The sequence below is a fragment of the Physcomitrium patens genome, chromosome 26 (assembly GCF_059467195.1).
Source record: "Physcomitrium patens ecotype Gransden chromosome 26, ASM5946719v1, whole genome shotgun sequence".
Taxonomy (NCBI): domain Eukaryota; kingdom Viridiplantae; phylum Streptophyta; class Bryopsida; order Funariales; family Funariaceae; genus Physcomitrium; species Physcomitrium patens.
This window is the reverse complement of record NC_143435.1, coordinates 9,278,430-9,349,927: the sequence shown is the minus strand read 5'-3', so window position 1 is coordinate 9,349,927 and position 71,498 is coordinate 9,278,430. Positions and strand designations below refer to the sequence as shown.

Sequence of the window (71,498 nt, the reverse complement as noted above, 5' to 3'; positions counted from 1 at the left end):
TAAGTACTTTGTTTGATAAAAGAGAGCTAAAGAGATCATGTCAAACTCTAGTTATTCTTTGCAAGTTGGTGAGGCCAATAAGCTTGTTGGTAAAGATAACTTCTATGATTGGAACTTAAAGATGAAGACTTTTTTGTGAGCAAAAAAATTGTAGGAGCTTAGAGTTAATAAATTAACATTGATTATATATCCATGTTTACACTATAGGTGCATATTGTCAAAAAATCAATTACAAGAAATAAAGGCAAAAGTAATATAAATTCTAATTTTTGATATTAAATACTATTTGGTAGATATAATTACTACGAATGAAGACTAAATAGATGCATAGAAGATACTTAAGGAGGCATATAAAAGTGGAAATCTTGCTATGGTATTAAATCTCAACTATAAACCATCAACTTTGAAGTATCAAAGTTTTACTTCTATGAAAGAATTCTTGAAGATAGCTTGCAAAATAAAAAATAATAATTAATTATTTATACTTAATAAGATAATTCCACTCAAAATCCTTGTACAAACTATCTTAATTGATTTATTTTTTTCTTTTGGTAGCTTAATATTTAGCTTAACATCTATAGATTAATTTTTTAACTTTGAATAAATTTTATTGAGATTAATTACAAAGGCAGATAGATTACAATTAAGAACCAATAATAATGAAAAATTTGAAAGTAAAGCATTATCAATACATACTTCAAAAAATTATTTTAATATAAGAAGTATAAGGGATAAAAAGAGCTATTGATCTTGTAGAAGAAGGCATCCTTTCATGAGAGATCGAGTAATACAAGAGATCATTGGATTGATGGAGATACAAGATTTATATGTGTTATGTTTACACGAAGTCAAATCATATGACAATAGACTACAAATTTAAGAAGTCATTACTAATTAGTAATAAATCTTCAACAAATATTAGTATAGTAGATGACAATTCATCTAATTTTGAATAAGAAGAAAACTTTGAAGAAGTCAAAGTCAAACTTATCAAAATGGTTAAGAAAAGAAAAAATAATTCTAATTAGTATTTGGATAATGGTGCTTTACAACACGTGTCAAGTAATAAGTTAGCCTCAAACTAGAAAACCAATTTTGTAAGATAAGAATAATAGATGTAGAACCACATATTATATTTGAATAAGAAAAAAATTATATAGAAGATAATAATAGAAATTCAAAGAGGATAAGTAAAATTTTATTTGTATCTTCTTTAAAAAAGAGCTTATTGTTAGTTGGCTCACCTATAGACAACAAAAACATAGTTATTTTCTTAACTCACAAATGTTAGATTATTGATTAACAAGGAAAAAAAAAGTGTAATCACTATAGGATTTTGAGATCTAAGAAATGGCATATATTGTATAAACCAATGTGCATTAGAAGTTAATTTTATTTTTGTAAAAAAAACTAAGCTATGGCACCAAAGATTTGGATATCTTGCTTATATTAATTTAAAACAGCTTCATACAAATCAAAAAATAAAAGGTTTTTATTTTTATTTTTATTGAAAGTATACTTGAAGCAATTTTTGAAACATATAATGTAGATTGATGGCATTTAAAGAAATTTCTAAAACAAAATATTAATAGATCAAACAAGTTACTTCAATTAATATATACTGAACTTATTGGACCAATTTCAAAATCCTTGTTAAGTAAGATCATGTACTTTGCAATCTTTATGGATGATTTTTTTTTAAAAGAATTGGATTTACTTCCTTAAAACTAAAGAAGAAATGTTTTTAATGTTTTACATATTCAAAAACCAAATAAAAAATAAAACATGTGAGAATTTTTTTATATTAAGAATAGACAAGAGAGGTGAGTTTTATCTAAGAATTCAAAAAATCTTGTTACAAATATGGAATAGCAAGATAGTTGATACAAGCATTGACTCCTCAACAAAATAAAGTTGCCAAAAGATACAATAGAACATCAAACAAGAAAATAGGGAGCATAATTTAAAAAAACAAACTATGTTCAAGTTTATGGCTTGAAGCAATCAGTACAAAAAACTACCTATTAAACATGTGTCCAAATAATGCCAACAATAAGAAAATACCTATAGCATTGTTGTATTATATATATTCTTGGTTGAGAATGTACTAAACACCTAGTTGTGGAAGATAAGTAGAAATGCAACAAAAATTATACCAAGTCTAATAGAATCTTAAATGAACTTTAATTAATATTTAATTATCCTAATTTAAATTTAATCAATATTAAATAAATGTAAAGAAGTTATAAAAGAAATACTCGGAAGTCATAAATTAATTTTTAAAAAATAAAATAAAATAAAATATTAAATAAATATAAAAATAAAATCTTAAAAAACTAATAATTAATTTTAAAAAATACTATAAATCATTTTTTAAAAAGAAATAACAAAGAACCTTTAAAAAATATTCAAAATATAAATCTGAAATAAAACCTAAATAAATTTTAATCCAATGTTAATTTAATTCTAATTAAAATCCTAATGAACCTTCACCAAATCCTAGATCAAATCTTAATGAAATTCTAATAAAAATCCTAATTGATATCTTAATAAACCTTAATCAAATTCTAAGTCAAATTCTAATTAAATCCTAATTAAATCCTAATTAAAATATTAATTAAAAACTTAATAAATCTTAATCAAATTTTAGATTAAATCTTAATAAAATATTAAATCTTAGCTAAATTCTAATCAAATCCTAAATTCTAGACCGGTTTTAATGGAATCCTAGCAAAATCCTAAATTCTAACCAAATTCTATACCAATCCTAAAAAAAACCTACCCAAATCCTAAATCTTAAATAAATCCTCAACATTTTTATAGTAAATTGAAAATTTAATAATTAAAAATTAAACTATTAAATTTGATTCATAATTTTAAACTTTGTAAGAATTAAATTAAAAACGACCACAAAAAATTTGAAGAAGATTTCAAATATCAAATAGATGATAATTCCTAAATTCTACTCAAGTATTGATAAGCCTCATTTTCCAACCTTGATGTTAATATTTCAAAGTTATAATCTCTTAATATCACTATTCAATCGGTTCTAAATGTTGAACAATTATTGGAAGACAAGTTAGCTACTATTAAAAAAAAAATAGTACATTAATCCAATTGGCGGATTGATAGATATCATAGAAAACATCACCACTCCTTTAAACTCCAATTTTCAAGACTACAATTGACAAAAACTCTCACACTCTTCAATTAAAATTTTCAATTGACTTTAACTCCCTCACATATATTAATAACAAGCAAAATGATAAATTACCAAATTATCATTTATAAATATGCTATAAAATACACAAAATCTTAAAATTTGTAAACTTGTTTTTATTTTTCAAAATCTAAATCCATCAAGTACATCACTTGTTTTGAAAATCTCTCAAAATATCAATATTAATCCAAATGATATAGAATCAACTTTCAAAAATCTCTTCACTTATCTGCTTCCTATTCTTGTTCTTCGATTTATAAAAGAACCTTAGAATTACCATATGTATGCAATTTCGTGACTTAAGATTTGACTTTGGCCCAAGATAACAACTAGTTCTCTCCAAGTATCAATTTTTAGTAATTTGAGGTAATTTTTGTTCAAATCTATTTTTAATTTTTTTTTAAAGATGTTTATATTATTTATTTATTTCATTTACTTTAATTTGAGGTATTTATGTATATAAAAAATAAATAGAAGTGTCTACTATAAAAGCACTATTAAAACTAAAAAAATTACTACCTTCTTATCATTTATCTTTATTTTTCTACTACATCTTTCTACTAGATTCTTTTATAATAACATCCATATTTTTATTTTTTAATATATATTCGTGTTACTACATAATAGCATTATACTTTTATAAAAACAAAAAGTAAAAAATCTAAGAATATTTGGATGTATAACTTATTTACATATATTGAAGGAGCAATAATCAAAATTTGATAGTAAAAAAAAGAAGTGCAACTTTGATGGATACAATACCAAGAGCAAGGCTCATCAAGTATATGATTATGTAAGAATAAGGATAATTATAAGTTTAGATGTTATCTTTAATGAATCAAAAATAGGATATTAATATCATAATGATAAAATTAATGATGTAAATCTTCTAGTTATCAATTCCAAATTCCACTTGAAATATTAAAGCATCTCCATACTACTAGAAGTCAATCAAATTTTATTATTATATACTTATTAACATCTCTTGATTTGCTTTCCAAAGTTGGTCAACTCTCTATACAAAGAAGAATAGACAATTATGGATAGTTATTAATAATATTATGAGACAATTGGCTACTAAGTGTATATGCAAAAATAGATTGTAGCAACTATTTTGAAGTAATCAAGGATAAAAACTGGAAAGAAGTTATGCAATAAAAAGTTCAAGATATTAAGAAAAATAAAACATAGGAGGTTTGTGACTTACCACTTAGAAAGAAGTCCATAACTACTAAATAGATCTTTAAAAAGAAAACAAGAGCTTCAAATATTATTGATAAATACAAGGCTTGAATTGTGGCACAAGTTTTTAAACAAAGAGAAAAAGAATATTTTTTTGAGATACTTGCACTTATCATATTTTGGAATACTATGAAAAAATAGATATAGTCTTAGCGACTTCTTAAGAATGGAAACTAAAATAATATGATATTAATACAACATTTCTATATGAAATATTAAAAGATGAAGTATTTATGATTATTCTACCTAAATTTGAAGGATATAGAAGCAAAAGATATGTATGCAAATTTAAACAAGTATTATATAGTCTTCAATATTTTCTTTATGCTTGATATAGAAGAATTGACAAGCATTTGCTAAGTATAGAACTAAACAAATTATCAATAAATTTTAATTTTTATATTTGATATTACAAAGATAAATATATAATTATTTTGTTGTATGTAGATGATTTAATTATTATAGGTAATAATCATGAAGAAATTAATAGAATTTAAAGAAAATTGCTATTTGAATTCAAAATAAAAAAATATGGAACTAGTAAAGAATTATTTTTGAATTAAATTTGAATGCACTAAAAAAAGATTTACTTTTCATTAAAAAAAAACTATATCAATATTATGCTTGATAGATTTGGTATAGTGAATTGCAATCTCAATAAAATTCTTATAAAAAAAATTAAAAAAGAAAATCAGTGAAGAATTGATTGATAATATGGATTAATATAGAGTTATCAAAAGTCTGTTTTATTTATCAAATATGGGGCATCTTGGTATAAGCTTTGTAGTAAATTGTATTAGGAAATATTGCATTGTACCTCAAAAAACACATTGAGAAAGAGAAATGTATATTTTATGCTATCTAAAAGGAATTGCAAAACTAATAATTTATTATTTAAAAAAAAAAAAAAAAAAAAAAAAAAATGATTACTTATATTGATGAAAATTGAGAGCAAGACGAAGATTTTTGCAGATTTATTTTAAGACTCATATGTAAAACTAAAAACTTTCTACTTGACTAGAGTTTAAAGTTACAAAGCATAGTTGTTTTATCAATTATTGAGACCAAATATAGAGTGTTATTTGAATTAGCAAGGGACAAAATATGGCTTTGAAGATTATTCAAAGATTTACATATTCTTTCCAACAAAGTAACTTCAATCATGAGTGATAATCAAGCATGTGTTAAATTCGTGGCAAATCTAATATTATATGCTAGAACAAACAATATTAAAATGTACTTCCACTTTATTCAAGAAAAAACTTGACTTGGTCATGTCCAAGTATCATACATTTCAGTTGAATAACAATTGTTTGCCATACTTACTAAGCCTATCCATAAAGCATAATATTTTGTATTAAGAAAAGATATAAGTTTGAAACTATTTTCCTCTTCAACATCATCCAGATGTTGAATTTTTGATCTACACCTCCATACAATACTTATATGTTAAATTTATCAACTAGGTTTTCACTACATATTGTCATAAAATGTACATATTCATTTCTATATCTATGTAATAAGTTCTTAGATTTGATACATGTGGCTATAGTCATATGTTGATAGCCAATAATATTAATTTTTACAAATATTAATATATACTAGTAATTGAAAGATTTTATTTCTTGTCTCCATCTTGTGCTAAAACTCTATAACTTCATAAAAAAAGGGTTTTTTACCACTAACAATCTATTAACAATCTCTTTTCTTACAAATTCAATTTTAAGTGGTAATTGAGGTATTAAAACATTAGATGACTCATATAGAAGAGAACTTATATTATTAAAGAGAAGTTCTTCATACGAGATATTTTCTTCACTTGTTAAGAACTCATAAATCCCGCACCTCCAAATCTCTCGCTAATGAGAGCTTTTCGAATCACTAAATTACAAACTCCACTCCCAACTTAATACCAATACAGGCGCAATAATTTTCTGGTTTATTGAGTACCAAACAAATGAGACATGTAATCACAACATTGATGCGATGTCTGTATTGAATGGTTCTTTGGTAACACTACATTGTTAAGCGTTGAGATGTTGAGGTAGTAGGGTTTCTAATTGCACAGCAGAGCATCTGTAAAGCATTTTATTGGGGCAAATCTTGTAGAATCTTGTACATTCTGAAGTCGCACCGCAATTGTGAACATTTTGTGGTTTAAATAATCCTTCTATGCCCAACTTACAAAATCTGATCGTTGTAATCGAACAGAAGTTTAACTGATGTACTAAGTCGACACACGTTGGGGATCCGTTGCACGATTAAATGGAGCATCTACCGAAGATTGCATCAGTATTTGTGACCAAACTGTAGTCAGAAACACGATCATGTCGAACAGCCACCATTTAGATACATACAAGTCATGACATAGCGACAAAAAAAAAAACTAAACTAACATGTTGAATTCATAGCAGAAATAAAAGACTAGTAGACATTTTGAAATAAACTTGGACACTTCTTCTTGATAAATACAAAAATTAAGCATCTTTGGCCATTCTAGCTCGTAGTTGCTTTAGTTAAATTTGGAAGGAGATAATACGCTAATAACCTCTCGTTTGTATTGTTGAGAGTGCTTGAAAAGAGCAGACTTAGTCCCCAATAGCCCAAGAAATTTAACCGCAGTTCTGTAATTTAGTCCGAAGAACTCAAACACACAAAAGATGCGTTTGATTCTTCACGAACTCAAGGTTGTATAGCTGTTCAGTTTGCAGAGTATACGTTGCTACATATTATACAGGAATTTACACGACTCAAAGACTTCAAATATTAATCCTGAAAAAAATAAAACAACCATCCAGTGCATTCACGGCGATGAGTTTGAACTACTCTTCAATACCAACTCACCCAAAACCTCAAATACCAAAACTAGAAGCAGCCATTGATACTAAGAATGAACCTCAGAAATAAAACTTTCATCACAGATTTTTAATCTAGAAACCATGCCAAATACATGTTCTTTTTTACTTCTTTTCTTCTTCCTCTTTTTTTTCAACAATATAGAATTGAAGAACGAAATTAGGTTTATGATCCAAGTCATAATTATGGAAAAGACTACGATCCAATAAATGATTAGGAGTTCATTGATTCAAGGCATTGATTAAAGGCCTAAGAGAAAGAGATGTAGTAGATGTGTTAATTTTCTAATATGGCATAAATAATGTTGTTCTTTAAATTTTCTATTGGGTCCATTTTAAGAGGCAGGTTTGATAAAAATATTAGAATTTGTGCAAAATAATACTTAATGTAGATATTAAAAAATCAAAAAATATTTGCTTTTTATAATCGGTAAAATAAAGATATGAACTAAAAAAACAAAACTTATAATAAAAGAATTATTTGGTTCATTTCATGACCTCTTTTAACTTTATATTGTATGTAAAGATCAAAGCTCCCAAAATAAGGCTTTTGTTTTCACCAATTGGAAAATCTTGATAATGCTTTTAAACCATGGTCTTTTAAGATAAGCAAAAAAAATAAAATCTTTCTATTGGACTGTAAGTGTACATTCAATCAAATTTAGTGGAAATAATTAATTAAGACCAAACCACTTTTTATCCTTTGAATTTTTTTCTAAATTAGATATTAATTTTATAGGAGTTTATAAATTATTTTTATATTCTTAAAACTTATGACAAAATTTTGAGGTATATATTATATTTAAATAATAAAAAAGTTAGAATGCTATCCATCACATATACTCATTACAATAATGTAATTGGTAGGAACAAAGGCCACAATTATAATTAATAAAAACTTAATGTATAAGATCTCAATTAAAATATTAGTGAATAAAGAATACTTTTTTACTCATTATTATTTTTTTTATCATAATAGAAAAGCCATAGACTTTGCATTCCAAGAAGTAATTCAAAATACAAAAGAAATTTAAATATAAAAACTGTATACAAAAAATCCAACAAACTTTAAGCCAATATATAAATGATTTTATATTTATTATAGGACATGTAGAAAGATAAATGAGCCAAATAATTTATATTCTAAATATCTAATACAAATCATTAGTTTCTAATATTAATTGCAAAAAGTTGCAACATGTTGATAATTTAAAAAATAATGATTAATAGTTATAATAACTTCTAAGCTCTATCAAACAAACTAATATTAATAAGCAAGCATAAGCAAAGAAAATTGATAAATTTCTTAGATTATCTTTTGGTCTAATACAAAAATTTAACATTAAATATAGAAGAAGACCAAACATCAAATTTTAAAAATAAAAGTAGAAAGATCATAGTAATATAAATCTTTGTATATATTTATAGAATATATCGAATATAAATTTAAATGACAAGATTTTGATGGTTTGCAATTTTTGACAACCACATTTGATCACAACAATGTTGTAAATTTCCAGTTTCTTAGTTATGCAATTTAAATTACTTATTGATTTTGTCAAATTTGATTTTTCTGTTGGTGCAAATAAAATTGTTCAAACATTCAAGTGCATGGATGACTGTAAAAGTGATAATAATTGTCCCATAAGCATTTCACTAATATTGAATCTTTATCAGTTTGGCTGTATTCTACAAAAAAAACATAATAAATATCTCATTATTGTGATTTCAATAAGATGTACATTTTGGTAACGATTTTCTCAGAAATTGCACAATTAACTCTGTTTCTTTTTGGGTTGTCGAGAACTTCAGCTCACAAATCCTCACACATTCTATTGCAAACCTACTAAATCTCCTCAGTAAATAAACCACCAACGACAACCAAACATACACATAAAAATACAGAAACTAATATACATATAATATAAAATATTACAGTAACTTCTCAATGCTCTTTTAAAAAACCACTGCCTTACTTTACAACCTTCAAGAAGCTACAGTACAGTTTTTATTACCTCGCCTGCATTATACAACCCAATGAAATAGAATAAAATAAAATACCACGTAGGCACTGGATAAGGTAGTTCACGACCTAAGACCAAAGTCAACTTAAGTCAACGCCGAAAAGTCCACTCCGAAAAGTCAACGTCTCGTCAAAAAGTCTAACCACGGCTTCGTTCATAGTTCGGAGTTCGGCAATCGGATTTATGAAACGGCGGGTGCATTATCATACGATAAAATACAATGATCTGGATAGCCATCCAAGAGGCAACGAAGTGTTCGGTGTACATGGGTAAGTGTCGGTGGAGCGGTCCCCGAGCTCGTCGGCGGGGGGGGGGGGGGGGCATCATGTTCCTTTCATCCAGAAGAGTCGTATTGAGTTGAAGAACACATGAAACAGTGTGTCGGGGAAGAAGAGAAGTGGAAGCCTGGAGAGCCACTGGAGCGTGCAGTTGAAGTTTTGCAACCTTCCATTTCTTCTCGATATATATGTATATACATGTACATATACATATGTGTGTGTGTGCGCGCTCTCTATTTAGATTTGCCATCGCCAGAACCAGCACAAGAGCCGATCACCGCAGATATCGCTGTATTCGCATCCTTGACAATGCCCTTTGCGGCGCTCGTGAGGACATCGCCTCTTTTATGAGGACGTTTCTGCTCCCCTTGACCCATCTGAGGATTTTTTAAGTAAAAAATAAATTAAAATTAAGATTAAAAAAAAAACAAAAAGAAAGGAAAAGAAGAAAAGAAATCAGACTTCCAAGCAAGACGTAAGTGTGGAACCGTCTCACACCATCCAGATGAAACAATTGAATAACGACAAGAACCTTTTATCGGTGGCTGAAAGACTGCTCTACAAGCGATTTAAGACAATATTTACTTTAACAGTAACCTTATATTGCGGTGTTCGAAATAACAAAATACGGTGTCTAAGTTAAAAAAAAAAAATACCAAACTTGGCTTGCTGGTAGCCCATTTCAGCCATACTACAGGAGAGTGGAGGTTTTGAAATTATGCAATAAAGAAATTGCAACACAAGAAGGCAACCGACTGCCCAATACGGACTCTGGACACAATCAACTATGTGTTAAATCAGCTCCTAACCGACAAACTGTAGCAATACTCTGATTAGGAGCGACAGAGTCAATCCGAAACCACGGCAAGTAATGATACCTGGAGGAGAAATCTTACCGACCTGGATGCAGTGTACTGTTGAACAGAAACCGAACACCACGACGCTGTTTCTTTCACAAGCAGAAGCGACGAGGAAGATCGACACAAAGCTTGAAGCGCGTGGAACAGGACAACGAAGAACAACAGGGCTTTGAATTGGAACACTCGACGACACGCAACTTCCTGCAAAATATAACGCGGCAACTAAAGTCCCAATCGACAAAAGCCACACAAGGGCAACACGACTCCACTCTGAGAGTTGTCTGTGCCGAACGGAAAGACAGTTGCGCCTTATAACATTTTACAGACATAGAGAGAGGGATAGGACGAGCTCTGCCGCCGGATAGGCGCAAACAGTGGGATTCAATAAACAAAGAGTTTCCATTGCTTTCATCAAGATTTTATTGATGTGACAGTGTACAGACAAACATTCAAAAGCGTCAGAAACCAAGCTCAGTCGGGATCCCAGCTTCCCGATTCGAGAACACTCGACTGTCTGTGAGAGCATTAAGCTGTGATTTTAAAATGATGTGGGCGGTGAGCACGACAACTTGTAAAGCGCAAATGACATAAATAGTCAATTTATATTTCAGTAGCACACGAGGGTTCTGGACCAAAATGAGGTCCTTACCGCTACTTGCGAGACCTGGAGGTCCACACCCACCCACATTCATCGAATGTTACAACACAGTCATCACCAGCGATGACAGACAAACAGACAGTATCACTGTGGTAATAACTGAGTTAGTTACGTGCACTGTGAGCTGGAAAGGCGGCGTTTTCAGAAGTGAAACAGGAGGCGATGGAACAGAATTTTGATCGACATGGGTCGTCGATCAGGAAGAGAATAAGATTATCACCAGCACTGTTGTTGTGCTCCTCGGATGACGAACTCGATGTAGCTGTCGTCATCACTCTAACGCCAGCTGACGTCGCTGATTACGTGCCCTCATGGGAATTGTGAAACATGTGACCCCTCTTCGGAGTACACACAAAAGGCTCGGGCCTCAAGGCATGGATGGATGCGAGTTGGGTGGCTTCACTAGAGCCGTCCGTTATTACAGACTAACTTGCTCGCAGCAGCAACAGCAGCGCGCTCCACTAGACAGGATCTGCGATTCCTGCACACAACTCAGTGTCAGGGATGCTTGAAAAGGGCTTCAAAATGTGGATCCATCTGATGAGGATTGCGTGAAGGAAGAAGATAGTTTGGATCATCTGTGTGAAGAAACAAAATGGAGGACTATTGTGTCCCATGAAGTGCACCCAGTTTCTGAGAGAACCCTTTGAGGGAAAAATGAGTGAAGCCATGATACAACATTCACAACCCTAAACAACATAGTGCCCATTGTTACTATCCAAAATAGGGGGTTTCAAACATGGCCCTTTTGAAAAACCAAATAACTGGGATTCACCACATGATATTTTCATGATCACTTCAAATATCAAATCCAAAATATCTCTATTTAAACTTTATTTCCCCTTGATATTATCCCCTAATTCAAACTTTAATACCCCCTTGTGTAGAGTCAAAGAGGAAAGAGAGCTGAAGCAAGCAATGCAATTTTTCAATTTCAAAAGCACCTACTTTGCAAGGTGGGTGATTTTGTGAAGTATCAAGTCATATTTTGAAATATCATGGGACATTTCAAGCTTGAATCATGGGTGAAATATCACACAAAAAGGCCACGTTTGAAACCCCTTAATGAATGTGCAATTGTGTGGGAAAAACATAACTTTGAGTGCATGCAAGTTTTTTTTTTTCCAATTTGTACTTGTATTTGCACAGATACAACTGAAAGTTATAAACCTACAAAAGGATGATAATAATAATAATAATAATAATAATTAAGTAACATTTATGTGTGTATATGTAACTGCTTTTAACAAAGAGTTTCATACAAAGGGAATCAGAAATGGAGAGGGAGTTTTATACTTGTAGTGCTATGGGTAAGAGTATGTTTCTTTTTTTGAAAAATTTGTTGGACTTTGTACAACATGATTTAGCATGATTATTGTGATAAATGTTAATATAATATTAATGAAATTATTGCAAAGGTTTTTGGAAAACAATAACATGGACAATGGAGAGGTCTTTGTGATATAATGGGATGGTTTGTTGAGTAAAGAGATGTTTTTACCATGCTATAATGTAATATGTGATATTGTGAGGGAATAAACTACATGGGATTTTAGTATGTTTGGTTCCAAACCTGTGTTGGTTTCTCATTTTATTATGGTTTTATTAAAAATAAAAAGATTTTAAAAAAACATGATGTTTTAAATTTTAAAATAAGTATTGATGCAAATTAACTCCAACAAGAACAAAATTTTGTGTTGCATTGCATATACATAATATGTGGTACCATGGATAGTGTATGACAAATGATAACTGCACAACTTATTACATGTTCTATGCTCATTTTAACATCCATCAAACAATTAGAATCAGATTTTTTTCTTGTTAGGTCATAATAAAAACACAAAATATAAATATATATATATATATATATATATATAGTAAAGTTTTGTTTTGTGCTAAAGTCAATAACTTTCAGCAACCCACTTTTCTGATTCTAATTTGTTTTTCTTTATAATTTTTCTATGGATTTCTTAATATAGCTCTATTTAATTCTTTGTAACTAAACCTTTTTAATTGGAAGTTTTTGTTTGTTTTTTTGTTTGTATATCTTCTTCATGTCATGTTTGCAGTGTGAATTGCACACCTATAAAAAAAAATTAAATTAAAAAATAAATAAAAATAGGTACAACTCGACAATATGTCAATTTTTGTAAAAACTTATCTAAATATATATTTAATAATTTTCAGAGTATATTTATATTTATAATTATTAATTTTTTAATATTGATGTAATGATTTACGTTTTTAATTTCTTATATATTTAATTTTAAAAATAGACATAAATATTTATTTTGTGTTCAATATATAAATGGTATGAGTTCAATTATGAATCTGATGTGAGATTTTATTATAATTACATTTATGTTCTTCAAACAAAACATGGCATGAAATCTTTGCTTTTTGTTTATTATTTTTTCAATACAAATGACAATCAGTATGATTCTCTTCATAGAATTGTGCATATAATTGTTTAGTAAGTCTATACCTTGTGCAAAAACTTTAAGTAACAAATATTGGTACATATTAACTAAGATTCTTCACATCACAATGTCATATACTACACATAAATTTTAAATTATCTTGCATCACCTACCAAAAATTTATAAATCAAATAAAGAATCTTATTTCTTTGAATTTAATATTGTGTTAAATATATATATATATATATATATATATATATAAAAAGAGGATTTTAAACCTAAAAATTTACTTAAAAAGGCCATAATTTAAAATTCTTGTAATGGTCCCTTACTTGGTATACGAAAAGTGTCCTTTAGATCCCTTGGATTTTGGAAATAATACAAAGAGAGAAGGTCATTATAAGGACCAAATCATTTAATATTATAATTCTAATTATGATAGCTAAAAACTTGATTATTATAAGTTATCAAGTTGTAAGATTGGACTTGATAAGCTTGCAACTTGATTATGACAGCTACAAAAACATTTAAAGTTTGGATTTTAAAAGTTTAAATAAGTACTATTTGGCAATTTTGACATGGCTTCTATATTTCTTTTGAAAAACAATGTAGTAAAGTGGATCCAACACAAATTCCAAGAATTAATAATAAAAATTCAATGTAGGAATAGTTTGTATTCTATCTTATCTTTTTTTCTCACGTCCTTCTGGTTGCTTTTTCTGAGTTTAAAATCAACCAAAAGGATTTTTTTTTTTTTTTTTTAATAGTTTCTACCAATTGAAAATGTCTCCGTATAATGTTTTACATAATGTAGTTGCTGCACAAGAAGAAAAATAAAATAGTGTATTTTTAAACCTAAATAGTATTATGATTCTAGCTGCAGGGAATTTTGCTTCACAATAAAACTTACATTCAAGGGACTTAATTCTCCTTTAATTTGGATTTTTTTTTTTAGAATTTTATTTTCCTTCTTTTTTATTGATATTTTCTTTGTCAAATTTCCAAGCACCACGTTTCAGATTAGTGCAGGTTGTTTCTATAGTAAAAATTCTTATTTTTCCTTTTTTTTATTAAAGTATTAAAAAATCCCTTAATTTTTTATTTTATTTTATTTTTCCAATTACCACCAGTTTTAGAACTTAAATAAAAATGTTGATTAGCAGAGTCTTTTTAAGAGATTTAGAGCAACTTTGATGGTTACAACTAGATGCTGCTCTCAGGTCATCACAATGACTGGCTGTATTTGTAAACTTAAGTCACAAAATACATAACATTGATATTAAAAGAATGTTACATGAATAAATTTATTAACATATGTTGTACTGATATTAATCCAAAAGTCAATTGACTAAATGTTGATTTTACACACCATGTCAATATACGTTGTATTACAACATTCAAAATTTTGAAAGAGGATTTATTAGAAATTTGGTAGTTGAGAAGATAACACATACAATCAAAGCTTTTTATCATATTGTTTTTAGGAGAATGTTAGAACACAACTTTAATTGAATATTACAGAAGAATTAGTTCATAGTAGTCAATATGAATTTGATTGCAATTTGTATGTAAACATGTACATTAAATTATCTTTTATCAATTCTAAAGCAACACTTACAAAAGTAAATATTATTAAATAAGTAACGTCAGAATTTTGAATATTATTTAATTATAACCATCAATGTACAACTTTGATGGTTACAAAAACATAATGTCAATGTAAAGAATCTCAGAAAATAAATATCACAACAAAAAATAAAATACACAAGTACTAATACATATCTTCATGTTTTTTAGATGCTTATTCCTAATAAAAATAATCAAAAAAGTAAAAGGAAAATCTAATATATATATATATATATATAAACAATAATCTTCAAAAAAAAAAAAAAAAAAAATCTATATCCTTCACATAAAAAGAATGACATTTTTCACATTTTAAATACATATTTGTATGTGTTCATGTATTTATGTATTCATGTATTGATATTAAACAACAACAAGAGAGAGAAATAAATAAATAGAATAGAATAGAATATAAATCCTCAAAAAACATATATGGCTCATATTCATAATGGTAAATTTTTGACATCCTTTAATTTGCAATTTAGAAGGTGAAGAGGCGAAAAATTAGTAGAGCTTGCAGTAAAGGTTTTTCAAGCATAAATTTAAACACCTTAAATAAATTGGCCCAAATAGGGGGAGCTCATTTGCAATGCATGTTTATGATGAAGTTACACAATTTCAGATGGTGCAATGGTGGTAAGGTTATATAAAGTAGACAAATGAGGTCCACATTATTTACATTTTTATGTATAGAAATATGTGCAACCAATACAAATGTTGCAATACAATAATTTGGTTGTTGTACATGTTTTGATGTTAAAGTTATGCAAGATGGTGCACAACTACCATAATAAACACTCCATCAAGTATAAATATAGGTAACCACAAGTTGACCTTTCATTCTAAATAAATTATTTTATTTTATTTTAATGAAAAATAGAAGGCATGTTTAAATAATGGGTTCTAAAGCTAGGAATTGTGGCTAATCAAATTGCAATAACATTCTTTAGTGGCTTCCAAATGGAGGAACATGTGTGGGATATTATATGCCCGTAAAAATGATTCAGGATTCATGCTGGCCATCATACAATAGATCACTTTGCAGCCATCCTAACACATTCAAAGGTTAACACAAACCCCAGAAGCTAAACCACCACTCGTTGTGGAATCAAAACATGTAGCCTCCAAACAAACAAACACCAAAAGCAGAAAAACAAAAATTATGAAACAAAAACACATGCATTCACACCAAAAGTTAATTTGAAAACCAAAAACGTGCTTCCTTAAATCTAGATGATTAGGTGAAGAAAATCTAGATAATTTCACACCAAAAACGAGCTTCCTTAAATCGTTGACACAAATTTGCGGCAACAGAATGTTGCCACAGAAATCTGTCACATTGTATCTGCTGTGCCCCCACTTAAGACTGGGTTTTACAGTTGTGTTGTAAATCATGCTAGTTTATGAGCCAAATAACATGGAAACTGTTTTTGTTGTTTTTCAAGATATACTAGAATATTTAATTGTTTGTAAAATTATTAGAAAACAAGAAAACAAGAAAATAAAGATAAGATGAGCATATGTGTTATCAAAAATTGGAATACTATAACAATCTTTTTAAATACAAATTCCCAGAAGAATTTTTCAAATCACTTTATTAGTACAGTTTACTTGCTTACAAACAATGCATTACAATTGAATTCTATTTCAGTTGGCAAGTAAAAGCATCCTCAGGCTGCATAAGTAATTAAATTTTGTTCTTAAGACACATCTTGAGTCAATGAGTGTGGAGTCAAAGCATTGCATTAGGATACTAATCTTAAAATCTACAAGGTTGGTGAATACAGCTTTAAAGTACTAAAGATAATATTAATGCATTGTAACAAGAATAAGTAGATTGTATTCTTTCAAACATATTATACACAAATATTATGACACAATGTATATAAGGATAAACGTTGTAATTATCTGTATTGGAGACAACTATAGCTCATCAAATATGTATATTCTTTTTCTAGACAAAAAAATGTATACAGATATATATATATATATATATATATATATATAACCATACATTTTTAAAGAATAAATTCATAAAAATCGCATTGAATAATGGAAATATGCTTAAGATGATAACATATTGCCTCTGTTGTAAAGGACAACTTAATATCATATGTTTTACATCATAATAAGTGTATTTATTTCCGAGAATATTTCTGAAAAAAAAATTAAAATTTCTGAAAAACGAATTGATTTTTTAATAGATAAAAGATTTAATAAAAGAACATTTGTAATGAAATATGTTTTTTCTACTAATTTTTACGTTATGAATACATTAAGGATACATTGTAATTTATGATGATCAAACATGTTACATAATATGAACACTTTAGAAAAATAGTACATTATAATATATGTGCAATAATATACTATAGAATTTAAACAAGTTGAACAATATAGAAATACTGACATTAAATCTGCAATATTTTAAATAAGAGTATGTAAATTGACACAACATAAAATTATGTATATGGATATATATATATATATATATATATAACTTTAAAAAGTAAAAAATAAAATAATTTAGTTGACTTACAACATAAAAGTTTGTATATTAAAATATATTTAAAAAAATAAAAAATAAAAAAATAAAAAAATCTTCCAACATTAAATTTTTGAATTTAAAATTTCTTTTTAAATTCATTTATTCCTTCTAGTAATTTTTTCTTCATAGTCATCTTCTTAGATAATATGAAAAAATACCACTACTACTAATAATAATAATAATAATGCTAAATTATATATATATATATATATATATATATATCCATGCAATTAATATCCATAATGTAGAAAAAGTATATCAGATATGTGTCATTGATATAAAGGTAAATTAATTACCATAATTTTGTAATACATTTTGGTGCTCTTCATAAATTTTACTTATTTTCAACCAATCTCAAAACATATTTTGAATTTGGAAATTCTACTGTTTACAATCTGCATCATTTGTTGTTTATATTTTATTGATATGATTTTGTATGATAATATTTTTATCAAAAAAACAAATCTAATACTGATAATTAAGTATTGTATCAGAAAAAAAAAAGTTCTATAACAAGTCTTATATAGAAAAGAAAAATAAAATTTTAAGAAGTTTGTAATTAAAACTAAATATGATTTTTTCAAATTAAAAAAAATATGATCACCAAAAATATATTAAAACATTTGTATAGAAAATTTGGTAAAAATACTTAAAAAAGCATCCACAAGGAGTCATAATAATTATCTACATATATTTATATTTATATATTGGTAGGAACATACATCTTTTTAATACAATATTAATATATCTATAGACAAATTAACTATAAAAACTTCTGAAACTGTAGACATGCATCTTTTATGTTTTGGACCATATTGGTATTGTAAAAATAAGCTAGTACCAACATCCTAAAAAATACATATTTGGTTGTTTCAAAATACAAAAAAAGACTAGAAATGCTTAGAAGAGGTGTGTTTATTACTATACTTATAATGATGTTAAATGTATTTTTTGACAACTCCAAAGTTATTAGAACTACTTGTATTTGAAATATACTCAAGCTTATATCTAAAGAGTATGTTTCAAAATAAGGTTTTGATAAGTTTGAAATACATTTCTTCAGATGCTTGATTTCTAAAAACATACTCTTTGTTATATAAAAAACAAAAATAAATAAGAAAAAAACATATGTGGTACACAATAGAGATAAAGATGAAATAGAATCATTACCAATATATTATACCAATCTTGAGACCTATTGTAAAACATTGCATTCACATACAACAAATATTATATTCTATATCTCAATTTTCTAGTAAAAAGTTAAGAGAAAATATCATACATATTCCTGGAATTTGCTAAAATATGAAGAATATCCATATATTCTTGATAATAGCAAATATGCCCCTCACTTTTGTGATAATTGTAAATCTACCCTTGAAGTTCATAAGGTATAACCTTATTGCTATCTAGTCTTTCAGTAGTCTTAGGCATGAATTTGGAACTTGTGACCAAATTAAACGCTAGAACAATTGCAAAACTCAAGAAATATAAATTATGGCATCGTCTCCTAGTGAGAAGCAGTTTAAGGAGAACCATCTCATTACAACCCACATAAAGCTTGTTGTCGTAAAGAATGATGTGGCAGAAGAAAAATGTCTTCTAGTCTGGCTATTATGGTGCCACTTTTCATGATTTGTCTTGAGTTGCAGTTAGTGTCATGTGCACCCGCTGTGATGCATGCCATGAATTCTTAGAGCCAACGAAGCACCAAAATTCCTTCACATCATTCAAAAGTCAACAAGTTATGGAAAAAGTGAGGTTTGGATCAAGTATTGAGTATTATTTTGCTTGCTAGGGGATGCTAGAGTTGTATGCACGAGCAACAACATCAGGCAATTTGCTTCATGGTTTTATCACCTCCAATATCGCATAGCTTAGCAAAGCATTATTGCGGCAGGACTGAAATATAGCGGCAACTTGTTTGGTTCAATGGAGGCCGAAAATCTACACAATATGTGGTTTGGACCCCAAATTCATCCAAAATGGCAATAAAATTATACCTTACCAACTTCAAGGTTAGATTTGCAATTATCACAAAAAAGTGGGATATATTTGCTATTATCAAGAATATAGGGGTATTCTTCATATTATTGCAAATTCCAAGGAGTATGTATGATATTTTCACAAAAGTTAATCTATACATGTGCAAAGAAGAAGGATTATTTTTTTTCTTGTTGTTGTTTAAACAAAAGAAATGTTTGTGCTATATAGATTTTGACAGTTGCAGTACTTCGAAAAGCCCTCGCAGAAGCCTTCACAGATAACCTTCAAGCTTGAAAAGCTGCGACGAACTGGCCTCCATCCTTCTTCGAATGAAACATTGTGGTCGGTCATTGAATCCACAACACGCTTGAAAACTGGTTTCAATCGGTAGGCATGCTTTAGATCTAAGAAAACAGCGTCGATGTGGTAAATCTTATCTTCAGACCACGAATTACGAAGCGTTACATTGAACTTCTGCAGCGTTTGAACTAGTTCGTGGATATCCGTTTGTGGGAGTTGATGTGAGAGGGCCAGTAGAAGCAATTCACTAGAGTCTTTCTCTAAAGCATTTTGTGTCTCGATTGCCGACCGACTAAGTCCATTCTAGGATGAGGACTCTTGTTGAGGTTTCTGATCAAATCTAGTTCTTCCATCTCCGACATGCTGTAGAGGGCTTCGATCAGGCTATGAAGCTTCCCACGCCGCCCCAAGAGCTACGTCGAAAAGCCCTGAAGCTGCTTGTTAAGTATTCCTGAACTGGCATCCAATGAAGTTGAAACCACTGAAGAACATTGCCCACTGACAACCAACGAACCATGCAGAACTTGAAACACTTGGTCTGCACCTCAGCAATGAGATTCTGCTTCCGAGGTGGGTGAATCTCTGTAATATTCTGAAGACTCTCCGCGCAGACACTGCGAATGTAGTTAGACACGACGACATCAGTGCAACCACCACAGTACGTGATGCTGGACTCTTTGCTTTCGTAACATGTACGTCTCGTGATAGGATCCAGCTTCATTGGAGCCGTAATCCACCGTTCATCAAAAGTATTACTGGTTTGTTATTAAAACAACTTCAAGGGATGCTGCGACATCATGTGAGAAGAATAGTTGAGAGCTCGAAAGCTACATTCTTACCGACTTTTGGTTTTTTTCTGCGTATTTCCGCTTCGCTTCAGCATGGTCTTCGCGTCCACTAGTAATGTAGAACTGGTACGTGTCTGCGGAGCATTGTTGAATAACATTCCATTATTTATATTTATTTTTTAATATCCTGTAACTAATTTATATATAGTGCAATTCCGACCTCCACTTTATAAAATAGAATTTAAATATTCCCTTTTAGGCGAGGCAAGTGGTTATTCCGATGACATGATTAAAACATCCCCCCTCTACCTCTCGTTATGGATTGAGAGGCATGAACACTCCGCATACAGTTAGGATGCTGACCATTTCTAAAAATATGACTAGGAACTCACACAAGAGAAACAGGTTTTATTCGTGAGGAGGAACAACATGAATTCTTTGCAAAAAGACCAGATGGAGGCCAATCCTGTTTTTAAATATTCTCCAAACTATCTTCCCCCCTCCTACCTTCTCTTATGAGCCATCCTGTTGCAAAGGAAGATTCTTCGATAGTTAAAATTTATTTGCCAAAATCCTCATGTTCATAGTGGCCCAATATCTTTCGTATAAAAATCCATTCGACCTGGGTCCTCGATCACGTGTAAGACAAACAAACTGCAAATAAATGCCAACTACGGAATTCTGCATGCAGTCTAAAGACCAAGGTCTCATTCACCTTTGAGGAAAAATTGTTCACAAATGCTATACACTGCATGCATCCTAGTCTTGTAAGTAGCGTCTCATAAGGCTTTCCCAAGAACAAGCCAGCTTTTCTTGTCCCAACTCTCACAAAGCAGGACATCAAAGGACACTATACACCCATTGCATACGATATTATTTGCTTCTTTAGAGGACCCAGTGCATGGACTGCATTGAAACCGAAGGAGCGAGCATATTTGAGAGGACCGAAATCACTGGAATACATTTTCTGGAATCCATCCAAAATAGCCATCATCGTCAAGTTGGTCCTTTTTCGTTCCCGCTCGTACTCCTCCAACAAATCTATCTGCAAACATACATGTTAATGTCGCACTTGAGGCCACCAAAGGACTTCAATGCCACACATCAGAAATCTAGTTTTTAAACAAACCAACATTCACAGCTGCTAACAGTATAATACGTGTCCAGTACAAATTTACCTGTCCAATATCATGGCCGGTTTCTACTCCTTTCTGTAGTACTTTCGAGAGAGAAGCAGCATCCCCAAACCCTAAATTGACTCCCTGTCCAGCAAGTGGGTGAACCGTATGAGCAGCATCGCCAACAAGAGCCACACGATGCCCAACATAGTTGCTGGCATGCATTAACGACAACGGGAACGAAAGCCGCGGAGTCGCGCAATCTACAATTCGCGGGGGTTCTTGGAACGGCTCTGATGCTGAAGGACCCATGGCACCCAGCAGCGGTGAGGAAGTTACCACATTCCCTACTATCTCAGCAATCTTTGATCCTGGTTTTGGACCATGATCATCTATTAATGCTTTGTTCGCTTCTACCACAAACTGCTCAGCTGACATGGTTTTAAGAGCATCAGCCTTTTCAGGTGTGGTTGTCCACACTATGTTGCTGTAGGTGTCGTTCAAGGGCAGCAACGCGAATGGCCCAGTTGGCAAAAATCTTTGAAATGCAGTAGCATGATTTGTCTCTACACGCACTGTGCAGATTACAGCGCTTTGCTTATACTCCCATCCTCTTGTTTGAAAGCCCGCCGTCGCTCTTACTGCTGACCTGCCTCCATCTGCCCCAACCTGGACACCAAAGTCAATAGAGGGTTCAGATAAACACTGTACTTTGCAAATCACAAAACGTGCAGACTTGAATTTGCATTGCAAACGAGAAAGTAGCAAGTGATATACTCAAGAAGTGCCCTCGAGGTAGTACCTTATAACTTGACCTGCTGTTGGAATAAACATAGAAAACAACTTTGAGGGTTCAAACACGCTAGAAGAACTTGAAAGTGCAAAAGCAGGTCATATTTGCCAATAGGTGGACTACAAAATTCAATATTAATCGTCTAATAAGACAAATGTGCAACGAACTTCCTACCACAAGGCGTGCTCTTAAGGACCTGCCGTCATTGAGCCCAACTTCCGCCCTATCTTGCGGTGAATCGAGGCCTTGCCCACTTGGAGTTGGGAGAAGGACTGATTTCACCTGTGCTGGACAGATAAAATCAACGGATCCTGCATTCTGCAACCCCAGCCCATTAGATTCTTTCCTGGATAACGTGAATTGAGTTGGGTACAAGAACATGCACACAGCCTTAAACAGAAGGGCTGACCTCAATACGGGAACGAAGGGCGCCAAGTAACACTTTATTCTCCACTACATACCTGCAATACAAATGGACGACAGGCAACCACTGTCAACAAAGGAGCCACATAGAAAAAGAAACCATCCCTCAGGAAAACTACGGAATTCCCATTTCGAGGTTGGGGAAAGCCAAATTACAGAAACTTAAATTTTGTTTTGATTTGTTTTGTTTTGTTTTCTTGTCGTTCTTACTTCATGTTTTTTGTTGTTTACCCCAAAACGACTTCAGTGTTTGACAATATTTTGTGCTTAATCTATCATGAGGAGCATTCCAGCAGAGTGCGGGGCTTGAAGTTGCGAAACTTTTTCCTAAATCATACAAAGTTGGCAAATGTGGTAATTAACAGCGGTAATGTGGCACAGCTTACGCAGATGTCAATCCATCGCACATTGAAACCATAAGATTACATGCGACGATAGGATTGAGAAATATGTAGTAGAGAAATCTGTGTGTATCTCCCAAAATTCACGAGATGAATACATGCACCCACCCTAGTACATATGCACCGACGTCGTCAGCAGTGTAACGAGTGTACCCAAGCCCTTCGTAATCCCAAACCTGGAAAATAATAATAATAATTAGAAGAAGAAAAAGAAGAAACCTTCGAAACGAGATAAATTCAGAGACCAGTCCTATCAAATGAGCAGGTCAAGTGATTATAAAAAAATTGACCAGATTTCCGGTAGTCTACTGAATCATAGGAATTGACTAACACCTGCATCGCATCGAAGGGCGTAGGCATTGCAGCTTGAACAGATTCCCAAGCTCCCACTTCTACACAAAAACTTCAATAAAGATGCATTAAAACATTTGATTAATGCTTTAGTTGCTCTTTGATATCCAAAAGCGAAAAAAGTAAAACCCTGAGACAGGAGAGGATAGGAAACCTTTGAAAAAGCGTACGGTAGCAGGAGTAATCGCACTGACACGTTGGTCTGGAACGGCCTTGGGGTCATGCTTTGGTGCGGCCATTGGTTTGGAACTGTCAATGATGGCCACCCGCAGATCTCTCGACAATGGTGAACAAGCTGTTGCAAAGTCCTAGCACGAAGTTAATTTTGGAGTTGGGTACTTGTTTCTGATTAACGAAAGTCATACCTCTAAGTATTGAACACCTCACAAAAATATCGAAAATTCTCCTTCCTCCATTTCCAAACCCTAGTAAGCTACTTTGAAAATATGCGATCGAGGCTTAATTGCAACACTCACAAACGACACCAATAATCGCTACGAGATACATACCAAGGCCACAGCCGACTGCTGCACCAACCATTCCTCCACCAACGATAACCACATCGTATTCATCTTCTGAACCAGCTTGCTTCTTCTCCATCTGTTTCCAATCCACCACAACTCAATTCAGAAAAAACCCACTTCGACATCGCACGTTGTTAATGCCTCAATTACGAATTCAAGTGCAAGCTTGCACTTGACGACCTCACACGACAATTCTGGGAAGCGCCAAAACCTCAGTCTCAAGTTTCGAGGGAAACGATTCCTCTGTCCTACATCGAACTCGTAGAGAACAAACAAATAACATCTCCATCGTGCACTCACACTTGACTTCAAAGAAAACAGGAATTCACCTCCGAAGAAAAGAATGCCGTTTGTAGACATCGATGATTGTTAGGAGAGCGGCAGAGCTTCTTCACTCTGACCAAGCTTTGTACGGCACTCCTCATCATGTCACCAACTTCCAGAAAACCCAGATAATCGAAGCATGAATCGGAGGACCTTGACGTAGAGAAAAGGATGCAAATGCCCTAAAAGACGAATCTCCTCTCGACAATTCTTTACTCACCACCTTCGACTGCGACGTCACTACACATACTTGCACAGCATCACAGATTCATTATCTGAACATTAGGTTCGTAATGTTTAACTACTGTCTGAGCGAAACTTGAATATGCAGTAAGAGATTGTAATTCCTAGTTCAATCGATCAATTCCTAGAATGGCGTTGCTTCAAAAATTTCAGGTTCGACATTTGGCGCAAATGCTGCTGACGTGCACAAAGCGGCGGCGCAGTTGAAGGCTGTCATTGGTGTAGTGTGAAAGGTACCAGAAGAAATCGATGACTGCTGATGTTGAGAAGAAACGGCAATGGATATGCGACGGAAAGGAATGAGAAAAGAAATGAATCGTGGAGTACGTGGTAACAACACATTCAAAAGCTTTCGAGAAAGTGATTTTCAACCTTCTGCTACTGCAACGAGATAGTTGAGATGAAGAACGAATAAAGTGGAATTATACAGCCAGTGGAATTGTAATCGTCATTTCTTTGTTAAAGGGGTAGTGGTGTGAAGCATATCAAGCAGACCAACATGTATTCAGCATGTGCAGTTCTTATACAATCGCCACCTTCATCATAAAATTCCTTCAAGAAAGCTAAAATGACAACCAAAACGAAAACTATATAAAAATTAAAAATTAAAAAGGGGGAATAGAACAGGTTTCCAAAACAGAAATAGCTGCAAAATGAAAGATCAAGGTCTTCCTGATAATGCATTATGAACTCAAATACAAGAGAGAAACTGGAACTGTCTGACATATGGACGGGTGCTAAGCTCTTTAAGGTGTAGCGATGGTATAAGCCTGAACCTTGCGGCAACAGTTTCACATGAGGAAAATTGAAGGTTAGGACCACAAATGCATGCGTGAATTAGTGGGGCCTACTTGTAAGCAGGCATCACGCCGGCCAGCTCATAATTGTTCGAAGCTGGTCCAGAGATGTGTGTAACATAACAATAAGTGGACTAAAACAGACTGAAACCGAATACCTCTCCGAACAAGACTGCAATACCGAGTGATATGGCAACCAAAGAAGATCCTATTGTAAGCCGATAGGTTATTTTTGGTACTCGCTCTTGCAATGCCTTGCTCAGAGTGCTCACAAAAGCAGTGTAACTGCCCATGGCCAAAACTGTACCCAGCAAGAACATGCCCAAAAATGCAGCCCCTGCTGCTCGTGATGGGAGAGACAGTGCCGGCAAAATCATCAAGAGTGCATCAGGTTGTAATCCGTAGACAATGCCAGTTATGAAAGTCGCCGGACCAACGGATTTCTTCACGGGCTCAGCTGGCATTTCCCCTTCAGCTAAGACTGGAGCAGCTGCATCAATCTCTTGTGCTTCTTTAATTCCCATTCCTCCTATGGTAATCAGTGTAAGACCCACTACACGGGCAGCCCATGTTTGAATAACGCCAAGGTGCAACCTGCGATTTTAAAAAAGGCACCGATGCAACCAGGTGAGCATAAAGCAGAGGGGCTAGAGAGCGGCAATGTAGCACATGACTGAACCTGCTCCCAGAAACTCCAGCGTTAGCTCGAGTCAAACTCAGAGAGACGTACCTATCTTTCAGCAGGAGGAAGATGATACCGAAAATGACTTGACCTGCATCGTGACCACAGCCCCATAGAGCACCCACAGAAAAACTCTGAAGTCTTGATCGACCAATGCACAGAGGTGCAAGAGCTGCTAAATGGTCCGGCCCTGTTAATGTGTGCAGACCACCTGCCACCAGCCCGGTCCAGGCACTTGCTGCTACTCCTCCTCCAGCTTTAGCAATCTCCCTAGATAAAGCCCCTCCTTGAGCAGCCTCTCCTCCAACCACGAAGTTTGGTGCCTCAACACCAGCGAGAGCAATATTTGGACCCCTTACAAACCAACATGCAACTCCAATCGCTGTAGCTGGCAAAAGTCTTGGAATCTGCGTGTAAAAATCACGACAATGAGCAATGTTTGGTTATGATTCTTTAAGTACAGTATCTATCGCCAAATTGTACACATTCCAGTAGAGCATGCAAGATGTTTGATATGATAATTTTATCCCAAGGCTCCATAATTTGAAACCCTCAAACTACACCGAACCAATAAATAAAATATTTACAACATATGTCTATTTCACGAGATAACTCATAAGCAGCAGCATTTACAATCTGTGAAAGGAATTTTAGAACCCTACAAATCAAAAATCGGTTCACGCTATAGAACTCTATGAGTTGACTAGAGAGATAGCCAAAAGAAATGTTCTAACTACTTGGTGCGAATTGCAAAAAAGCAGGAAATCAAGAAATCAAGAAACCAAATCACGTATGGGGTACTTTCCCTTCCTGCTCTAGGATAAAACATGTCTGATAAGTAGACGGGATACGCAAAGAAACTAAATCTTCAACAGCGAGGCTCAAACATGGGAAGATGCCTCTGCTAGACATTGTTCTTAAGCAAAATGGAATATTGGTTTGAGTGAATTTCAAGAAACATGAAATGAAACTTAAGAACACAAAATTCTGAAGACGACAAAGTTTCAAGAAATAACACTCTTACCACAGCAGTTGGAATTCCATACGCCGAATTCGCATCAATCAAATGAAAAACTGAACGATCTTGTTTCATGACTTCATCGACAAATATGTATTCCACGCAGCAAATTCTAAAGAAAACCCCTAATTAAAAAAAAATAAAAGCTACAGTAGAGGAAAAACCATACCAGCCTGAGCAACAGCTTGAAACTCTCTTTAGGTTTTGACGATTCTGATGAAGGCTCCAACTCCGAAGGGCCTCCATCCGCACCGGCACGGCACACAAGAAACGTCAGCGCATCCGAGCCCACCGTCTTCTTCTGAGGGGACAGAGCTACAAGGGCTCCACTGCTCCTCAATACACACGCTTCAAAAGAGCTTGGTCCAATCCTCGACCCACCTTTCAATGACCTAATGCTGCGCCTACGAACTACACCCGTAGAAACGAATCCCTTCTCCTCAACTTCAACCCTTTCCTTAAGAGCCTGATAGCTCCCAGTGCGCAACGCTAAAACATTGCTCATACAAGTGGCCATGTTCTCAACTCCTTCGAAATCAAACTCACACTGAACCACCAACTCTTACCCGAAACACAAATGAGAAACAACAAAAAATCCTGAGCTCCTCCTTACATAAATGGAGGCGAATCCACTCATCGCTCATACAGAAATTACGCTAGTGCCATTCTTCCCCTGCACCCACATCATCAAAACTCCTCCTCCACCCAAACTTCCCAAAAATGCATCAACCTCTCCAAAACCACGGAACCCAATTACTTCTCCACCTCAAACTCTCGCCTAAACTGGATTTCGACCACAATGAAGCAATGAAATGGTCTGAGATAACGAGGAAGGATGAGTGTGGACCAAAAGCTTAAGCTTATTCAAGCCCACCCTCATCAGTGCAGTGCCAAGCTGAGCCCAAGATCTCGCAGCAGGGGCAGCAGCTGGGGCTCTCGTTATGGCCCCTTTCCTATGGGAAAGTCTTCACAACAACTGCGCGTATGTGTGAGTGTACGTGACGACCACGTGGACGTGACGTGGATTTTATTTGGATGATTTGGCACTACAGGGTGGACTGTCGAGTTGGCGAATAGCGTCCCCCCAACGGGTGACTCTGAAAGATAACTTTCTGATTGGGAGGCGGGGGGGGGGGGTAATTAATTGTTCATCCGTTGTGATGACCGCAATTCTCATTGAGCTGTGGTCTTGGGTATATTAATTGTATCATTTTTGTTTGGTACTAAGTTTTTGGTTTTATGCTTTCTTCAAATTTAGAGCATGTCACTTTGGATATTGTTTTTGGAAGTAATGGAAGTGCATTCTATAAGTATTAGTCTAGAGAAATATTATATCAGCCCTCTTTAAACTTTAATCAACTTATATGTCTCTACTCTCCATTGTATTTTTCTCCTACACTATGTCATGGACATATTCATGTAAGCTAGTAATTACATATACAAATAGGTGGAAGTAAATAAAAATAGGTAAAAGTAAGTTAATTCTATAGTATTTAATATGGAAGCTTCCTAGAAGCTTTATAGACACTATTTTGACTTCATAGGTGTCTTTAATTGACTTTTTGAATTAGCAATGTGGTCAATAAGTTGGCCATGTACCACACATGTTGTTAGCTTGAAGTTCAAGCTAACTATGTGGCCTACACGTAAAAAAACTTGCTTTGTAAGTCAAGGCATGTGTCCTACAAAGTCAACACATATTGGAGGTCCTATAGAATGTCGCCACGTAGCCCCTAGTAAGATAGTATATATAGAGACAAGAGTGAAGCCTTCTTCACTCTTGTCAATTCCTTTCTTGCTTCTACTCTAGTTTCAAGGGTCTCTAGTTTTCTTGTCTTTTGGCAATAGCCATTCTAGTTTCTCTTTCAATATACATACTTATTTATTTATATTTTGTTACCTTTCTTTGAGTCAAGGCTCACTTGTTTGAATTACTTTTTCATCGAGTTCTTGTCCTTGACAGATTGACAAGAGTACACCTACAATATCAGAGCTTTGTCTAATGTTGATTAAGAGTAGATTACTCTTTTTTTTTTATAAGATATAAGCATATTAGAAGTTGTAGATTATCTTCTTCTAAACTGATATTGTCCTTAGTATTTTCTTTGTTCCCAAGTCATCTCTTCTATTTGTCTTGAGCGATATTAGACATCTTCTCTCTTCTAACTGTTATCATCGCAGAACTTGTTGAAATGAAGAGTGCAATGGCACAAATGTAAGAGCAATTGAGGGAATTAATGCTTACGATGCATCAACTCAATTTACTACCACAAGGAGCAACAAGATTGGCAGGAAGTGAAGATATAGAAATGGTTGGATCTGCTTCAACATCTGCACCTAACCATGTCCTTTCTCCTATGGTGGAACGCCTTTCAAATGTTAGACAACCAAGAATTTTCCTACCCGAGAAGTTTGATGGCACCAGATCCAAGTTTCGAGGATTTATCAATTAAGTGCAACTTGTGATTGAACTTCAACCCCAAAGCTATCCAACTCCAGGATCGCAAGTTAGATTCATTGGTACGCTTCTTTTAGATTCAGTACTATCGTAGTTTTCATCTTTTCTTGAACGACGAGATCCAATATTGGATAATCTAGAAGCTTTTCTGGTGGAGTTTTGATCCATGTATGGAGAACATGATGCAATTCGTGTAGCAACCAATAAGATCCGTATTTTACGACAAGGCAATCGATCAGTAACGTTATACGCTTCACAATTTCGACAACTTGTAAGTGATATCAAGTGAGATGATGTTGCACTTATTAGCCAGATTCTCTACGGATTACAATATGAGGTAAAAAAATTAATCCTCAACTTACCTGATCCTCAAACATTGAGTCAAGCAATTGATTTTGATGTAAAGTGCGATAATCATCTTTTTGAATTTTGATCTAAGAACCATACAAGTGGACCTCAATGTTATTATAATTCAATGGCAATACCAACACCTCTTTAACACATACATTCGAAAGTAGAGGATATGTAAATTGATGCAGTACATTTCAAACCTTTTACTAAGCAAGAAAAGACTCGTCATCGTCAAGAAGGATTATATTTATATTATGGAGAACTAAAGCACACTGCTCAACATTGTCCAAAGAAATGATGCAATCACAAAATGAGGAGTATCGCTATGAAAGAAGATAATATGTCGAAAAACGAGTTTGTCCACCTACAATAGGGACCGTGTGGTTGGAACCTTGCACAACATCTAGTAAAAGTCCTATTCTCTCCTCAGAGTCCTCTCCTTGTTTTACATTAAATGTTATTTTAGGACCTAAATATTACAAAGCCTCTGCCTTGTTAGATTCAGGAGCCTCAGCATGTTTCTTAGATGAAGAATTTACTAAAAGACATAGCATATCTTTAGTAAAGAAAACTAAACCTGTTCATGTAGAAGTCATAGATGGTCGTCCATTGTCTTCTGGAGATATTACTCACGAAACCCTTCCTATAGAAGTAATAATCAATAGTCATAATAGCTTTGTAGTATTTAATATTATTAGATCTCCCTCTAATCCAGTCATTTTAGGTTTATCGTGGTTAGAAAAATACAACCCTCAAATAGATTGGATTTTCTGAACTCTTACTTTCCCTAAAAGTATAACTAACAGTATAGTTAATCAAGTAGATAGTCATAAGTCCAGTTCAATTAAACCCATATTTATAGGTGCAAAAGCTTTCTTGCATGCTACTATGAAAGAATCACCATATATTATTTATGCCACACCGGTTTCTACTAGTGGAAAGAATTCAAGTAGCATTCCAAGCCAATATCAAGAATTTCAAGATGTATTTGAAAAAAAGAATGCAGATACACTTCCGAAACATCGTCTCTATGATTGCTCAATTGACCTTCAAGAAGGAGCACAATTGCCATTCGGACCAATCTAAAATTTATCACAAAATGAGTTGACTGAACTCAAGGAGTATATTGAAGAAAATATAGCCAAGAATTTCATACGCCATTCTAACTCTGCGACAGGAGCTTTAATTCTATTTGTGAAGAAAAAAGATGGATCATTGCGGATGTATGTTGATTATCGAGGACTCAACAAGATTACCATCAAGAATAGGTATCCACTACCTTTAATATCTGGACTTCTTGAACAACTGAATCAAGCTAAGATCTATATAAAAATAGATCTCCGGAGAGCATACAATCTAATATGCATGAAAGAAGGAGATGAATAGAAGACTACGTTTCAAACTAAGTATAAACATTTTGAATACAACGTCATGCCTTTTGGACTTACAAATGCACCAGCAGCTTTTCAACATCTAATGAATGATATTTTTTGAGAGTTTTTGGATGATTTTGTGGTTTGTTATCTAGACGACATCTTGATCTATTCTAAGAATCTAGAAGAATATGAACTTCATGTTCATGGTGTGTTGCAAAAATTAAGAGATGTAGGACTCTATGCTAAGATAAAAAAGTGAGTACTCCACACTACTCAAGTCGATTTCTTAAGTCACATCATTTCAAATGATGGACTTATGATGGATCCTAAGAAAGTTCAAACTATTATAGATTGAAAGATTCCAAAAATGGTAAGAGATGTCCAATGCTTTTTGGGATTTGCCAACTACTATCGGATCTTCATCAAAGACTTCTCTCGAGTTGCAGCTCCACTTACACGCTTGACTTGTAAAGATAAACTCCAATGGAATCAAGAAGTAGAAGTTTCTTTTGAATCTTTGAAGACAGCGTTTGTTTCTGTACCAATCTTGTATCATGTTGATTTTTCCAAAGCATTCTTTATGGAAACAGATGCATTAGACTTTGCTCTAGATGCGGTTTTGTCACAAATGGGAACAGATGACAAACTTCATTCAACAACCTTTCACTCAAGAAAATTCTCAGTAGCAAAAATCAATTATGAGATCCACAACAAAGAACTTCTTGCAATTGTGGATTCTTTTCAAGAATGGCATCATTATCTAGAAGGCACTTCTAGTCCAATCATGGTGTATACGGATCACAAGAACCTCGAATATATTATGTCAGCACACATATTAAATCGTCGTTAAGCTCGTTGGAGCATGTCTTTATCAAGATTCGAGTTCATCATCACTTATCGACCAAGAAAACAACAAGGTTTGTCCGATGCCTTATCTAGACGTTCTTCTCTTGCACCAAAAGAAGGAGATGTAGGTTTTGAATAACAAAGAACGGTTCTCTTGAAGCAAGAATAATTTCATCTTCGAGCAATAAAATCAACATTGATTGTTGATTTAACTATTTTTAAGTAAGTCCAATTAAGTATGTCTTCAGACCCTCTTGTTCATGATATCAAGAATAATTCTTCTAAATCTCATGATCCCTCTAAATTTGAATTCAAGAACAATCTACTCTATTTCGAAGGATGCCTATATATTCTAGAAGGAGAAGCACATTTATGTATTCTTCAAGCTCGTCACGACTTCCCAGCAGCAGGACATTTTGGGTACAATAAAACTTTGGAACTAATATCCAAAGATTTTTGGTGGCCACAAATGTGAAAAGCAGTGAAAGATTTTATACAATCTTGTGATGTTTGCTCGAGATCAAAAATTCCTCGTCATTGACCTTACGGACTTCTTCAGCCATTATCCATTCCAGAACAACCATGGTCTTCTGTTTCTATGGACTTCATCACGGATCTTCCAATCTCAGGTTCTTATGACTCTATATTCGTGATAGTAGATCGTTTTACCAAGATGGCACATTTTGTACCATATACAAAATCTATCACAGGTGAAGAAACAGCAAAGCTCTTTCTTGACAATATCTATCGCTATCATGGATTACTCAAGGATATTATATTAGATAGAGGAACTCAATTTGTATCAAGATTTTGGCGGACTCTTTTCAAGATTCTAAAAGTCGATATAAAACTATCTTCGATATTCCATCTTCAAACTGATGGACAAACAGAGCGTGTTAATCAAGTTTTGGAGCAATATTTAAGATGTACCATTAACTACCAACAAGATGATTGGACAATTCTTTTGCGATTGACAGAGTTTACTTACAATAACACGATACATTCTTCAACAAAACAAACACCTTTCTTTGCTAATTATGGTTATCATCCACGACTTGATACTTTTGACTTTTCAAAAGTTGATAATCCTACTGCGAAAGATTTGGCGATTCATTTATTAGAGCTATATGCAACGATGAAGGCGCAGTTAAAAGAGGCTCAAGAAAATCAAAAGGTCAATGCGGATGTCTATCAAAAGGAACAACCACCATTCCACATGGGTGATAAGGTATGGTTACTTTGTGGCAATATCAAAACCACTCGTCCTTGTGACAAGTTGGACTATCGAAGGCTGAGACCATTTTCTATTTCTGCACAAATCAATCCAGTTGCATATTGTTTACATCTACAGGAGTCAATAAAAATCCATCCAGTATTTCATGTGTCTCTTCTTGAACCATACAAGAGAGTGGACATACCAAGAAGAAGATAAGCTCCACCTCCTCTTATAGAAGTAGACAATAATAAAGAGTTTGAAGTGGAAGAAGTCTTAGATTCAAGGCAACGGTAAAATAAATTAGAATATCTTGTCCATTGGTGTGGATATGATATTAGTGAATGCACATGGGAGCCAATAAAGAATCTTGCAAATGCAACACAGGTGGTGGAGGCTTTTCATCGACAACATCCATCAAAATCAAGATGAAAACCTTCTTTATAGAAGAAACAAGATCTAGGCAAGATATCATTCTACTTTCAATCCTTGTTTGTAGCTTCTTTGTAGTTGTGACGCTCAGGAGATGGAGAATCAACAACCAGCGGATTCAACTCAAGAGCCTGCATTTGCTGACCTGTCGAAAGAGACATTACGATTGTCACAACCTTCAAGACGACACAATCGAGATGAAGATCTTCAAGAACAACATGTTCTTCCTCGAATAGATGGTAAGATACAATGCGTTTGGTATCACGATTTGGGAAGGGACTCCCGATGTTTGGTGATTTTGCTAGAGGTAGAAACAACTCTTGAAGGTGTTGCAAATGTTCTATTCGAAGGAAGTTATGAAGGCCTCAACAATGATCAAATAACTAGGTGGTCTTCCCGCCCTAGTATGGGATACTACCGATGGTTGAGAGGCCCTATCAATCATCTTCGAAGAGAACAAAGATCAGAGTATGTGGCAAATACAATTTGTCGCATCATAGATTTCATCAACATATGATGACGACTCCTCGTGGAACTCGTTCCTAGAAAGGAGGGTGATGTCATGGACATACTCATGTAAGCTAGTAATTACATATACAAATAGATGGAAGTAAGTAAAAATAAGTAAAAATAAGTTAATTTTATAGTATTTAATATGGAAGCTTCCTAGAAGCTTCATAGACACTATTTTGACTTCATAGGTGTCTTTAATTGACTTTTTGGATTAGAAACATGATCAACAAGTCGGCCATGTGCCACACATGTTGTTAGCTTGAAGATCAAGCTAACTATGTGTCCCACACATAGAAAAACTTGCCTTGTAAGTCAAGGCATGTGTCCTACAAAGTCAACACATATTGGAGGTCCTATAGAACGTCGCCACGTAGCCCCTAGTAAGATAGTATATATAGAGACAAGAGTGAAGGCTTCTTCACTCTTGTCAACTCCTTTCTTGCTTCTAGTCTAGTTTCAAGGGTCTCTAGTTTTCTTGTCTTTTGGCAATAGCCATTCTAGTTTCTCTTTCAATATACATACTTATTTATTTATATTTTGTTAGCTTTCTTTGAATCAAGGCTTACTTGTCTGAATTTCTTTTTCATCGAATTCTTATCCTTGACACACTATTACCTAAGATTTTACATTTGGTGATGTGTTGTTTTTGCAAGTAGGTGAGAGGGGTAAGGAATTTAAGTGTTAAAGGTTAGTTGCAAAGGTAGAAATGAGTAACATGAAGACTATTTTACAATACAAGAAAGTTGGTGAATTGTGAAGAATCACCACAACAGATATTTAATTTATTAAAGTGGGTCAATTTAAGTTTTAGATGGATTGATTTGATATTCTCTCTCATATATTAGAAATAAGAAGTTACTAGAAAAGATATAAAAAAAATAGTTACATATCTTCAACTATATCATACTAATATTACATATAAACAAAGATTAAAATTATGATAATTTTAAAATAAAACACTTTTTAATTAAAAAAAAAAAAAAAAATCAACCAAGAGAGCTCCCATCTTGTTTTAACATAAGTAAATATTTTTAAAATTATTATTATTATTTATTTTAAATTTTTACATGTGATAACATAATAAAAATACAAGATTGTTAAACAAGAATTGAAATAGGTTTAATTTCTATTATCAATTTTGAGATTTTAAAATACTAATATTAATATATTAATATAACTTATTTATACATAAAAGAATAAAAATTATAAGTTTCTTTATTTATATATAAATATATTTTTTCTTATAACTATCTTTATCTATTTTGAATTATTTCAATTTTTATTCAATTAGTATGTTAACTTTTTAAATAAATTGAACCAATGTTGTTTTTTATATATTTTTTAAATATTCAAATAGCATATCAATATGAAAATCTAATATTCTAATACAAACATAATATTTATTGAATTCTATATTTTTTATTTAATTTTAAAAATCTACGATATATGGAAGGGCCTAAGATAAGTACATATTCATCTTCTATATATATATATATATATATATATATATAACATTAGAAATTATAATAATTTTGAAGGATTTTTTGTATCTTTGTTGCATTTAGAAATAAGTTTTTGAAAATATTCTCATTGTATATATCACGATCCCACATTCACCTATTTTTAATACTATTATTTTACTTCATGTTTTTAATTATATGTTATTGAAGGAAAATATCCACAAGCATTTTTGTAGAAGGTAAGAAATTCTAAATTCTAAATAGCCGTAGTTTTTGTACTTACTTTGCTACACAACCAAAAACAATATCAAAGAACTATACTCAAAATTTATAGTTTATGTTTCTTGCTCTTTATATATATATATATATATATAGAGAGAGAGAGAGAGAATATTGCTAATGTAATGATATTCTAAATTTTGTATTCATTTAGAATAATCTTTTTCAAATAAAAAATTTAATAAAAAAGAATATTTTTATTTTCAAAATATTAATAATACATAAATATTAAATATAAATACTTTTTTATACATATATATGATATTTTTTATTTAGGTGGATGTAGGTGGTAGATGGCAAATTGTAGTAGATGGCAAGTTGTGACAATAGCATAAATTATGGTGGCAATAACAAAAATTGTAATGGCATTAACAATATTGTATATATATATATATATATATATATAATCTTATTTTGTTACATGAGTGACATAGAAAGAAAGAAGAGTAATTAGGTATGAGAAAGGTTTTCTGAATTGTAATGATACCTGGATCCCATCAAATGGTGGACTAATAAGGGTTACCGAAGGATGGTTGAGGGAAAGTTGGATCAAATAGTGGTCCAATAAGGGTAACTGAAGGATGGTTGAGGGAAAGTTGGAAACAGTTCGATTGTAGACAGCATCAGAGAACAAATATTGCTGTGCAAATTTGATCTGAAGAACATGACGAAGTGTGGAGTCTCACTCATTTCCTCAGCATTCGATTAACACCCTGTAATCTGAAGCTCCTCATGCCTGTGAATATGGTTCGCCAGGCAGTCTTCCATCTCGAACAAAATCATCCTTTCGGGAATCGTGCAGCCTTCTCGTGGTGGACGACACGATTCTTTCTGCACATTCAGGAGATATAGGACTTGTAAGTGGACTAGATACCTTTCCATCTCAGGATAGTACTCTATTCCCAACTATCCTGATAAAGCGTGAATCGCTATTAGAAACATGGATCCTACAAACGTTTCAAGGCGGGGCCCCTCATCTTCTGCTTGAAGCAGCTGTGTGTCCCAGAGAGCAACCACGTGGATGAGAGTGGGAAATAAATAAACTAGAAATTAACTGCTGACATGGAAAGGGACATAGTTCATGCAATAATGAGGGTACCACAGGGTGACAAGGAATTCAGAAATCAACAATTCCAAGCCAATACGATAGATGATTCGTCCTTAGAAATTTCAAGAGCGACTCATCCACCGCCGTCTTTAAAATGATGTTAGTGAGAATCTACACAAATATTCAGGGCTGACAAAGATGGTCTGCAACGGACTGTGATCTTGACAGCCACCCAAAACACTAGAACGCTAATTCAACATCTAATAAGGAATGAATGTGTCACTAACGTGTAGAGGAGTGAAGCATATGATCTGTGAAAGCTGAGGTCCTCGCGTTAGTATTTGGGCCCAAATGCTGTTTTGAGACGATTTCCGTTGAGACACCTAAATATGATAATCACTACGAAAAGAACTTGAAAAGAACAGCCCGATCTCTGAGTACTCACTCTGAAAGGCCGCTAGAACTAAACCTGGCATACGCTGCCTTCTAAAGCAATTCTTTTCTTATACCAGCATATCAAGAGTACATATTTCATGTCAGCATTCCTTGACATATCGATGTGTGTCACCTGGATCACCTCATTGAACTACAAAAATGAACTCCGACTTGACTTGACTAGTTAGATTCCAACCAATAAATATCGCCAAAATTCTGGACCAAATCTAGTAGCGAGGGCAATGGTGATCGAGAATATAACCAAGGAGCTGATGGCTGGTATCGTCATTTGAAACCAGAAGTTTTCCTGTTAGCTGCACAGGGCCAACTCAATTTGTCATCAACTTTATTTCGGTACAAGATCTGGAAACCTTAAAGCAAAATAAACATCGTAAAAATTAAAACACATAAATCTCAGAAATAAGCAACTCAAAACCGAACTAAATACACGAACGATATGAACCATAAAATTAAAAAGATGTAAATGAGTAAATCAAGTAAACGAACAGCTGAAAAGATCAAGAGCGCGAAATAAAGCCAGATAGCAAATGATTAACCTTTGATCTATCTACGGGCCTTCTTGCCTTTCTGTTTTCTGGGTCGTTCTCCAAAGTCCTCGGGAGCATCATTGTCATTACCATTGTACTGCAGATTTATACAACAATCTCAATATCGAGTGACATTAAAAAAAGATTTACAAAGAAAACCCTCGAACCTCTCATGAACAGAATTTTAAATCCACTGTATGCCTTACATCATACCTAAAGAACAGGAGATCTTCTTTCTTGGCACGATGGTCTTTTCATTGAGATAAAGATAACAGTCATGTTTGTTACATTCAAAAATGACACTGCTGATGACGTTGATTCATACCTTTGATTTCTTCTTTGGAGACTTGCCACTTGAGGGCCAATTTGACTGATGCTGTGGTACTTCATCCATATTTGTAAGACCAACAACATCATCTTCAAAATCATCGAGCATACCCAACAGCCTGTTCACAAGGAGAAAAGGATCGAAATTTGTTATGCATAACATAGCCTTGAACAGAGACAAATGGTCAAAATACCTGCAGTTAAAGCAACCAAAACACTAACGGTGGAAAACCTTGCAAAGCCACCAATCAAAAAACCTCAACTCAAAAATAGAGTCTCAGTTCCATCGCCTCACATGAACACTTTATCAAGAAGAAAGAGCTGATGACCAAGTAGATGCATCAAGCAAAAAACAGAAAACAAAGTCATACCCGCTTCGTCCTTTCTTCAAGTTCTTGACCTTCCTACGCTCTTCTCTGTTTAATGGTACACGAGCAAAGAGTTCTTCTTCCTGCTCTGCACGTTTCTCCAAACGTGCTATATCTCTCAGCATTTCCTTGTTCTCAGTACCCAAAGTCTCGCGCACCTATTCAAAACACGAAAAAGCGTAAGACCACGATGATGGTTATGGTAAGCAAGCAAATAAGACAAGTCACTACCATACTAAGGGTAGGGAATTACAGCAGCAACTAATGCTGTAAGCACAAACTCCGAAATAGACATCTTACCTCCTCAGGTCTGCCTTCCACTTCGTTGGCCAGTTCTTTAATGAAAGAACTACGGGCTGCACGCCGTGCCATATCTTTCTCAGCTCGAGCTTTTGAACGCCGATCACGGCCAGTACCATTCTCTTCCATGGCTGCAGGGGCTATCATGGGAGGTCTGTAAACTCCTCCACCATCCTGTTTACATACAAATCAACAAAGACAATCAGATTTAGCATCCGTGTTGCAAACTAACTTTACAACAGCTGACAACGCCAAACATAAATTCCTTGAATGCATATCCCAAAGATTAGGTGCTTGTCCCAGTTCGCGCCCTACCGCGCTAATGAACGGCCGCTAACCAATAACTGCTTCAGCAAGGAAGGGAAAACAAGATGACAGAACAGTCTAACCTCCGCCATCTGGTCCAGCTTTGATACGAGCATGTCGGGGTTTGGCTTGTAAGCCAGCGCGTCTTCTTTCCCAACTTCATCTCCTGTGGCATCTCCTGCTGGAGTCTGACCTGCCCTTAACAATTTGTCTATTTGATATTCTAATTTTTTATCAATGGGACGAATCTGCCAAGCCAAACATTAAACAGCCATCAGTGCCTTGTTCCTTCATACGGTAATAAATTAGAAATTCAGAACATTGGTGGATTACCCCAATGTCCTTTCCCGAGCAACCCAAAATCACGAGACGCCTGCAAAGACGATTTGGAGTATTGAGACAATTCTCACCTTTTCTAGAACGAATTTGATTTCGGCCAGGCGTTGCCAGAGAGGGTGGTCCTGGATGCTGCGACCTTCACTTTTACAAAGCATGTAGAAGACGAGGGTTTCACAATAGCTAAACAGAAGCAGGTGCTTCACTTCGAGATAACTGATGCCATTCTTGGTGGGCAACTGACCTGACCTCACTTCCTCAGTAAGTAGCCGTAATTTTTCAGTGATTTCATCGAGTCCCTGCTTCATGTCGCGCAAGGCCGCAGCCCCGATCGCGTCCTGCTCCGCCATGGTGAACAACGCTGCGACGAAATCCTTCAGCTCTCGGCTTAAACCCTAAACCTCGCGCTACGCCGAAACGAAAGCCCCTCTTGGCCCTGGGCTCACACAACCCGCACGGCTTCACCTGTGATACCCTAATTCCGCATGAGGCCCTTTCTCCATGCTCTGGGTTCCCTATCACCGTGAATAGAACCATTCCATGGCAAAAATGTGATTTATTTTATACCCTTGATCAACAAATGTAAATATGAAAAATAAGTTAATAATTTAAAAATTTAAGATTATCTATTTCTGAAGGAGATATATCCAAGGTGATCGACACATATTAAATATATCCTCACTTTTATTTTATTTTCTTTTTGTGGGTGAAACATTTTGTGTTTAAAAGGAGGTAAGTTATTTTGGCTTTAATGTTGGCTAAGTGTGCACATGGAATGCTTTTGGATGAATATCTTTACCTCCTTTTGGCTTGGGACTATTCGAAATAGTTAAATTTTTTTTTTATCACATGTGGTTGTTCAAGATTTACATGCAGTTCTGTGATTATTAAACTTATGCATACGTAAATAAAATCAATACAATAGTTAGATATTTTAAATTGTAAAATGTAAAAATAGATCCAAAAATGCTGAAGAGGGTTTTTATCTCAGTAATTAAATTGTTAATGATAATGGATTTGACATTTTATATTTACGACTCTGTTTTGACTGGCATTATCAAAACTAAAATATTAAAAATATTTCTAGTTTTGTAAATTTCAGTAAATATTCTGTTTCAATGTAGTACTTCATGCTTTCTTACTTTTAAAAATGAAGTTGATGTCAACTTTCTTTTTCCTTTTCTTTTTATAATTCGCTCTGATAAACTAAAAATATAAATAAACTATGCAACAAAAAAAACTCATTTATAATTGTGCCACTTATTCATGGGTTGGTTGATCTTGAGGCAATGACCACACAGTATTGTGAACATTATTTCCAGCTGTACAAATTTCCTAAAAAAAAATCCATCCTTGTAACAAGAGACCACAATGCAAAGTATAATTTAAATGTAGTGTATTTAATAATTAAATAATTAAAACCACAATATATCTATTTGCAATAATTTCACAATTAATTAATCTATTAAAAATATATGGATATATGTATGTATATATATATGTATATATATATATATATATATATAGTTTCTGTCTTAAACTCACCAACATCACTTGAATATTTTTAAATTTATAATTTAGAATGAATATATATGCATGATTATACATGTGTGGGTGTATGTACGTATGAATAAGAAAAATATATATGTATCAACTTCACAATCAATTTTATTATGATTCAATGTGTATATTTATATGTTTTTATATATTTCTATATACACACATATGTAATTCATACTTGCACTCTTTTAAGCTTACAAATAAATAAGTAAAAGAGCATATTAAGCTTGTGTCAATTATACACAGAATATAAAAGATCTCGTAGACCAAAGTTTTGTAGGTCAAATTTTGTGTGATTAAATATATTCATAACATAGTTGTTGTTATTGTATTATTATGATTTATTTTTTGTTGGCCTTAATTTAAAATGTGCATGATTGATTTTAGAAGAATGTTAAATTGACCCATACAAATCTTCAATAAACTCATCTTATTTCCATGGTTTAATCTTTGTGACTATTTTTGAGATTCAAAAAGTAAATAAAATTTGTGAACTCAATAAACAATACTTGAATTTTCTTCTTTTCTAATTGTTGATTTAACACTCACCTATATGATTTACAACTCATCTTGCACAGTCAAATTATGAACTACAAGTGCTTCACCAATGATCTTGATCTTGTTCGCTAAAGAATCAATCTTTTTGGGTAGTTCACAGCGGCTTGTACATGCCTTGGGTTGATTTAATGATTCAATGGATTGATTCTATATTTTTCTAATTTTATTACCCTATATTGAAGAATAATTTAAATCAGGTATATCAATATCTTAAATCTAAATTAAAAATAATAATATATGGAAATTCTTGATAGAAAAAATATTACATAATATGATTATAATAAATTTATTTATTAATATTTAATTGTTTTTTTCTTGAGAAATAATAAAAAGACCAATTCAAATTATATACTATTATTTTTGTAAAGTTGAAAATTTAGATTATTTTTTATTATAATTTTAATTTATATTGGATTAAAGAAAATTAAATACAAATTCCAGTACTACAGAATTAACTAATCCCCTAATAATCCATTTTCCCACACGATATTGTAGCTGGAAATGGCAAAAGGAATATTCGACGGAAAATAACGACGGATGAGAATAGTTCTCTGTGAGTCGATTTTACACTCTTCTGTTCATCGACCGCGTGGTCACGCGCTTGGAAGTCACATCTGCAGTCTATAGCACGTTTTCAAGCGCGAGCGAAACGGAGCGGTATCCACTCCGTCTATTTTGATTGTCAGATTCACCGTCTCTTGCGGCGGAGGAGCCCACTTTTAGCTGCCAGAGGACACATCTTTAAAGTTTGATGTCGTCTAAACGCTTCTGTTTTTTCGGGGGGTTTCTGGGTAGTAGTCTACAGCGTGGAATTTGTTCTCTCCGTATGTGTGTGTGTTCGTCGATTGCTTTGCGGTTGATTTGGTTTTGGTTTTTTGTTTTTTTATAAGTAGGTCGTAATGAGTGTGCATGGTGCTGGATCAAGCATCCCTTCTGCTTGTCCTAGTCGCGAGGTTTATGGTCATGATTTGGGAGTGTGGATTGGAGTTGTCAGTGTTAGCTGCTGTTCGTTCTAGGTTTTCTTCGGCATTGTGGACCGGTGGCCTCACACGGGTGAGTTTTAAGGCATCCGAAGGTTCTTACTCTGTTTTCTGATTGCGGCAGATTTTCTAAGTGCAAGGGTGGACGGCTAGGTTGTTTCGATGATGTGCCACCTTCTGGACAATGTTGTGATTACTAGTCGAGGACTTGATGGTTTCTTACCGACTTGGGAAGTGTGTTTGGTGTTTAGTGGGCATCTGACCACGTGATGAGCGTTGCAAGCGTAATGGAGCGAGCGATCATTGTCTGAGAAAATTTGGAAGTCGTTCATTCATTCGAATGTTCCGCAGCCATGTGTTCCGGGAATGATGTGTAGTTGGTCGCGAACTAATCGCGATAAGAACTGTCACAAGGAGCAGAAGTTGAGTTGGTGACTTGGTTGCTATGGCTACTCCTCCCCTGCCTCGGCCTCCGATGTCTAAGAATTCCTCGGAGCGGCTAATTGTGGCCAGTACGTTCTTTTATTCTTTACTTCTGAAGCAATCCCCCCCCCCTTTTGCAATACTTCTAGCAGAAGTCATGTGTAAGGTTCAACGTCGCTAACCTAATTATCCGTACCCGGTATGTTAGACGAAGGGACTTATTGGCCGTAACAACCCGTGCCTTTGTAGTGAGGTCATCTGTAATTGAAAATTCTCTGCGATGCCGCCGGTTTTTCAATTTAATTTACCTTTATCTCGTTATGTTATTGCTAAGCACTTGTTCTTGGTTGTGTGTTACGTGCAGCATTCCCTTGTAGCATTTCTAGGGTGCTCATATAGACAGTACAAACAATTGAGATGAAGAGTAAATTGGTCTCTGTATGTATTCAGTATGTAGTCTCCATTGATGATCCGGCATCTCACCTGTCGATTGGGCTAAGTGTCTACGAAGAATAGGATTTCTACAGATGGTTTTGGCAACTCAATGTGACTACTGTAACTGTACAGCTCTAGTGCCACTCTGGTATATGGATTCCAATACATCGATTACCTTAAACATGTGCACGCAGACGACCAAAAGCAAGCGATCTGCAATTTTTCGATGCAGTTGTGCTGTCTAACAAGTTTTCATTTTTGTTCGTTGAGTAATTAAAATGAACCTTGTTGATGAAGAGGGGGTGCATTAATAGTGTCGAGTTATCATCTCTATTAGTCGAAGTATTCTTTCGCTATCAGCTTGCAACACGAAAGATGCTGAAACTTTAGCTCCATTATTCCGTGTCTTAAGTTTGGGGGGAATATATATCTGCTCATAATTTGCAGTCTTCATTATTCGATCAAGCCTCTTCTAGGCATTGTTTGATTGCTTTGTATTGGCAATATTAGTTTAGAGCGTGGATGCACAAGATTTCATTACGTAGTGCGTGTAACATGTGAGGTTGAAGGTCAGCCAATGTTTTAAATATTAGTGTTTTATTCATTCGCTTATCTCTTTATTTGTGTCTTTTCTCCTTTGTGCAGTTGAGGATGTAAATGACTTATGGGAGACTGTTAGACGAAATCTCGAGGCTCGTGTGCCATTCAAGAAGGCAAGCTTGAATAATAAAGCTCGGAATCTCGTGCTGGTTGATAAGCTACTTGTGGAGTTTGTTCAAACTACTGATGCACGTCTGCGTAGGGGGTTGCCTGGGGAGCAATCGTCTTTAACTTCAGGATTCCGTCGGCCCTACGCATGGGTCATTTTAGTGACATGTGATGTGAGTCTAGATTCTTCCAAGATTTCCTTTTGTGTAACAACTTGCAAAAATTCCTTGACATGCCAAGCAGCATGTTTTATCATCTGATGCTGTTGGTTTATGCTAAGACTTGTTTTGATACACCTACGTATGATGTGAAATTTGACCTTCTGAACTCTATGGTTTAGTGATCTTCCTGAGCTATATTAAAGGTAGTGCATTTTGGTCATTTGAGCTATTACTTGTGACGGACTGTAAAATAACTTGTCAAACTATTCCAGATGGGCTTACGTAAGAAGATTTTTGGCTATGTTTGTTGGGAAGAAAAGTAATATTTCGACCTCCTCATTTCTGCAGGACCTTGACGAGTACAAGAACTTGTTAAAACCACGCCTCAAAACCATTGTGCAGGCTGAGGATCATGAGTGGTTCATTGTGTTTGTTTCCAAAGCTACTACCGACAACACTGTCAAGCTTAGCAAGAGGGTTTTCAGCAGGATTGAAAGTGATTTCAGCTCCAAGAAGAGGGAGAGGTACTTGTAGTGTTGGAAGCTAGTTCGCATGACTCCTTTCTTTACAATCACAACAATTCAGTCTTTAATTGACTGTCTTCTTTCCCGTAAACGTTAATCCTGTTTACAATAACATGTTTTAGAGTTCTTTATGTGTTTCCTTAATTTGTAAATGACTTGTTTTACATTCTTGTGGAGCAGATGTTGTAAAGTTGACCTGTACGGTGGCGATACATCTGTGTGGGAGGAAATTGAGCTAAAGATTGTGGAGTGTATCCGTTATACACTGGATCGCCGGGTGCTGTACTACGAGGAGGAGGTTCGCAAGCTGAGTGAAAATCGGTTCATGCCTGCTTGGAATTTTTCCAATTTCTTCACAGTGAAGGTGAGAAACAGATCCTGCAATCTGTTGTTGTGAGCAAGCAACAGAAGTGGTTTTGATTTTCCTCTGCAGTCTTTTCTTGATATTTAACTTCCTTTTCTGTCTTATGTTTAAATTTACAACATTCTATTGTTTTTTCGGATTTTATGACTTGCAGGAAAGCTTAGCCTTCATGTTTGAAATGGCAAGTTTACGGGAGGATGCTCTCCGTGAGTATGATGAATTAGAGCAAATTTACACAGAAATCGGTGAGTTAGTTCATGACCGTTGATAATACCACTTATAAATTTTACGGATGGACAGTTAGTAGTCGAGCATTTGAGTTGGAATTATGTGCTGCTTGGAAATTTCAACTGCTTTGAAATTATTGATTTCAGGGACGAGACAAAGTTGGATGCGTTTTTATTTGATTGTGTTTCTAATTTTTTTTTGTGAATTAGTTATTTATATAAGTGAGAATTTTAATTCTTTAATGAATCACTGTTTTGTATCATTTGTCATGGTATCAACATTTTGCGTATTAAAAGGTACTTGCTCCTGTATAAAATTGTTTTGCATGGTTTTACAGTGAATGCATTTGGACTGTTCTCTTGCAAGTTTTGGACTTGGTCTTGAACAACCACCTGAAGTATGGGGATTCCTATACCTGCACTTCCTGTGACTGGAGGTGTATGCTGAATATATGGTTTTACGCTTATGTGGTTGTGAAATTATCTGCTGCAGTGAATGTGCCGCATGCGAATGTATTAGAATTTGGTGGATTAGATGCTGGTGATGACTGTGCGGCTCTACTTGATGGTACTCGTAAGTCGGTGAATCAATTCGCAGCGGATGGCGCTGTTCGGGAGTTTGACTTTCGACAGTACCTCTTCTCTCGTCAAGCATCGGTAAAAGCTCTTCTGTGAAGTGTGTTTTTGCAGGAGTACCCGCACTTGAATGTAACGTTTATTTCTTAGTTTATGGTTTAGCTCTCTTGTGTATGATTGCACAATGAACTAATCTTCAATGACTGCTGGGGGAAGCATATCTACTGCACAATATATTTTCAGATCTTGAATTTTCCTGAGTTTTCTATTCTTATGCTTGAGACCAATGCTAGCGAGTATTTTTAAAAATTTACTTAAAATCATGAAGTATGCTGATTGCGTAACTACAAATGATCATACAGTCAAACCATTAGGTTCTTTGCAAAGCAATGGCGATCTCTATTCATTTCCCTTCAGTCTGTTTCATCCTTAGCATCCCTTGTTGGTAGGTGTCATTAGAACATTCATGTCATGTAATTCAATGTTGAATTTCACATATTCAGCTTCTATGAGACTCTCTTGCACTTAGAGAGAGCTTACATCTGGTGTATTGGATGTTCAGTTGCTTTTTGATCTTCAACGCCCAGCGGAGGTTTCTGGCCGAGGGCATTCATTTATCATTTCCTTCGCCAAAATCCTTACACAACATGAGGTATGCACTCTAGAGCCTCGGGAGCAGGTCCTTTGTGTGCTGCTCTGTTCATGTGTTGTTTATACGTTCGCTCGGATTGACTCTCCCTTCGATCCTGGAATAATTTCTGCTACTACTGTCTTCGCTTACGCTTGCTGCAGAAACTTGAAGTTCACATTCCTGGGGTTTCAAGAAAAGATCGATTTATATTATTTAATTTCGATCTTGTTCTTAAATGCTTTTTTTGTTGTGAAGGTAGCTCAACTGTGTTAAAAGTACCTCCCCTTATTCAGTGGTGCCCAAACATTTCGAGTTTTGTTACAGCAATGCGTCTCTTGAACAGCTGTGGATTGTCCAGGGACTTTTCTGGCTGGATGTATATGAAGTGTTCGCTCACTCATTGGTGATTATTTGTGTCTATCAGAAGGAGTTGCCATTCTGTATGCGGGAAATTTGGGTGATCACTGCGTGTCTTACGCTAGTGAAAGCTACTAGTCAACGCTTTTCCGCATCGATTGTGTCACAAGGGACTGTGAAGGATTTCCATCGACTTCAGGGTGATTTATACTCATATGCTCGAACAAAGGTGTCTTTATCACTCTTTCTTTCATTTAGATGTAGAACAGCTCTTGTGTATATGATTACTTTACAATCAATTAAGTTTATTGCATCTTTTAAGACTGTGAATCTAAGTAATTTTCTAGATCATGTCATCGTGAGCAGCACCTTTAGCTGATACTTCCTCGCTAACCTTCGGATTTTTGCTGAACTGTCTTGTTTTTGTGTGTATATATTGTGTGGATATACAGCACACAAAGGATGTTGTGGATGTTGTTGCAAAGATCAATCCTTATACATATACGGTGCTATCAAATGTCTAGCTTTGATGGTTCGCTTACACAGAATTCTGGATTCCTTCTGCAGCTTATGCGGTTGGCAGACTTGATTGGATATGGTCACAACATCGAGACAAGTCCTTGCAATAGGTACTCAACGCATAAATTTAGGCTTAAGATTGAATTTTTCATTGTATTGATAATTCTAATCGGGGTATGTGGTGAATAAAGCTTATTACAAAGCATGTATTCTAATTTCTTATCGTGGTTGTCTTTTCAGTCAAGTGCATCCTCTTGGTTGAATCTTTACCTAGAAGTCTATTAAGCACTGTGCATGAAACACAGAGCCTCGTATAGTTTTTCATTTTACACGGAACGTAAGTCTTTCATATTGATGAGTTGTGTGCAACTTTGCGCAAAATATGTTTCTTCACTCACATTTGGAGAATGATTATCTGAGCAGTGCAGCATTGAGCATGTTGCCATGGCCGAAACCTGCTGTTTGGCCTGCTGTTCCTTCTGATTTTTCACTGATACAAGCAAAAGAAGAGGTACTCACTGTTATGTGCTTCACAATGTTGATGTATCTTGAAATGTAAGATTTCTTGCGAATTATATCAGGAGTCTGAAGTTCTATCAACGTTGGCAATGTGAAACTATGCAGGTATCTCCTCCCAAATTATCGGAAGGTTTTGGAAGGTTTAGAAGACAACTCTCTCTTTCACCAACTGTTCTACTCCGCGAGGCCAACCGTAGGAGGTCATCACTTTCAGTTGGTAGCTTGGCTGAGATGCTGGATTTGAGCCGACTCTCTGCCAAAGAAAGGTGAGAAGAACGTTTTAAAGTTTCCCTCCTGCCTGTTTTTAGTTTTCAAAGTTTTTTACTCCAAATTCTCTTAAAGATTCTGCCCAAGAATATTGCTGGTATAGTCCCTATGGGAGAGATGCTTGTAATTAGTACTTATCAAACTAATCTCCTAATACATTTACTTTTCACAGTAAGGTTATAGGATCAAATATTATTTGATTATCGAAGTGTTGCTCTCTCTCCATGACTCGAGGTTTGAAAATATTGGTATAGCTTCTGCTCCTTTGTTGCCTAATATGGAAATTAATGGCAGTCCAGCTGCAGATGGTGCTGGTGATCCATTACCTACTTTAACTCCTGAGGCTTCTAATTCCGAAGTCCATTCTTCAACACCCGAAACTTTGAAGAATCAAATGAGCATAGAACCCCCAATGAAGCTGCCTGAAGTTCAAGCAGCAGCAGAACATGCATTATTGACCAGCATTAGTGATGAAACTCTACGCAAGGCTCTGTCATCCGTTGAAGGATTTGAGGTAAATGCGGGCATCGTTCCTTGACCTGAATCGTGATGGAATTTATTGGACTTTGTTGTCAAACCAGTTCTTTGGTATGAAATATTAGAAGTATGTCTTAACGAGTACGCCTTACTTTTAGCCTTATTTCTCTCTGCTCTTTTTGGCACTTCACATTGATTGGTAGAGACATGGTAGAGACCTAACTGGATTGTGAGATATTACTTCCTAAGTCTTTGCTAATACGATAAGTGTCAATAACGTGTTGCTTGTTCATGATTATTGCCTCTGTTATCCATGATCGTTGTGCTATTTTTCCACGCAAATTGTTGACCATTTCGTTGACAGGATCTATTCCTGGACCTTACCCGGTCCGCTGCTGACAATTTCCATCGATCTTGGCGTAAAAGGCACGGCCTGGTCTTAGATGGTGAAGTTGCAGCTGTACATTACCGACGTGGAGCATTGGATGCTGCTGCGAAGCTTTATGAGAAGGTGTAGTTGTTTGCATCAAAGTAGTAATTTTGTGTGCATGCATTATCTTTTAGAATGGGATTGTCATGCCTTGTGATGTTTGGATTCGATTTAAGTCGGTAACTTCTCTAAACATTGGTTATCATTTCTGTTACACAGCGCTTTGATTTTTCTTCTCGCTTCTGATCGATCCTCTCTAATTGTTACGATGGATTTAACACTTAACAGTTATAGAGGATAGATCGCAAGCCTTCACTACATCTCTCGTAGATACATGATAAGAACCTTAAGCCATAAGGTTCAAATTGATAGTCTTCTAGTTGAAGTGATTAACATTTAAATAGCTCACTCTTTTCTTAAAAAAGAAGCATTTGAAGGTCATGTGTAATATGATCCCTCTTTCAAATGAAGTTATTTCTATTTAAAATTAGCGTTTGGATGGTCATCAAGTCTAATATGCTTTGCTCTGTTTAACAGGTTTGTGCTCTTTACGGGAGTGAGGGGTGGCATGCTTTATTGGTACAAGTTCTTCCCCGGCTATCTGAATGCCAGAAAAAACTATCAGACTGGGCTGGTTACCTCTCGTCTTGCATCAAGCTTTTGTCCTTAGATCCAGGATGTATATCGGGTGAAGATCGAAGAAGTATTCAAACGGAAATCGTTAAGCTAGCCCATGGGGGTTTGCCTGTACCAGTGTCATTAGATGTGTCTACTCTTATCACGTTCGCTGCAAGAGGGGGTCCACCACTCGAACTGTGCGAGGGTGATCCTGGAACATTGATGGTAACTTTGTGGAGTGGGTTTCCGGAGGATATCACTCTGGATTCTTTGAGTCTAACTTTGGTGACCACTTTTACTGCTGACGAAGGAACCAGGGTATGTTTCCATCCACGTATTCATGTATCTTTGTTAAAATTGTTACAATTATTATGACCAGTGCATGTCAACACCTTGAACTGCTTGTTTTCATGAATACAAGTGAGCTGATTGAGGGCGGTCATGCAAACTTTGCATGTTCACATATTTCTCAATTATCCGTCTCTCTGCAGGTAGTGAAAAGCGTGGATACTCCAGTACTCAAGCCTGGGAAGAATGTTGTATTAATGACTTTGCCACCTCAAAGACCAGGGTCTTATGTATTGGGTGTACTAACTGGCCATATTGGACATGTCATACTGCGCTCGCATACGTACTGTACTACAAGTGCTGCTAGCTCAAAGGGTGGGCCGCCGGATAGCGATGATTATTTAAGTAACGAGAAACCCATTCGGATTGTATTGGAGGTTGTTACCATTTTCTTATACTTTCTCTTAAGCTTTCTTAGGCAAAATTAAAAATTTGGCGTTACAGAGTCTAAGTCATCCTTGTAATTTTTATCTGATATTATCCCGAAATCGTCAATAGGATCCATTCTTCATGGTCGTTGTGCCCGCGAGAATTTGAGAGCAGCTTTCCTTGCAATGTGGTCACACTTTTCCAGTCTAGATGTATTTGAAACTTACTCTAGGTTGCTGAGTGTACAGGTTGCTAAACCGAGAGCATTGGTAGAAATCAAACCAGCAATCGCTAAAGGACTTCTTTTTGGCGAGCCACAGTGGGTAGGTTTGATCATTAGACCTCTTGGTTACTCCCTCGAAGGTGCTCATGTGCACATTTCAGCTGGACCAAATTTACAATTTATGGCCAACCAAATTGCTCTACTAGACGTTAGCAAAGCTCCTCAAGCTGAGGCGAATGCCCAACTCAACACCGACACGGATGGTGCGATTTCTGAGTTTCAAAATTCTCACGATATTCTCGACAGCAGCGATTCATTCAACAAGGATGATCACCTAAGCGGCAAAATCAATCTTGATGCCGATGTGCCTCAGCAATTACAAATGAAGGATGGTAGCTTAGAACTTCCTTATTGGTCCAGAATGGTGACTTCTGTGCTATGGATTCAAGTCAAAGCGGATTCAGATGATAATTCGATTTCGCATTTCTCTGGAGATCCACATCTGTTTTCTCCCCCTCCTTCTCCAAAGAAAGTTCCATCAATAACATCGGATTCACAACTGCAAGATCTTGTTCCAGCTGCAGATCTTGTTTCTGAAAGCCAACTAAATGGCAATTTAGGGCAAGGACATGTTCCCTCAAATGGGAAATTTGTTTCTAGATTTGGCATGAATACGTTAAAAGTGAAGATGGAGTTCGGAGTTTCTCGTAACCGCTTGTACGAAAGGTAAGACTGCTTGGAGCATAATTGACTAGGATATCTTACATGCGGTTTACTGTATTATTACGTTTTTGTTTGAGCTGGTTGACAACATTGACAGTATTTTGGTATGTTCTGCAGAACGATTTCATTGCAGTTCACTCATCCGTTTCGAATTTCTACTCGCATTGTCAGTAGAGGGAACGATGGGAGGTTCCTCTTGCAGGTACCTTTTTGCTATCGGCACTTCTTGAATATGTTATGTGCTTGTGAAGCGGGGATGTACACATCAAGCATTTGCTTCTCGATATTTCAATGCATGGTCGCCATGAAGGAAGTGGCCGGAGCGTCATTTGTTACTGTAATTGATGATGCCTGCTGAGGAATTATAGCCTGATCTCTTGGTTGGTTATCATATCTCGGTCATGTAGAATATAGACAACACTGATGGATAAATTCATTCTGCAGATCACCTTGAATTCTCAAATGGCATCGGCTGTGACAATTAAAAGCGCCAACTTAGTACTACAGCCGGGTTTTGCTCATGTCAATAATCATGAGGGGTACCCTACTCCTTCATGGCTTCTGCCTCTCTCAGTCTCAGCCCTGTCTGAGTGTGCACTCCTCTTTGCAATTCGCTCAGATTCAGTTACAACAAAAGACGGTGAGTACGAAGTAGCTAATTTAACCTTTTTTTTTTGTTTTTGATACAAACTGAATTTCGTTCAATTACTGAGTTAGTCTACTACAACCTCATTCGCCAGGTGCAGGAGCCTAGAGGGACAGACTGACTTGGACCAAGTGACAATGTGACCAATTCAGAAACATCAACGCATTCTTGATGTCTATTTTCTCCTCAATTCTTGATGCTTTGTTTCTAACTCCAACACTTCGATGTTATCAACAGGTGATTGTCTTCTTGGGAACGGTTCTGGTGCATCACATCAAAGACAAGTGAGTAGTCTTAACATTCAATATAAAATTTCAGGAAACCATGAAGCTGGAGTGCAACCCCCTGTGATAGATGGAGTCGCAAGCAGTGAAAGCTACTTAAATTTTTCAAGCAGTTTCCACCTCATAATGCCAGTTCTGGAGCAACTGGTGGCTGTTGGCATGCTCCCCATTCCTTCCCAATGCCCCCGCGTTGGACAGCAAGTTGTGTTTCAGTGGCGTGTTGAGAGGCTCAAGGAAGGTTGGGCTGCAGCTCAGCAACACGATTTTACAGAGAAGAACGTCTTACCTGGGACACACAGTGACCAGGTTTGGATTGTTTTGTTTTGTTTTTGATCAGTTGTGCATGTTCGATAATTTCTCTGCCTTTTTAGCAAAGTGCTGAGGTATGGCGAACGATTGTTAAGTGGGAGAATGATATTATAGGAGCGTTTGCTTCGTTTGAGGATGTTGGCCAAGTTTTATCCTTGCATGATGTATGTAAACCATAATCAATTTGTAACTTGAATGTGAAAATTTGACCATAGAGGACATAACCCACCTGTATTTTGGCAGCTAAAAGCTATGAATTTGTTGTTCTTGTTTCATATAGATGGGGTTGCTTGGGTACCAGTTGTATATTCGTCCACATACCTGCAGAAACGCATTTTATGGAAAAGATTTTGAGATTCGTCAAAGTGTTTACCTTAAGTCTCTAAGAATACGGGTTCATTTTGCAGGACTCCGAAGACTTGTATTATGAGCTCAAAGCAAATGAAGATTACTGGATGATTGCAGGAAGACGAAAGGGTTTTATTTCTCTGTCTCCAAGTGTTGGCTCCCGCATTGTTCTCTCAATGGCTTGTGTACCTTTGGTGGCAGGTCATGTTCATCCCCCTGCCTTGCGCTTGGTGAACATAGGTCGTGCTCATGTGAGCCGTAGTCCTGCAGGTCCTCATTTGGTTTGCATTCTACCCCCTGCACCTTGTTCTGCTCTGTGCATCAGAAAGGGCATATGATTTTTGTCTTCAAGCTTCTATGGAGAAGCTGGTGTTGCACGGTTGCTGCGAGACTCTTCGCACACGTCGCCATCTGATTTTCAAGAAAAAGCTTCTTCAATCGTGGCTTGTGTAATGTTCTTTCGAACTCCCTATGCATGTCTCAGCTCATCAATGAAGTTGACGAAATGGTTTTAACGATTGAACACATAGTTCAAGTCTACTTGTTAAAGGAGATAGAAATGAGCTGTAAGATTTCTTCAATACATTTTGAAGTAGGTTATGGAGTCATTCCTCAGAAGCAATTTATCCTGAGTAGCAGTGGGTGTAGAATTCAGTTCTTTGATTCTGGAATACCTCAGTGTGGAGCATTCTTTCTGGAGCGGATTCATTCCTCCCATCACCTTAACACATGAAGCCTCTCTTTCTCAGGCAGTTGGCTGGTACCCTTGAAGGTCATCTGGGTACGTGTTAGGTCGATACTCTGTGATGGCTTCAGCAAATGCTTGAATAAATTGTCCAAGAACATTTCTCTTTTTGACGGCGGTGTTTTCTACTCATTTGATCAGCATATTTAAAGCTTGGAGTGTTACGGTCTTCAGTTTGGCTTCATGAAAGCCAATCGAACACTGATATTCGAATATGCACGTCTTATGTTGGTTAGGCCAACCTCTTCTTAAGCATGTGAGGGATGGTTTTCCAGCAGTATGATGATATGTAAAAATCATGTTTATCTTTATTGTGGTTTTCATTACAAAAGGAGGATTGTAATTTTCAGTGTATATTTCATATTATAGAAATTTAACGCATATTGTTTTTATATTTATACTAGTGTTATTCAAACAAACTTGTAACTTTTAACAAGTCTACCCAAATAACATTTAAATATTGGACAATTTTACCAAATGTAGTTTTTTCTTTAGATTAGATATATTCTATAAATCATTTAAAGGTTTAAGAGAGCATAGCATCTTCTTTATGCTTGTTAAATAATATTAATAAGATTTATATTTAAAAGTGTCATGGTTTAATGCAAAAATCTTATTTAAATTTTAAAGATTAGATTAATTATTGGTGAAAAAGTTGTAGTATGAAATTATATATTACAAATTAAAAACATATATACTTAAATATCCTCACTAAAAGATAATTATTTCAAGATTATTTATTTAATAAATATATTATTAGCAAATATACAAATGGGCACTGTTATTTGAGAGATTGTGTTTGATTCTTTATTTTAATTTCAATCATTCAATTATAATAAATATAGACCAATAGCATGTACATGTATATTGTGTGTGTGTGTATATATATATATATATATATATAAACCTAGACATGAACACAATCAAGAAATTTAAATGGATTTCATTGAACAAAAATCACATCTTCCTTCATTACATATTAGAATTGTATAAAACAGGTTAAGAGCATTGTAAGAATTAAAACAATAACTTGATTGATCCACCATCTAAACACATATAGAATAATTACAACATATTTAAAGTAGTCAAAAATACTTTAAACATTAGTTTAAGACTATGTTCAAGATTGTCAAAGTTTTGTTTCAAAATTATTTAAGCTAGTCTATTATTTATTAGTAGATGTATTTTAATTAATTAATTAATTAATTAATTAATTTTTTAAATCTAAGAAGAATAATTAGTGTAAATAATATTGCTGAAGTAGAATTTTTTATAAAACAAAATGATATTTTTTATGATTCAAAATTTATGTGCAGCTAGGCTCCTGTTAATATTATATACGATACATGAAAGATGTCAAAAAAATTAAAATAACATATATATATAAATATATACATAAATATGATTATTTAGTTGTTTAGAAAAGAGATATCAAAATAATGTTTAGTATGGCTAGAAAATTCAATTTTTTTTGTTTACTTCTATATTTTAAAATCGAAAATTAAACCAGTAATAGAAATTCTTTGTTGAAATTAAAGTCTGTGCTCATTATATTTGCTGAGAAGTACATTCAGAAATATAATTGTAAAATATAAAATATAGTCATTACATAATTAAGATGTTTTAATAAAAACTTGAAAAAAATCAATACATATATGCAAAATATATTGTAGTTGTAAACTGATTGTAATATTTTTTGAGAAAGTATATGCACAAAACAATGTCAAATATCAAGTAATAAAAATAATAAAAATAAAGAATGTACCAACTAGTTTTTAGTCTAAAGAATTATGTGCTACAAATAAATGGCCTCTGCAAAGTTGTATGATTTAGAATATAGATAAATTTATTTTTAATAATGGCAATTACGTATAGTAAGTTAGCATTATGTTTTATTCTTTCACTATAAACATATTTTTTATTCTTTATTTGTTTAAAAATATAATTGTACATTTGAACACATAAACCTCTTTATACATATATACAACAACAACAGAAGCAACAACAGTAGAAGCATAGACAACAACAACTGAAGCATCTATTATTGCAACAGAATAATCTATATTTACAATACAATTGCAATAATCATTATTCACAAGTTAAATTAATCTTATAATTGATATAAATATTTTTTTGGCCATTAATTGTGTATTTCTGCTTTTGGACAATACATAAACAATACAATGATATAATTTTTAGATACCAAATTTGTTTAGCAATGAGATTGGTTAGTGTTTTTATTGTCCAAGAACTTTAAAAAAAATCAATACACATATGCAAAATATATATTGTAGTTGTAAACTGAATATAATATTTTTTGAGAAAGTATATACACAAAAAAATTTCAAATATAATTCTTAGATACCAAATTTGTTTAGCTATGAGGTTGGTTAGTGTTTTTATTGTATGAGATTGGTTAATAAGCTTGTTTTTAAAAATCATTTGATTTAAATTGTGGCACAAAAGAAAGGAGTTTTTAGACATTATAAACAAGGTGAAAAGATACAACTTTTAAATTCTTTCATTGGCTGAAATTGAAAAGCTTGTATATTATAACCATTCAAAAAATATATAAAATTACAACTTCTTTCTTATCTCCAAGACTTGAAGTGAATTGGTTATACTCCAATTTTGTCTAATAAGATACAATTAGATAAACAAACTAAATGTGAAGTCTTATCATCCATGTGAGGTATACATAGAATTATCATTCGTGTACAATGGTCTATAGAAATGTAGAGCTTTCTTGTAAAATGAACTTCATCAAGATGAGCATTGATCAAATTGTTAGTATAAAATAATATTGCTAACTTTGGCACATATTAATTGATTTAATAAATATATAATATCTCTCAATATACATTTTATCTAAGAAATGAATGTGTGATTAGTTTTGTTCATTCAACAAAAAAAGATGAGGTTCTAATTCCTTGAATCCTAATGGATGAATAATTATACATTATTGGAACTCTAATCTCAACAAATTAATAGATAGATGATGACAAAGTTTTAATAAACATTTATGTCAACATGTCCTCTAAGACTTAGTATAGAGTGAGTATATATAGAAGTAAGAATAAGGCCTTTTTCATTTTTGTCAATATATATATATTTTTTGTATTTTTGACTTAGTTCAAGAATCTCTACTTTCTTTGCATTTAGTAATAGATATTTTAATTTCTATGTTATATATATCTTTGATTTGTATACTTTATCTTTTTGAGTATCACAAGAGTATATTACTTCTTAGAATTTTGTTGTAATTCATGTCCTTGATAGCTTATTGACATTTTCTTGTTGTTTATACTTGATATCAAATTTTCCTTTTAGATCTAAATTTGAAGGGATTACTATATTAGTTGGTATTTCTTGTTGTCTTAATAGTAGTTTTTATTGTTGAAGGATATGCATATCAACTTGGCAATGATGTGTGGATATATCCGCCATAGATAAGTCTTGGCTCTTGAAGTTGTTTATTAAATATCTGATATTAAACTTGTCCTTAAAGAGATGCTTCTCTACCTCCATTATTGGTATTATGCTACATGAAATGTGATGAAAATTAAAAATGCAATCAATTCCTTAAAAGAAAATAGTTGTAGCTCAAGAAATTAAAGGACAACCAAGACTGTAATTATGGTCGTAGCTATTCATTGTATAGTGGTTGTGATTTGAATCCAAAGGAATTACTAGTAATATAATTAAGCCAATATTCTTTTTGGAGGTCGAATTGATGAACAGATTGCATGCCATTGGATCACACGTTTCTTCTTATAATAAAATATTCTCTTACTATAGCAAAATATAGAGTTTATTCCAAAAAGTGGTGTAGTTTTAGATTTCTCTCTTAATATCATCATTATGGATAGTTCTTTGGCAATGCATTTTTTTTTTATTTATTTATTTTTTTAATACAAAAAACATAAGAATCCAAAAAACTTTTAGAAGAATGTACCAACTCCTTCTCAATGAGCCAAAGAGTGGAGACAAAGTTATTTTTTCAAGACAAACAAGTTAATAATAATCCCATAGAGATTGGAACATTACTCTAAATGTGGCAACATAAGCTTAGGAGTTTTAAATAAGGCCTAATTGTATATAACTTATCAATAGGAGTCAAATCAAAGTTATGTTTGTCTACTTTCTAGCATGATAACTATATAAACTACATTTTGTTTATATAATTGTTTTATAATATTTTCTTGTTGTATTGTTAACATCTTTAATTTTTTGAAAATTATCTTTGTTGATCTAAGGCTTGCTATTCTACATCTTAATATGCTTCTATGCAATTCTCTATAATTTTGCAAAGTATTGTTTAATGATTTATTCTTTTTTTGTTTATTTTTTTGTTATTGATATGAATACTTTTTTATTCAACATTCTATATTATAAAATCATAAGTTATTTCATGTGTGTTAGTATGTTACTATAATTCTAATGTACATTTTATTTTAAATTTTCTTGTTCTATTTGTTTTTTTATAAGCTAATCTAAAATAAAGAAGATAAACAACTACAACTTTTGATTTAGAGTTGTTATATTATAATTACTAATTTATATTTTTTACCTTACTATTTCTATTTGAGAAGACTATTGATATTTGTGGTACTTCTCTCTAACATGGCGACAAGATCTCTAAGCAAGAAGATAAGTATAAGTAGCCATCCTTTCTATGTTCAATGAAGATAGTACTTGAATTCATAACATTTGTTAATGTAATTCAAATTTCACTCTTTTAATGGTTTTGTACAAACATCAGTTGATTGTATATTTTTGTTAATATATCATAATTTTTTTTTCTCTTTAAAATACTCTCTTATAAATAAAATGGTAAAAAATATCTATATATTTTGTTTATACATGAAAATGGGATTTTTTGCTAGTTTGATTGATTCATAATTGTTCAAATATACATCTATAGTATTTGTAATAGACTATTCTAATTCTATAATTGTCTCTTTATCTTTATAAGAAAAGTGAACACCTATAATAAATTGAAGTTTCAATTCACAAAGAAGTCTATACAGCCAGACTCCATCTTATACACCATCACTAAAAGCACAATATTTGGATTTTGCTGAAGACCTCAAAACAATCTATTGACATTTTTAATTTATTTTCTAATTGTTCATTCTCTTTGTGAAAAAAATTATGATTTTATAAAACAACATATTGTCAAGGATATGAATTGGAAGAAGATGCATAAACCTAAAAAGTATGTGTTTTAAAAAGCTTTATAGTAGTATGTATATTAAAAATAAACTCGAATGGCTATTGCTAAAAGATAAGGAAACTAGAGACTCTTAAATCTAGACTAGAAGTAAGAAAAGAGTTGACAAGAGTGAAGAGGGCTTCTTTCTTGCCTCTATATATACTATCTAAATAGAAACTATGTGGCAATGTTCTATAGGACCTCTAATATGTATTGACTTTGTAAGAAACATGCCTTATCTTATAAGGCAAATTTTCTATATGTGGGCTACATAATTAGCTTGTTCTTCAAGCTACCAACATGTGTGGCACATTGCCAACTTTTTGACTACATTTTTAACCTAAAAAATCAATTATAGATATTTATAAAGTCAAAGTAGTATCTATGAAGCCTCTAAGAAGCTTTTATAGAAGATATTATGGAATTAATCTACTTTTATATACTTTTATCTAATCATATAGATAATTATTGGTTTATATATATATGTCTATGATATTACCCCCTCTTCAAGATACAAGTTCTATGAAGAGTAGTCATCATATGTTAAGAAAATCTAAAATGCGGCAAATTATATTTGCCACATATTCTAAACTTTGTTCTTTTTGAAGATAGTTGATAGGACTTCTCAACCATCGATAGTGACCTATACCAAGACAAGAAGACCACCAAATTATTTGATCATTGTTGGAGCCTTCATAACTTCCTTCAAACAAAAAATTTGGAGTACCATCAAGAATTGTTCCTACTTCTAGTAAAATCACCAAACATTGAGAGTCTCTTCCAAGGTCGTGATATCAAATGCATTGTATCTTGCCATCTATTCAAGGAAGAACACTTCATTTTTGAAGATCTTCATCTCAATTGCATTGTCTTGAAGGTTGTGACAATTGCAATATTTCATCCAACAAGTCAATAAATAAAGGTTCTTGAGTTGAATTTGTTGGTTACTGATTCTTCATTTTTTTAATGTCACAAATATATAGAAGCTACAAACGAAGATAGAAAGGTAGAATGTAATCTTCTCTAGACCTTGTTTCTTTTATAGTAAAGACTTACTATTCTATATCTTCATTTTGATGGATATCATCGATGAAAAGCCTCCACTGTCTTTGTTGCATTTGCAAGATTCTTTACTGGCTCACATGTATGTTCACTAATATCATATCTAAGCCTGTAGATAAGATATTCCAATTTATTTTGACACCGCTTTGAGTCTAGAATTCCTTCTACTTCAAATTCTTTATTATTGTCCACTTCTATAGGAGGAGGTAGAGCTTGTCTTCTTCTTGGTATATTCTGAGTCTTGTATGGATCAAGAAGAGACATGTAAAAAATAGAATAGATCTTCATTGATTTTGATAGATATAATCAATAAGCAACTACATTGATTTATCCACAAATAAGAAAAGGTCCAAGCCTACAGTAGTCCAACTTATTATAAGGACAAGTAGTCTTGATATTATGATGAAGTAACTATATCTTGTCACCTACATTGAATTGTGGTTGTTCCTTTCGATGGGCATCTGCATTGATCTTTTGTTGTTCTTGAGCTTCTTTTAATTGCAACTTTATTTTTGCATGTAGCTTTGATAAAAAATTTGCCAATCCTTCCACCGTAGGATTATCAACTTTAAAAAGTCAAAAGTATCAATTTATGGATGATAATCATAATTAACAAAGAAAGATGTTTATTATGTAGAATAATGCATTGCATTATTATAAGCAAACTCTGCCAATGATAAGAAGGTTCTCTAATCATCATGTTGATAATTGATGGTACACCTAAAATATTGCTCCAAAACTTAATTTATACACTTTGTTTGTCGATCGATTTGAGGTTGAAAGGTCAAAAAAACTTTACATCGACCTTTAGAATCTTAAAAATAGTTCTCCAAAATCTTGATACAAATTGAATCTCCCTATCTAATATAATATCACGGACATATATATGTAAGCCAGTAATTATTTGTATAAATAGGTAGAAATAAGTAGAAATAAGCAAAATTAAGTTAATTCTACAATATTTTCTATAGAAGCTTTCTAGAAGCTTTATAGATACTACTTTGACTTTATACGTATCTTTAATTGACTTTTTGGATTAAAAACGTGGTCAATAAATTAGCCATGTGCCACATATGTTGTTAGCTTGAAGACCAAGTTAACTATGTGGCCCTCACATAGAAAAACTTACCTTGTAAGTCAAGGCATGTGTCCTACAAAGTCAAAACATATTGGAGGTCCTATAGAATATCGCCATATAGCCCGTAATTACATAGTATATATAGAGGCAAGAGAAAAGCCTTCTTCACTATTGTCAACTCCTTTCTTGCTTCTAGTCCAGTTTCAATAGTCTCAAGTTTCCTTGTATTTTGGCAATAAGCCATTCTAGTTTCTTTTTAATATACATATTTCCTTATTTCTATTTTTTTACTCTTTTTTTGACATAGATTTTAATAATTTATGCATCATCTTTCAGTTCATGTCCTTGACAGATTGACAAGAGTACACTTACAGTATCAGAGCTTTGTCTTGTTTTGATTAAAAATAAATTATTCCTTTCTCATGATAAGATATAGGTATATTAGAAGTTGGAGATTATCCTCTTTTAAATTGATATTATTCTTAGTATTTTCTTTATCTTCAAGTCATTTTTTTACTTTTCTTGAATGATATTAGATTTTTTTTTGAGTATTATTATGGTAGAGCTTGTTGAAATGAAGAATGCAATGGCACAAATGTAAGAGCAATTGAGATAATTGATGCCTGCGATGCAACAACTTATCTTACCACCGCAAAGATCAATAAGAATGGCAGGAAGTGAAGATATGGAGATGATTAGAGTTGCTTCAACATCTGCACCAAATCATGTCCCTCCACCCATGGTCGAACCTCCTTCAAGTATTAGAGAACCAAGAGTTGCTTTGTCCAAGAAATTTGATAGTATAAGATCCATATTTCAAAGATTTATCAATCAAGTACATCTTATGATTGAACTTCAACCTCAAAGCTATTCAATTTCAAGATCACAAGTTAGATTCATTGATATACTTCTTTTAGGTTCAGCACTATCATGATTTTCATCCTTTTTTGAATGACAAGATCTAATATTAGATAATCTAGAGGTATTTTTGGCAAAATTCTAGTCCATGTATGGGAAACATGATGCAACTCATATTACAAGCAACAAGATCCATATTTTGTAATAAGATAATCAATCTATAACATTATATGTTTCACCATTTCATCAACTTGTAATTCATATCAAGTCGGATGATGCTGCACTTATTAGCCAAATTCTTTATGGATTACAATATAAAGTAAAGAAATTAATACTCAACTTATTGAATCTTCAAACATTGAGTCAAGCAATTAACTTTGTTGTGAAATGTGACAATTGACTTTTTGAATTTTGATCTGAGAGTCGTATAAATGGGCCTCAATGTTACTACAATTTGATAGCAACATCAACATCTCCTCAATCCATACATTCAAAAGTAGAAGATATGCATATTGATATGTTATGTTTTAAACCTCATATCAAGCAAGAAAAGATTCATCGCTATCAAGAAGGATTGTGCCTTTATTGTAGAGAACTTAAACATACTACTCAACATTGTCCAAAGAAGTGACAAAATGACAAAATGAGGAGCACATTTGTCAAAGAAGATAATGTGTTGAAAAATAATTTTGTCTAGCTATAATAGGAAGCGTTATCGTATTACGTGCTTTCCTGCTCGAGAACGCGCCGGGCGTCTGGTTGTAGAAGGTAGTATGGAGATTCGCCGATAGTCAAGCAGTCTATCAGTTTTAGACTGCTGGAATATAAACGACTGCAATAATGTACCGTAAATCTATACGGGTGCTCTTCGACTGCTTGTCGAAGTCCTTTTTGCCCCAACCGGTAGGTCTCTAGATGTTACAGAGAACCCCGTACAACCCAAACTGTTAACCTTCAATACTGCTTTGTACTTACGATCTTGTATCCACTGACTGTCTTGTTAGATTAACCCAATAAATTTCATTCACTTCGCATACTCAATCCTATAGACACCCTTTTAATCCTTCAATCACAGACGTAACTCGATTTCATAAAACAGTCAAGAGTATTCAAACCCACTTCATTTAAAAATCCCGATTCACCATTACAACACTGACTTCAGCAGCGATTGCCTCAGTCTTCCCCAAAACTCTACGAAGAAGAAAAATCCAAATTCTATGTCTTTCCTTCCCCGACCCGAAGCATGAAGCTCCTCTCTCTAATTCCCTTGATCTTCAAAAACCTCCAATAAAAAAAAACCGAACTGGTAACCTTGCAGAAGCTTGAAAAAACCCTTCCCCCTCCGATTTTCCTCAAAAAAAAAACCACACCACTCCAAAACTATATCCCTTCTAACCTTATCCTCTGAATTTCTTCAATCTTCCGTCTTAGATCCGGAATTGGCTCCCACCTCAAGCTTGGATCCGAAATTCGCTCTTGCCGCCAAACTTTCTCCTCCGTTTTTACCTTTAAGAAATCCATTTACCGAAAACAATGTTCCCTGAGACGGCACAGAGAACAGGACAGCCTGAAACAGAATCGAACCCCGTAATCGGGACCACATTGAGTCGCCCGACCAATTCAGGTCCTATATTGGTAAAGATGCCCGTAATAACCTGGATGTTCCCGTAATTGGGTCAAATTGGTCCTCGCGTCAGATTGACTAAGACCCGTAGTAAGACCTGGATTTCCCGTAACTAGACTGCATTGGGTTGCCCCACCAATACAGGTCTCATATTGGGTAAGAGGACTCGGATTGGATTATCGAAATTGGATCCAATTGGCTCCTCGAACCCGTCGTGTGAATTGGTCCTTCTCTTCCTGCTGACTCCCGTTATTGGAATCGAACGGGGCATTTCAGTATGCCCCGGCTGACTGTAACGGAGTCACTGAACCTGACCACTCAGTATTTGTACTGGAGTTGGTCGATGTTCCCAATATTCGAGGTAACTGAATATTAATAAAATTCCCCTTTCTTTTTATTTTCACTGTATACTCGTGTCACAACACGACATCCACCCCCTCTGAACCTGTGCATCCTCCGGTATGCACCAATTTACCCAACTGCTGTTTGATTCAGAATATATCCTCTAAGTCTTTGTCCAGTTCGTCTTCGTCACCTTCATTATCCATATCACTTTCATCTTCTTGCTGCGGAATCTCTGTACCTTCATTAAGGTCTTCCATATTCATCTCTGCATGTCTTCGTTTAAATATTTTTACTCTCTTCCCTGCAATTGGTATTTTCAATTTTGTACCATCTAACTCCCGTAATGAGTAAGTCGCATTATCATGAACAGCTGTTACAACGTATGGTCCAAACCAACGTTTTGAAAATTTCCGCAAAGTACTATGTTGATTATCCAGACTATTGTCATAAACAAGTACCCAGTCACCTTCCTCGATTGCTTTTGGTCTCAATCGATGTTGCTTATCGAATCGCGCCTTGTTTTGTAACCTTGCTCTTTTTAACCTTTCCAATGCTATCTGGACATCTTCCGTTCTTTGCTCCAATTGTCGAATCCTAATAGCCAGAAGTTCTTCTCTTGTCAATCCATCTTCCCATGGTAGCATACTCCAAGTAAGTACCTTTTCTTCAATCGGCATAATTGGTTTTTGACCTGTCATAAGTTCTACTGGCATATATCCTGTCACCGAACTATGTGTAGTTCGATCAGCCCATAATGCAAATGACAAAAGCCGTGGCCACTCTTTAACCTTCACATTACAAGCTTTAACCAATGCTTTCACAATCGGCGGGTGACCGCGTTCGCTTTTCGCATTCCCTTCCGGATTATATGCAGTAGTCAGTGATAGTTTAACTCCATATTTTTCAAAGAACTTACGAGCTTCTTGTGCATTTAATTCTCCACGATCTGCAGTGATTTTTCCTACGCACCCGTAACGGCAAATGACATCTTCAAGCAAAAACCTACAAATCCCCTCTGTAGATTTCGTCCTCAATGCTCTTCCTTCTACTTGATTTGATAAATCTTCACGAGCTAAAACCAAATATCTCATCTGCCATAACCCAACTGGCATAATAATCAAATCAACAACCCATTTAAAATGAATAGCCAGAGGATACGTAGGATGAAGACCATCTTGATGTCGGATATTAGAATACGATTGACAGATTTCACATGACTCTACAAATGAGAGCACATCTCGATACATATTTTTCCACCAATATCGTTCCTTGAGTTTAGCAAAAGTAGCCCAGATTCCTCTATGCCCTGCCCATAAACTATCATGAAACTCCTTTAATAATTTTAGTTTTGTTCCCTTTTGCCTATCACTCGTTGTGGCATCCCAATTCCTTTCTTCAGTCTCTTCCATAAGAATCCATCTCGAAGTAAAAATCTATATGCTTTTTTTCTTATTTGTTTGAATTTTTCTGTAGACCAATTCCCCTGCTTAGACAAGGTATTCAAATAATGACCAATATCCAATAATTCTCCTTCATAAGCTTCTTCAAGAAATAGCTTGTCTTCTCTGTTGAGATTTGATATTGAATAGAATTTCAATCCGACATCATTAATGTCTTCAACCATTTCGTCCTCCCTCTCGTATCTTGCTCGAGATAGCATGTCTGCTACTAAATTGTCCTTTCCAGTGATATGCTTAAATTCTGGATTTAGTGACTTAATATAAGCAATCCATCTCAACATTGCAATATCTGGTGTTGAACAGTTAATAATCATTCCAAGCAATGGCAAGCAATCTGTTTCAATTACTACTACTGCCCCAATCAAATAGTCCTTTTCAGCTTTCATAGCCAAAACGACTCCCCAAAGTTCTCTTTTGACTTGCGAATATGCATGCTGACGAATACTTAAAACTTTAGTCCCAAATCGAACTGCAAATCTACTCCCATTCGAATCATCTTGACCCACCGCCCATCCAACGGCAATTGGACTAGCGTCTACAGTAAGAATCACTGGTCTATTGCACTTATAATCGACCTTCCTCAATATTAGAGGTGACATCAATAATTTCTTCAATCTTTGCATTGCCTGAATATGCCTTTCTTTCCATTCAAATCGGTAACCCTTGCGTAACAGTTCATATAATGGATCCGCTATGTGAGCAAAATGAGGAATCCAGATTCAATAAAATACACATGCACCCAAAAACCTGCGAACCTCTGTTAAAGAATCACAATCCTCTTTCATCCTTCCAATTGCATCAACTTTAGTCGGATCTGGTTTTCTTCCGTAAGATCCACATAAATGTCCAACAATTACAACCTCTCGCACTCCAAATACGGACTTCATACCCGATAATGTAAGATGAACTTCTCCAAGCCGAGTTAAAATCTTTTCACAATCTTGTATATGATCAACAACATATCTGCGACACCCCCTCGTATCTAAAGTTTCATCCTTGTCTCCTTCTCTGCACCCTTTTATAAGAACATCATCCAGAAAAGGCATAGTCTTTTCCAGAATAAAATCTCTCAATACCTTATTCATCCCATTCATCATATGCGCAACTGAATTGGTCGCGCCTTGAGGAAGAGTGCACATTCTAACCAATCCAAGCGGTGTCCTCATCGTTGTCATATCTCTACTTCCTTCGACAAGTTGAAATTGATCATAACCTGAATACAAATCACCCATTGAATAGATCGCCCTTCCAGCAAATGCCTCAGCAAATTCATCCACAATAGGTCCAATTCCTGCATTCCTGACAGTTACAGCATTCATCGGCTGCATATCTTGAATAAACCGTAGTGACCCATTCTTCTTAGGTACCGTAAACCATCGATTAGAATACGGCGCAAATGAAGGTTCTAATATTTTCATCTTTATCTTTTCTTTCAATAGTTCCACCAATTTAGGTAAATTTGCCCTCGGTACTGGAATCGGTCTTAGATTCCAAGGTACATGCGGTACAGTGAAGATAACCATAGGTGTTATAATATTTGGATCCACACACCCAATTTCATAAGATTCGAAGGCAAACGATCTATCTTGTTTAGCCAACATCTTTTTGAAGCAAGTAATTTCCTCCGGCAATAAAGAACCATCAGAACCAATCTTCAATTCTTCAAAAGTCTCTTCAGTAAACTGATGTCCAATACTCATTGGATCTCTTAAACTTGCTTCTTTTGATGCTTCTCCCATTTGTTCTTTAGAATCCTCTGGTAATGGTCCGGCAACAGGCTTTACCTTCTTATCTGCCGTTTTATATCTCGTCTCTACTGTGACTTCTGGTGCTTGAAAAGATTCAAGCATGGTATAAACCTCTCTCGAATGAATCTCAACAATCTTATCATTATCCCCTAACCCAATAGATGTAATCAATTCCAATGAATCTTCCTGCCCATTTTCTTAATAAACACCCAAAATCCTCTCATCATCTTGCAATGTACCTATCTTGCATAACTGTCCCTCAATATCATATAATCTTTTTCTTTCTTTTCTTTTAAAATCATCAATTTGCTTATACATAATATTTCCATTCTCCAATATACCAATAAAACTCGCATCAAAGGCACCTTCATCTCGCGAGAGTACCTCCTCTTTTGTACCTCCATAATCTCGCTTTACAGTGGTACCTCCCCAAAATCCTTAAATCCTTCAACAATCTTTGGCAATGGTTTCTCCCTCAACCTATCTCGATTCCGTTCATGGTTAGGAGGTACTGTTAGAAATTGTACAGCTTTCCTTCGATCTTCGCTCCGTACCCTTGCATAAGCAGAACCATCGTCAAGTACCTTTGTTTCCATCCGTGTTGCCGTGATATAAGGTTGTTCTAAAATCAACGGATAAGACGTTGTATCTTGAACAAAGAAATGTTGCTCCGTCGCAACATCCCCAATCCGAATTTTGACATCTGGACAAGCTCCATATAATTCGCCTCGTGTGTTATTAGCTGCTCGTATTGCCCATCCATGTTCCATATCAATTGGCCATTTTTGCTTCTTATAAAGATCTTTAGACATGAGATTTATTTCAGAACCATGGTCCACCAAAGCAACTATTGGTTCTTCTATATCTCCTACCTTCACCAATACCTCAGTAGTTGCCCTTGCCCAATGCTTTCGAGTATAATGGCTCAAAGTTTCCTTTCCCTTGTCACTAGAATCTTCGAAACGTACTCGTTGATTATACCCATTCTTTTCATTTGTTGGTTGCTTGTAACCAATATCAACCTCTTCTTCATCTCTACATATTCTTGCATCAATAGCATGACTCATTCCAGTTTCGCTCATTAATTGCCTCTTTTGCTTAATGCTGTCAATGATAACATCATGAAACTCCTTCTTTGCAATTCCCAAGACTTCTTTCAATGTGAATTCCACCTTAGCATTTAATATACGTTCTTCCAACACCCCTTTCAAATTTGTTGCCGCTTCAATGTCAGAAAGTAGCTTATAAGCAATTGATTTGCCCTTATCTTTTGTCTCCGTTGTTTTTTCTCCCAATGATGCTGAGGTATCCTTTACAGGCAATTCTTGTGAAGCTGCCTCCCGAGCCTTGTCTCCTCGAGTTTGCCTCTTAAAAGAATTTCCTTCTCTAGTATCATCAAAATTTCCTCGTCTTTTTTCTTCCATCAAAGCTTCATGTTGGCTTTTAGCAATATATGCATGAACTGAAAGAGACTCAACAGGATCCTCCCAACCTGTTCTTCCTCGTATTGTAGCTGCAGTTCTCAATAACGCTTCTCGAGGTAATTTCCCTTCTTGCATTATAGAAATGGCAGAAGCTCAAAACTCACTAGTTTCCGTACTCCCACCAATTTCATCCTCTACTCTAGCACCATAACTTGCACTTTCTCGTACTATTGTTTCATGCTCTTTTAAGTAATCTTGAACCAATGCTCTCATTCCTCCCTTGCCAAAATTGGTTTGAAGAAGATCCTCCCTATCTTTCAATGCTATCTTCCCATCTTTCCAGCAAATAATTCCCTGCCGTATCATATTATTAAATTCATTGCAATCTTTTCTAGTGTGTGAAGCATCATCACACCAAATGCATCTTTGTACATATCCTTGTTTTGAAACATTCTTCGAATTGTTTATAGAAGTATTCTCTTCAAGTCTTGCCAATTTGATTTGAAGATCTCGCATTCCTCCTATAATTTCTTCCATACCCATATCTGCTTTCTTTGACAAGGATGTCGAAGGTTGAACTGTAGGCATTGTCGATGGTGTAGTACGTACTGAAGCTTTGGGTGCTTGTACTGGTTTCGGAATATTACTCCTATCCTTCCTCCTTTCTTTTTTTGTAAGCAACCTCACCGCATCTTCAACGTTCTTCCACTTCGTTGTCAATCCTTCATCTTCTTCTTTGTCTTCAAGAAGGGGTTCTAATTTCTCTTGCAATTCTCCATCAGCAGCTTGAAGAAATAGATCAACTTTGTTCGGCTCCCATGTCAATTTTTCTACCTTCGATAATTGAGAGTACTGCCTCTCAAATTCCCTTAGTAGCTCTGTTGCTTGCAAATTCTTATTGGGCCGTTCAATCCATCCCAGAAACAGCTTCTTAGTAACGCGATCAGCATCTTCCAAGAAATATTCGTCTTTCAATGCATGTGAGAAATCCTCCCATGAATTCCCACAACGATCCGTAATCGATGTAATGTGGTCCCTTATCTCCGGTATCGTAGCAATTCCAAATAGTGCAACCATTTTCTTCTCAGAAACCCGATTTAATTCCATTTCACGAACATAACATCTTAAATACCTTGAAATATTCCTCCCATCAAATTGATCAATTTTATTGACCACAGCTTGCAATGCTTTGGTTGCCAAAGCTTCCTTTCGATCATTGCTTTGCTGTTGCTGCATTGACAATGAGAAGGCTTGAAACAAACTAGCAATAGACGGATCCATGTGCATACCTTGTCCTTTAGAAGACTCCCCACCAGAAACTTCTCCCAAAAATCCTTCAAAATTTTTATTTTCGTTTTCCATAAAAATAAAGATAAAATCAACCGAAATCCAATACCTTCTACCTCAAGCTTTCACGTCGGGTTCACCACTAATGTCGTATTACGTGCTTTCCTGCTTGAGAACGCGCCGGGCGTCTGGTTGTAGAAGGTAGTATGGAGATTCGCCGATAGTCAAGCAGTCTATCAGTTTTTGACTGCTGGAATATAAATGACTGCAACAATGTACCGCAAATCTATACGGGTGCTCTTCGACTGCTTGTCGAAGTCCTTTTTGCTCCAACCGGTAGGTCTCTAGACGTTACAGAGAACCCCGTACAACCCAAACTGTTAACCTTCAATACTGCTTTGTACTTACGATCTTGTATCCACTGATTGTCTTGTTAGATTAACCCAATAAATTTCATTCACTCCACATACTCAATCCTATAGACATTCTTTTAATCCTTCAATCACAGACGTAACTCGATTTCACAAAACAGTCAAGAGTATTCAAACCCACTTCATTTAAAAATCCCGATTCACCATTACAACACTGACTTCAGCAGCGATTGCCTCAGTCTTCCCCAAAACTCTACGAAGAAGAAAAATCCAAATTCTATGTCTTTCCTTCCCCGACCCGAAGCATGAAGCTCCTCTCTCTAAATCCCTTGATCTTCAAAAACCTCCAATAAAAAAAAACCGAACTGGTAACCTTGCAGAAGCTTGAAAAAACCCTTCCCCCCCCGATTTCCCTCAAAAAAAAAACCACACCACTCCAAAACTATATCCCTTCTAACCTTATCCTCTGAATTTCTTCAATCTTCCGTCTTAGATCCGGAATTGGCTCCCACCTCAAGCTTGGATCCGAAATTCGCTCTTGCCGCCAAACTTTCTCCTCCGTTTTTACCTTTAAGAAATCCATTTACCGAAAACAATGTTCCCTGAGACGGCACAGAGA

General features: G+C 34.5%; 6 protein-coding genes across 11 annotated transcripts; 1 reads left to right on the top strand and 5 right to left on the bottom strand.

Moving 5' to 3' along the window:
- Positions 1-9,205: 9,205 nt before the first annotated feature.
- Positions 9,206-11,409, bottom strand: LOC112277802 (uncharacterized). Its single transcript, XM_090248064.1, has 4 exons — positions 11,250-11,409; positions 10,984-11,143; positions 10,520-10,787; positions 9,206-9,996 (listed from the first exon to the last, which is right to left on the bottom strand). The coding sequence occupies exons 1-4, from the start codon at positions 11,407-11,409 to the stop codon at positions 9,853-9,855; spliced, it is 732 nt and encodes a 243-aa protein (XP_090104190.1). The 3' UTR covers positions 9,206-9,852.
- Positions 11,410-19,793: 8,384 nt separating this feature from the next.
- Positions 19,794-21,079, bottom strand: LOC112277933 (uncharacterized). Its single transcript, XM_024510802.3, has 2 exons — positions 20,860-21,079; positions 19,794-20,634 (listed from the first exon to the last, which is right to left on the bottom strand). Exons 1-2 carry the CDS (start codon positions 20,964-20,966, stop codon positions 20,400-20,402), a joined length of 342 nt encoding a protein of 113 aa, XP_024366570.1. The 5' UTR covers positions 20,967-21,079; the 3' UTR covers positions 19,794-20,399.
- Positions 21,080-21,349: 270 nt separating this feature from the next.
- Positions 21,350-25,349, bottom strand: LOC112277930 (uncharacterized). Of its 3 annotated transcripts, XM_024510799.3 has the most exons (10): positions 25,223-25,349; positions 24,748-24,982; positions 24,404-24,494; positions 24,049-24,189; positions 23,877-23,935; positions 23,652-23,719; positions 23,129-23,180; positions 22,894-23,037; positions 21,987-22,595; positions 21,350-21,853 (listed from the first exon to the last, which is right to left on the bottom strand). In XM_024510799.3, exons 2-10 carry the CDS (start codon positions 24,844-24,846, stop codon positions 21,659-21,661), a joined length of 1,458 nt encoding a protein of 485 aa, XP_024366567.1. In that variant the 5' UTR covers positions 24,847-24,982; positions 25,223-25,349; the 3' UTR covers positions 21,350-21,658. The 3 variants fall into 3 exon arrangements, with proteins under 3 accessions (XP_024366567.1, XP_024366566.1, XP_024366568.1); XM_024510798.3 differs by lacking the exon at positions 25,223-25,349 and having other exon boundaries at positions 24,748-25,165; XM_024510800.3 differs by lacking the exon at positions 25,223-25,349 and having other exon boundaries at positions 24,719-24,927.
- Positions 25,350-25,628: 279 nt separating this feature from the next.
- On the bottom strand, positions 25,629-28,544 carry LOC112277932 (chloroplast protein FOR GROWTH AND FERTILITY 2). The gene is made up of 3 exons (XM_024510801.3): positions 27,652-28,544; positions 26,513-26,871; positions 25,629-26,376 (listed from the first exon to the last, which is right to left on the bottom strand). Exons 1-3 carry the CDS (start codon positions 27,997-27,999, stop codon positions 25,917-25,919), a joined length of 1,167 nt encoding a protein of 388 aa, XP_024366569.1. The 5' UTR covers positions 28,000-28,544; the 3' UTR covers positions 25,629-25,916.
- Positions 28,545-36,770: 8,226 nt separating this feature from the next.
- On the bottom strand, positions 36,771-40,510 carry LOC112277672 (uncharacterized). Of its 4 annotated transcripts, none has more exons than XR_016501213.1 (8): positions 40,153-40,509; positions 39,826-39,990; positions 39,437-39,610; positions 39,140-39,294; positions 38,767-38,887; positions 38,451-38,538; positions 38,156-38,207; positions 36,771-37,241 (listed from the first exon to the last, which is right to left on the bottom strand). XR_016501213.1 is itself a non-coding variant. In XM_090248076.1 (8 exons), exons 1-7 carry the CDS (start codon positions 40,426-40,428, stop codon positions 38,179-38,181), a joined length of 981 nt encoding a protein of 326 aa, XP_090104202.1. In that variant the 5' UTR covers positions 40,429-40,510; the 3' UTR covers positions 36,771-37,241; positions 38,156-38,178. The 4 variants fall into 4 exon arrangements, 3 of the variants coding, with proteins under 3 accessions (XP_090104202.1, XP_024366029.1, XP_024366032.1); XM_090248076.1 differs by having other exon boundaries at positions 38,478-38,538; positions 40,153-40,510; XM_024510261.3 differs by lacking the exon at positions 36,771-37,241 and having other exon boundaries at positions 37,542-38,207; positions 38,478-38,538; positions 40,153-40,510.
- Positions 40,511-42,934: 2,424 nt separating this feature from the next.
- On the top strand, positions 42,935-54,520 carry LOC112277922 (trafficking protein particle complex II-specific subunit 130 homolog). Its single transcript, XM_024510774.3, has 21 exons — positions 42,935-43,249; positions 43,428-43,688; positions 44,680-44,915; positions 45,252-45,427; positions 45,608-45,791; positions 45,946-46,036; positions 46,512-46,675; positions 47,157-47,246; positions 47,650-47,811; positions 48,150-48,211; positions 48,525-48,612; positions 48,726-48,886; positions 49,182-49,401; positions 49,729-49,875; positions 50,332-50,730; positions 50,904-51,137; positions 51,378-52,078; positions 52,193-52,277; positions 52,520-52,715; positions 52,959-53,311; positions 53,722-54,520. Exons 2-21 carry the CDS (start codon positions 43,622-43,624, stop codon positions 53,998-54,000), a joined length of 4,095 nt encoding a protein of 1,364 aa, XP_024366542.1. The 5' UTR covers positions 42,935-43,249; positions 43,428-43,621; the 3' UTR covers positions 54,001-54,520.
- Positions 54,521-71,498: the final 16,978 nt, after the last annotated feature.

Excerpts from the sequence above, each read along its gene's own strand:
- LOC112277932 (XM_024510801.3), bottom strand. The coding sequence starts at position 27,999 with ATGGCCACTTGTATGAGCAATGTTTTAGCGTTGCGCACTGGGAGCTAT. Across the intron at positions 26,872-27,651 it reads TCAAGCTGTTGCTCAGGCTG|ATTCCAAGACTTTTGCCAGC; the intron begins GTATGGTTTTTC and ends TTTTACACGCAG. Across the intron at positions 26,377-26,512 it reads TTCCTCCTGCTGAAAGATAG|GTTGCACCTTGGCGTTATTC; the intron begins GTACGTCTCTCT and ends TTAAAATCGCAG.
- LOC112277922 (XM_024510774.3), top strand. The coding sequence starts at position 43,622 with ATGGCTACTCCTCCCCTGCCTCGGCCTCCGATGTCTAAGAATTCCTCG. Across the intron at positions 47,812-48,149 it reads ACTCATATGCTCGAACAAAG|CTTATGCGGTTGGCAGACTT; the intron begins GTGTCTTTATCA and ends TTCCTTCTGCAG. Across the intron at positions 53,312-53,721 it reads CTGGGACACACAGTGACCAG|GACTCCGAAGACTTGTATTA; the intron begins GTTTGGATTGTT and ends TTCATTTTGCAG.
- LOC112277930 (XM_024510799.3), bottom strand. The coding sequence starts at position 24,846 with ATGATGAGGAGTGCCGTACAAAGCTTGGTCAGAGTGAAGAAGCTCTGC. Across the intron at positions 24,190-24,403 it reads AGCAGTCGGCTGTGGCCTTG|CTTGTTCACCATTGTCGAGA; the intron begins GTATGTATCTCG and ends ACTTTGCAACAG. Across the intron at positions 23,181-23,651 it reads GTCGGTGCATATGTACTAGG|GTATGTAGTGGAGAATAAAG; the intron begins GTGGGTGCATGT and ends TTTGTATTGCAG.
- LOC112277933 (XM_024510802.3), bottom strand. The coding sequence starts at position 20,966 with ATGTTATTCAACAATGCTCCGCAGACACGTACCAGTTCTACATTACTA. Across the intron at positions 20,635-20,859 it reads CAGAAAAAAACCAAAAGTCG|TGTCTGCGCGGAGAGTCTTC; the intron begins GTAAGAATGTAG and ends CTACATTCGCAG.
- LOC112277802 (XM_090248064.1), bottom strand. The coding sequence starts at position 11,409 with ATGACGACAGCTACATCGAGTTCGTCATCCGAGGAGCACAACAACAGT. Across the intron at positions 11,144-11,249 it reads CTTTCCAGCTCACAGTGCAC|GTCTCGCAAGTAGCGGTAAG; the intron begins GTAACTAACTCA and ends GTGGACCTCCAG. Across the intron at positions 10,788-10,983 it reads GCTCTCACAGACAGTCGAGT|GCGCAACTGTCTTTCCGTTC; the intron begins GTTCTCGAATCG and ends AAATGTTATAAG.
- LOC112277672 (XM_090248076.1), bottom strand. The coding sequence starts at position 40,428 with ATGGCGGAGCAGGACGCGATCGGGGCTGCGGCCTTGCGCGACATGAAG. Across the intron at positions 39,295-39,436 it reads TGGAAGGCAGACCTGAGGAG|GTGCGCGAGACTTTGGGTAC; the intron begins GTAAGATGTCTA and ends TGTTTTGAATAG. Across the intron at positions 38,208-38,477 it reads ACGACCCAGAAAACAGAAAG|CTAACAGGAAAACTTCTGGT; the intron begins GCAAGAAGGCCC and ends GGCCCTGTGCAG.